The 72,089-nt window shown below is 42.1% G+C and overlaps 1 pseudogene; it reads right to left on the bottom strand.

Moving 5' to 3' along the window:
- Positions 1–36,203: 36,203 nt before the first annotated feature.
- Positions 36,204–37,366, bottom strand: LOC102430096 (annotated as a pseudogene).
- Between the last annotated feature and the right edge of the window lie 34,723 nt (positions 37,367–72,089).

Raw genomic sequence — 72,089 nt, 5'->3', positions numbered from 1 at the left:
GTATCTTTAAGAATGAATTGAGCCCTGGTCTGTGTGGCTAGGTTGATTGGAGGGCCATCCATTATACCAAAAGTTTATAGGTCCATTTCCAGTCAAGTTTGATATCTGGTCTGGATATGAATGGGAGGCAGCCAATCAATACATTGGCTGCCTCACATTGATGTTTCCCTGTCTGTCTGTCTGTCTGTCTGTCTGTCTGTCTTTCCATTTCCCTCTTTCTAAAACCAATGAGCATATCCTCGGGTGAGGATTAAAAGGTTTTAAAAAAATGAATGAATTGAGTCTCTTGTAGGCAGCATATAGTTGGTTCTTATTATAATCCATAAAGTCATTCTATGCCTTTTTCTTTATTGAATTTATTGAGGTGCCTTCGGTTAACAACATTATACAGGTTCCAGTTGTGCAGTTCTATAGCACACTCTCTGTCCACTGCATTGTGTGTTCATTACCCCGAGTCATCCTATGCCTTTTGATTGAAGTCAATCCATTTACAAAGTAATTATTGACAGGTAATGACTTACAATGCTATCTTGTTGTTTTCTGGCTGTTTTGTAGTTCCATTGTTCCATTCTTCCTCTCTTGTTGCCTTGCTCTGTGAACTGAAGATTTTCCATAGTGTGGTTTGATTTCTGCTCTTTATTTTTTGTGAATCTGCTGGAGGTTTGGCTTTGTGGTTACCATGAGGTTTACGCAAGACATCACCCTATATAATAAAGAGCTAATATGCTAATTAGACCAAACAGCAGAATGACCGTCCAGACGACCTTACAGATGAAGCCGCGGCTGCAAGGGGCTGCGAGGGTTGAGCCCCTTGCAAGAATTTTGTGCTTCGGGCCTCTAGTATAAATATAACAAGCTATCTTATGTTGATCACAGCTTTGGTTATATTTAACTGCAGATTCACCTTAAGAGAAGAAAAAGAGAAGAGACGAAAAACTGATCTGTTATGTGAGAAAAATACGGTGCAGTTAAGAAAGAAAGAAGAGCACTCTATTAAAGAAGTTGAAATGAACCCACAACTTGAAACCACTATTAGAACACAAAACATCACACTGGATATTATAACAGAGAATGAGGTAAATTTATCTTTGGGAAAAATCTCTTATTTCTAACAGTACTTCATCAATATTTATATCCCTTTAATTTTAAAGTATATTATTATGTTTAAAGCAAATCAAAAAATGTCATCTTATTCAAAATCTGAACTTTGGCCAAAACCGGTTTGGCTCAGTGGATAGAGCGTCGGCCTGCCGACTGAAAGGTTCCAGGTTCGATTCCGGTCAACGGCATCTACCTGGGTTGCAGGCACATCCCCACATCCCCAGTAGGAGATGAGCAGGAGGCAGCTGATCGATGTTTCTCTCTCATAGATGTTTCTAACTCTCTATCTCTCTCCCTTCCTCTCTTTTTAAAAATAAAACAATCAATAAAATATATCGTTTTAAAAAAATCTGAACTTTGAAATTTATGACTAAAATTATTAATTTGTTACTAGTCATGGCATACAACAGATGATCTGTGTATGTTTTTTAAATGAAGAAATGGAAAATAAATTGAGCTTATTCATTAACATAAATGTTAATTTTGGCTTTTAAAAAATGTTAACATACAGGCTAAATTGCCTTGAGACTGTGATAGAACTATTCCAATGTTCATAAAGAAATTTTATTTCAAAATACTGTATTTTTGCTCTATGACAAATGCAGCAATCACTTAAAATTTGACTTTTTCATGGAGAGGAAAAATCACTGTGCCAAAACAGGCTACTTCCTTTTCACAATTTGTTTAAGGTACTGCTCTTAAGCTTCGGTTATATTTTTTAATGCTTTGAGACCAAAAACTCAATGAAATGTGTCCCTGGGTTGTAGAAGAGTGAGATTACACTCAGAGCCAACTTTCTCCAGAACAGAATGCCAGAATATTACTAGATGGAATTCTGACCAAACACCTTTGCAAACCAAAAGAGATAGAAATAGCTCATAAGAAAATGAATTCTGAGATAGCTTATTTAGTCATTTTCAAATGTGTGTGAGTATGCATGAGTGTGTATATATTTTAAAAAAAACAATACTGTACATATGGAAACTATCGAGGATTTAGAAAATGTGTGTGTGTGTGTGTGTGTGTGTGTGTGTGTGTGTGATAGGGGTGACATTTTGGGTCCATTAGATAAAATGATATTGTTAATTCAAATCCATTTGTCTCCAACAGTCAAGTAGTGACTTCACAATGGCCTCATCCTAAGGGGAGGCTTTTAATATTTTCCGTAGGAATCAATGTGTTGTCCATGATCTCAAAGATATTGTTACTAACAACAGATATTCCAAAATTGGGAAGTGATTTTATTTCCTTGATATATCAATAAAGAGGTTAGTTTTCACTTCCACTGAAGGAGGGTATAACCAGTTCAAAGATGATATTTTAGATGTCATTCTTCTACTTTTGAGAAAAGTAACACTTTGCTCTAAGTAGCATCCCATTTTAATACCAAGGACTTCTGAAGAGAATGGCATGCTGCAATATATACTTAGTGACAACTTATTGATAAGTATCTTATTCCTACTAAAGTAGTTCAGTGTATTCCTTCCCCCCCCACACACACACATTTCACATTTAATATCACTTTAAACATCATGAACAAGAAATGAAAGTTATTGCAGCAACAAAAAACTCATGATTTTCTAAGAAGACTCTGTAAATTTCGCCTTATTCATCATTTGTTTTTTGAAACATAGGCTGCTTTTGTGTTTTTATATCCACACTGGAGAGGAACTATGGACTGGTGCAAGAGCACGAATTGTGGAGTCTGAAAACCTGGGGAAAATCCTGAACTTGTTTATCTTTTAACCCCTCCATTCCAGATTGTGAGAACTGAATGAGGTCATTGATGGATGTAGAAGTGCTTAGGAAAATGCTTGGTTATCCGTTGTTCATGGAGGTAGTCTTTATAACTATCTAGGAATGTATTAGAAAAATAGAATATCTATGGGATAATATTGGGGAAAAATTTTAGGAAATTTAGTTTATCCTAATATATGTAGGGTTAATACTCTTACTGTGGAGCAGCTGTGTGTTCAGACTGTAATCTCAATTTTTAAGTGTAGAAGGAGTTAATAATCAATTACTTAATGCATTCTGGATTTGTGGTGATTCAGGAAAACCCTTTCCAATTTTGAGACTCTTATAATTCTCTTGTGATATTTTTCATTTTAAAAATTCATAATTGTATATTAAATTTTTGAAATTTAGAGATGTTGTGCTTGGAAAAAGTTAAAGAATTGGATCCAACTCTATTTTTTTCCAGAAGGATACCTACTTATTGCAATTTTTAAAATTATAAACATAGTTATTCTTTAATTTCAGAAGCTATCATGGCATGTTTTTCAATGTTGTAGCTAAAAGTCTCCTTTGTGTTATTTAGGTTCCTGTAAGTTCTGCAAAAGAAGAACGTCCATTGCATGAAAATTGCATGTTGTGGGATGAAAATGCCAAGCTGAGACTGGAAATAGACACAGCAAAAAATCAGAAGCAAGAAATGGAAAAAGAACATTTTGAGGACATTGCAATTGTCAATGAAAAGAATGACCATCTTCAAAAGACAATAAGAGAAACAGCATTTCAACACAATGAGAAGCTTCAAGTTCTGAGAGTTGAGAATACTGTGCTAAACAGTAAACTGGAGAATGAACAACAAAACAGAGGAAGACTGGAAGCAGAAGTTGAATCATACCGGTCTAGACTGGCTACCGCTGTACAGGATCATGAGCATTGCCAGACATCAAAAGGAGACCTACAACTTGCTTCCCAGAGAGCAAGAGATGAAGGGTTTTGTGCGGGAATGTCATTCTACAAACCAGTTGAAGTAGGCATATCTTTCATTTTTTCTCACTAGGAAATATTATGAAAGCATGGAAATGTTCAGATCATTGGAATATGTACATCCACAAATGACAAATAAAAAAATTAATTCTAGATCCACTAATGGATATTTTTAAAATATTGATATAATTCACACATTGTATAAATTATATGATTCAATATTTTAAACATATTCAGAGAGTTGTGCATCTATCACCTCAGTCAATTATATAATATTTTTATCACTCCAGAAACAAACTCCACACCACTTAGCAGTAACTACCAGTTCCTTGCAAAAACCAGTCTCATTTCTGTCTCTATTGATTAGCTTATTCTGGATATTTCATATATATATGCAATCACAGAAGTTATAGTCCTTTGGACTGGCTTCTTTCCCTTAATCTCATATTTTAAAGTGTGTCCACATTATGGCACATAACAATATTTTATTTCTTTCTTTTTATTGCCAAACAATACTTCATCATGTGGCTCTTTCACTTATCCATTTATCAATTGATGGAAATTTGTATTGTTTTCACTTTTTGGCTGTTAGTAATTCAACTATGAGTACTATTTGTACAAGTCATTGTGTGAACATAGGTTTTTCTCTTGTTGTCATGGGATTTATTTTTTTAAATATACTTTATTGATTTTTTACAGAGAGGAAGGAAGAGGGATACAGAGTTAGAAACATCGATGAGAGAGAAACATCGATTCAGCTGCCTCTTGCACGCCCCCTATTGGGGATGTGCCTGCAACCCAGGCACATGCCCTTGACGGGAATCAAACCTGGGACCCTTCAGTCTGCAAGTCGATGCTCTATCCATTGAGACAAACCAGTCAGGGCGTTGTCATGGGATTTTTATCCTCTGAGATAACTGGGCTGATTTCAGCACCTCTCAGCCTTTACTCATGCTGTCCATTCTGTCTTTTCAGTTTCTTTCCCTCCTGCCTCATCCTATATCTATTCGGACCTGGCTCCCAATCTCCCCTCTATGAAGCATTCTCTGTTTCAACTCTCCCTGACCTCATTCATTTCTGCACTTGTCATCTCATTTGTGTGGAATGCTTTAGCCCTGAATTTTCCATTGTCTTAATTTTCTTCCCAAGAGATAATCTTGTCTTTCTATGTGTTAATTTGTCTGTGGGGGATATTATTTGATATAAGTGTACCTATCTGTGTATACATTGAACACATTTGAGCTTACCTATTGTTAAGATACAACTAAATACTTTATATCACTGGCAGTCTTGGAATTCAAACCAAGATATTTGATCAACACAATGTTGAGGTAAAGAGTCTTCTGCATTGGCAAGAAGAAGATAGCTCTAGCTTTCCCAAGCCTTCAAACAATATAGTTGAGATAACATGTGAAAAGAACTTCAGAAGACTTTTATTGGTCAGGTCTCTATGAAATAAGAATGTATTATTATTTTTAAAGGCAAATAATTGACAATCTGCCACTTGCAAAAATAACATTTGCATTATAAGAGAAAAACAAGACAGAGAATGCTGGTCAACATCCTAAGGGTGAAGGTGCCCCCAAACTCAGAACACAACAGTAGTACACTCAAAGTAATGCCAATAAGAATAAACATAAAATGTACAAGCTTAGCAATCTACAAGGGCGATCCAGGTCACTCATGGTTTATGAGTGTGTGGTTGAGGATGTTCTTTATGAGGAGCAAGAAGGGAGAAGGAAAAGTACAGATAACCACAGTAAAGGGGTCAAGGCTAGAAATGTTGATTAGGGAGTCTGGTTTGAAGTGCTGAGATTGAAGTATCTCTGAGAGAATTTAAAGAAGGGAATAGACTGCTTTCTGGAAGTCTGTTTCTATTTTGCTTGGTAGTTCAGTTTGTTCAGTAAATTCCATATATGTGTAAAATCATATGGTACTTGTCTGCTGCTTGCGGTGGTGGTGTTGGCGGATGGTGTAGGGATGGAACAAAAAGAGAAAAAATTAGAGAGAACTCATGGACATGGACAACAGATGATTTCCAGGTGTGTGATGGAGTTGGGTGGAGATGGAAAAGGCCATAGTGGGGATACATTGTGATGGAAAGAAAATAAAAAAGAAGTGAGGTAGAAAAGAAATTAAAAATAAAATTGTAAACCAGGGCGATGAACCTATGGAGGGCCAATATAATATTCTATCTTCTTTTGTTTGTTAGAAATTTTCCATACTAAAGGTGAAAAAACACCCTATTGTCTTTGGTGACCACTGTCTCTAGCCACTGCTGGACTGGGGCTCCCCTAATTTATTCTTCAGGGTATTCCTCTTCTGTGTATGTCTGGGAGTTGATCCTGTCAGCTTTCTGTCTTTAGGGATTCTTTGTTAGATGCTATTATCTTTCTGTCCTTTTGAAATTCCTCATAATTTCTGTTGTATTGATTAAATACTTATTTTCTTATGCTAAGTACATAATCTCTAGCCCTTATCTTTAGCTTAAGTATTCAAAACAAAGGTCATCAAATTGTAAAACCAGGTATTGAGTTTCTTAAACTTGTTACATCTCCCTTCAACCTCAATGTAGTTCTAGTCTATGGCATTCAATGGGGTGAAGAAAAATAAACATGCTACCACTTCTTTCCCCCCAAAACCAAGCAAAAATCCTATCTAATAAAAGAGAAACATGGTAATTAGCGTACGACCGCTACCCTTCCCATTGGCTTATCAGGGCGATATGCAAATTAACTGCCAGCCAAGATGGCAGTTAACCGCCAACAAAGATGGCGGCTAATTTGCATATGTAGGCACAATGCTGGGAGGCAAAAGGGAAAGGATGGAAGAAGCCCCCTGCCACTGATGGTGATCGGAAACCCAGGGGGGAGCTAAGAGCCGGGGGCAGGGCAAAGGCGCCCCTGGGGCCGCCTTTGCCCTGCCCCCCAGCAGTGATCAGAGAACCAGGTGCCTTTGCCGCCCGGGCCAGTGATAGCGGGAAGCAGGGGTGGAGCCAGCAATGGGAGCTGGGCAGGGACGGAGCCGGCAGTCCTGGGAGCTAGGGATCCCTTGCCCAGGCCTAAAGCCTTGGCCAAAGACGTTAGGCCTGGGCAGGGGCAGAGCGGGAGATCCGGGGAGCTGGGGGTCCCCTGCCCAGGCCTAATGCCTTGGCCAGATGTGTTAGGCCTGGGCAGGGGTGGAGCCTGCAACCGCGGGGAGCTGGGGGTCCCCTGCCCAGGCCTGACACCTCTGCCGGAGGCCTCAGGCCTGGGCAAGGGGCCTATCCGGTGATCAGCGATCGGAGGGTGATGAGGGTCAACTCCTCTGGCCGAGGCATCAGGCCTGGGCGGGGGGGCGGAGCCAGCAATCGGAGGGGGCTGGGGGTCCCCTGCCCAGGCCTGATGCCTGGGCCAGAGGCATCAGGCCTGGGTGGGGGGTGGAGCCGGTGATTGGGGGGATATGAGGGTCCCCTTGCCCAGGCCTGAAGCCTGGGTCAGAGGTGTCAGGCTTGGGCAGGGGGTGGAGCAAGAGATCAGAGGGAGATGGGGGTTCCCTGCCCAGGCATGATTCCTGGGCCAGAGGCATCAGGCCTGGGCAGGGGTCAGAGCCAGTGATTGGGAGGAGATGGGGGTCCCCTGTCCAAGCCTGACACCTCTTGGGGAGGCGTCAGGCCTGGGCAAGGGGCCGATCCTGCTATTGCAGGGTGATGGGGTCAACACCTGACGGCTCCCAGTATGTGAGAGGGGGCAGGCTGGGCTGAGGGACACTCCCTGCCACCACCACCCAGTGCACGAATTTCGTGCACCAGGCCCTTAGTAAATAAATAAAAAAGCAATAGACAGAGTGGAAGACTGTACATCATGTTTACTGTTTAGAAATGAAGTGCAGTTGAAGGACTGGAGAGACAGTGTGTATATGATCACTGTTATCAGTTGCTGCTGAGAAGTAAAGTATTAAAGGACTAAAAGAAGATGACTCTCCAAAAAATTTTAGTGAAATTATAGAATTGAAAGTCAGCTTCTTATGTAAAAAAAAGAAAGAAAGAAAGAAAAAAGATTGAGTGGTGAAAATATGAATATATGGGTGAGACCTTTGCATTAAAAAAATGTTATATTTAATGGGTGGGGATGACAGGATGACAGAAAAAGCTACAAAAATCAAGTAAAAGTTATGATTTTATGTAACATAGAGAACACATTTTATTTAAAGAGGAAAGTAACAGAAAAGTAGAAAATGAAACCTATGGAAGAAAGCTTACAGAGAATGAGATTCTACCTCATCCTAAAGTCAGATTACCACCATAAGGTAATGGGGACTGCATGGGAAGCTTTCAAAGATTACCTTAATAAGATGTGATTTAATTGAACCTGGAATATCTTGAACTATTGATGAAAATGTTTCTAGGGCATCTTTAGAAACTAAAAGGTCAATGTAGCCTTAAAAATTATTTTAGCCCTTAGTAATTTATATATTAAAACCTCTGTTTTCACAAACTTTGGCAATTTAATTTCCATAAAGAAAGTGGTGAAACTGTAAAATCAATTTAAGCTGCTGTAAGATGTCATTATTTTTTAAATCTGTCCTATTGGCATCAAGTTTATAAACTAGATCTTATAAACCTGTCTACTACCATTTATAAACTTGTGTATGCATGTTATTCATGAATTCATTAGAAATCATATTTTTAAAAAAGAAGAGTCTCTAGATTTTTAAAAATAATTTTCTTTAATTTTTTTTTAAATGTCAGCACAAAAAAGAAGAGTTAAAGAAATATATTGACTTAAATATATTTCTGCAGCAGAGGTTGCAGCAAGAAGTAAATGAAATTGGTGATTTAGAAAAAGAGATTACTCGGTAAGATTTTAATATTTCAGAACATTTCTGCCATGAATTAAGATTTAACTGTCATTTTACTTTATTAAAAATAAAATAAAATTTATTTCCTCTGTAAATTTTTATAATTAAATTATCCTATTTAAAAATTTACTGGAGAAACACACACCAGAATCTGAAACTGCTTTGAAGGACATGATATTGTACTTACTTTTTTATGATTCGTAAAACCATAATGAGGATGCCTTTTGCATATCCTGTCAACTGTTCTTTTCATGGCTACCTTGAATTTTTAATTCTGCAACATATCTGCTCTCTTTGGTGATATTCCCTTCTTCTCATAGTGTGCATCCCTTCTGCACTCAAATATATCCTATCTAATAATAGACAAACATGGTAATTAACTGCAACTTCGCTACCCTTCCCATTGGCTAATCAGCGAGATATGCAAATTAACTGCCAACCAAGATGGTGGCCGGCAGCCAGGCAGCTGAAGCGAACAGGAGGCTGGCTTGCTCCAGTGATGTAGGAAGCCAAGGTTCCCCACCTGCTGCTGCCGGCCTCTGAGCTGCACTCTAAGCAACTATGTTGCAATTATAGAAGCTAAACAGAGCCCAGAAAACTGCTTTCAGCCAGCCGGTCCTCAGAGCTGGAGCTGTAACAGTGTTTCAATTATAGAAGCCAAACAAAAGCAGATACCTGCTTTCAGCAGCCGAGGTCTCAGAGCTGGAGCCAAGCCTCAGAGCTAAAGCCATCTCTCAGTTCCAGTGACAGCCATAGAAGGTAAATAAATCCCAGAATCAAAAAAAAAAGAAAAAAAGGAGAGGTTGGGAGCTTCAGTCACCCGCCAGCCTGAAAACGGCCCTCAGGCTCTCACCCAGACTGGCCAGGCACCCCAGTGGGGACCCCCACCCTGAAGGGGGTGTGACCAGATGCAAACAGCCATCATCCCCTCATCCAGGCTGGCCAGGCACCCAAGCGGGACCCCCACCCTGATCCGGGACACCCTTCAGGGCAAACCAGCCGGCCCCCACCCGTGCACCAGGCCTCTATCCTATATAGTAACAGGGTAATATGCAAACTGACCCTAACAGCAGAAGGACTGGGACTGGCTGGTCACTGTGACACATACTGACCACCAGGGGGCAGATGCCCTCTGGTGGTCAGGGTGCTCTCACATGGGAGGAGCTCTGCTCAGACACAAGCCAGGCTGATGGCTGCCAGTACAGCGGTGGTGGTGGGAGCCTCTCCTGCCTCCTCAGCAGTGCTAAGGATGTCCGACTACAGCTTAAGTCTGCTCTCTGCTGGCAAGTGGACATCCCCCGAGGGCTGCCAGGCTGCCAGAGTGATGTCTGATTGCCATCTTAGGCCCAATCCCCCGGGGAGCGGGCCTAAGCCAGCAGGTGGTCATCCCTGAGGGGTCCCAGACTGCGAGAGGGCACAGGCCGGACTGAGGGACTCCTGCTCCCCCCCCCTTGAGTGCACAAATTTTTGTGCACCGGTCCTCTAGTCCTATCTAATAATAGACAAGCATGGTAATTAACGATTCCTCCGACATGCTTCCCATTGGCTAATCTGGGTGATATGCAAATTAACTGCCAACCAAGATGGCGGTTAACCGCCAACAAAGATGGCGGCTAATTTGCATACTACAGGCTTGACAGGACGGCACCATCCTGCCTGTCCCGCTGCCATCCAGGCCTGCTATCTGCGACCCGGGTGGCAGGCAGAGCGTATGGGACCCGACCCAGGGCTGGCCAGCGGGACCACAGTTATCTGCCACTGGACACGCCCACAAATGGCCCGCCCAGGGATCCTGGGTTGGCGGGTGCTAATGCACCGATCTGCCAATGGCCACGCCCAGAAATGGCTCTCCTGCTGGGATCCGTGGCTGGCAGGTGCTAATGCACTGATCAGCCACCAGCAGAGCCCACAAACAGCCTTCCCGTGGAGATCCCAGGTTAGCGGGTGCTAATGCACCAATCAGCCACCGGCTGCACCCGACAACAGCCCTCCCGTGGGTATCCCGGTTTGGCGGGTGCTAATCCACCAATCTGCCAATGGCCATGCCCAGAAAGGGCCCTCACGTGGGGATCCTGGGTTGGTGGGTGCTAATGCATGGATCTGCCAACACGCACACCCGGACCGCCTTTGCTCTGCGCAAACTATGCAACTGGGAGAGGGGAGTGGGGCCCCTGGGAGCAGGGCGGGAACTGCCTGGGGTTTGCGTCAGGCAGCCCAGAGCGGTGTGTGAACTATTGTTACCGGTAGTTGCTTGCTCATTCGCTTACTTGCTCATTCATTCACTCATTCACTCGCTCATTCATTCAGTCATTCACTCACTCAGCAAACCCTCTCAGGTCACTGGTACCAGGGCAGGCACTGAAGTTGAAGCAGGATAAGACAGAGCTATGTTCTCAAGATGTTAGGCAGCCAGGAGAGGGGCGCCAGGCACTGGGAGCAGGGCGGGGAACTTTCCCGCGTGGGCTTCAGGCAGCCGGGAGTGGGGCCAGAACTTCTGCCCTGTTGCCATGCAACACAGCAGAAATTCCTGCCCCTTAGCTGCTTGCTCATTCATTTACTCACTCATTCATTCACTCATTCACTCACTCATTATTCACTCACTCAGCAAACCTCTCAGGTCCTTGGCACCAGGACAGGCACCGAAATTTGAAGCAGGATAAGACAGAGCTATGTCCTCAAGATGTTAGTAATTCAGTAGGGCAAAGCAGGCACATGAACGAGGCAGTTGTATGCACAGATGCAGTGTACTGGGTTCAGTGAGGGCTGTAACTAACGTTGACTTTGTTCTCTTGATAAAATGGGGCCTCGGGAGCCAGGCCACCCCAAGCCTGTAGGCCTGTGCCTAGGCCAGGAGTGGCCAGGGTCCCGGAACATGACAGAGGATGCAGGTCGGGCTGAGGGGTCTGGTCCCAGCCCTCACCCTCACCCCCGAGTGCACAAATTTTTGTGTACTGGGCTACTAGTGTATATATAAGTGACTGTTACTACAGGTTGACTGAACGACTGGTCCACTGGTTGATATGATACCCACTGACCACCAAGGGGCAGATGCTTAATGCAGGAGCTGCCCCCTGGTGGTCAGTGCACTCCCAAGGCCAACCTACCGCAGCTGGCCTACCTCCCACAGTCCCTCCCCTTGGCCGGCCAGCCCCAATTGGCCCCAATTGGGACTGGGCAAGATGGCCAAAATCAGCCCCAATCCTGGCCAGGCCGAGTGATGCCATCTGTGCACGAATTCGTGCACTGTGCCTCTAGTAATTTAATAACTAAAACCTATCTGTGTCACTGTTTAACAATGCCAATAATTATCTTGATTTGGCCTATGTTTCTTTCTCTTTTTTTAGTTATAAAAGAGGTCACATATACAAAATGTTTGTATGATTTAAAGAAGAAGCTGGGTAATCCTGTGTTTATCACTCATAGAAACACAATGGCATTTTTCCCATGTCTGGGGAGCCCCCACATGGCTTTCTTTCTGTTTATTGGCTGAATTCTTAAGTTTGTTCTTTGATTCTCTCAGTATGTTTCCTCTCACTTTACTGTCTTTATATTATAACCCTTTCACTTTCTTAACATTGTGCTAGCAAAGATCTTTTCTTAAAACAGTCTTGAAGAGACTGTTACACATTATCTCTCTGATTTCCCTTCTTCTAAACCCCTGCCTCTTTCTGCTTTCCCCTTCCACTCAGACTTCAAAGATTCTTCTTTCCTGATTCTCCTATTTTGAATGATCTCCTTGATGTTGGTACTTTTCTTCCTTCTTGTAGACTATTGTCAGTAGGTACCAAAAGGTATTTTTGTGTCTTTCCAAAACATTCACATGTAATTGTGTTTTCTTTTTCACCTTGGATACTGATTTCTGGTTTCTAGTTGATATTTAATAATAGATTAACGTTTTATATTAACATAGTCAAAATGAATATAAGGACTCTATATAGTTACAATATTAACTATATGCCCATATCACATATGTCATGGTTTTTTTCATTTTATTTACAGATTATAATTTAGCTAGTATGCTTTCAGAAAATATTAGATTAGAACAAATGAGAGCATCATAATTTATAGATTTGTTTATTTTATATGATTTTATAAACATAATATCTGTTTAAATAATAACTAAATATTTAATCTTAAAGAATTTGACATATTTGTTTTGTACATTTCTTCAGACTTAAAAAACTCCTAAAAGTTGCAAAACAGAAATTACATGAATGTGATAATGAAGAGCTTAGTTTCCCTGGAGATTCAAAACCAAGTCCAGCTGACATGGAAATTCAGTCTAAAAAGCCAAAACAGAAGGTAATTTTAAATCAGTTTTTGGACCCAAAATTCACCTAATTTGGGGAAATAGATATCATTCAATGCTTTAAGTAGTGAAATATAGATTTTTCTGTGAATTTTATAGACTTGGTATCAGTGAAAAAGACAGCTTTTTCTTTATCACTTTTCTATAAAAAGGGCCTACTGTTAACTCTTTATGTCAGTGGTTCTCAACCTGTGGGTCACGACCCCTTTGGCGGTCGAATGACTCACAGGGTTCGCCTGAGACCATCCTGCATATCAGATATTTACTTTACGATTCATAACAGTAGCAACATTACAGTTATGAAGTAGCAATGAAAATAATTTTATGGTTGGGTCACAACATGAGGAACTGTGTTTAAAGGGCCAGAGGCTTGAGAACCACTGCTCTATGTCTTGAACCCTGGCACCAGCACCAAGTCCAAAAAACTTTTGGTGGCAGCTTTACTGAGTCATAATGAACATACCATGCAGTTCACTCATTTAAAGTGTACAGTTCAGTGCCTTTTTCTGTATTCACAGAGTTACACAGTCATCATCACAGTCAGTTTGGGGACATTGTCATCCCCCTAAAAAGTAGCCCTGTGCCCATTACCAACCACCCTGTGCCAGCTTCCACTTCCCCACTCTTCCTGGCCCTCAGGAACCACTACTGTCCTCTCAGTCTCTCTAGATTTGTCTGTTCTGCACATTACATATCAGTGGAATCACACAGTAGCTGCTCCTTTGTGACTGCCTTTTTTATTTAGCATAATGTTTTCAAGGTACATCTCTTTTGTAGCACGTATCACCAGTACTTCATTCCTGTTTATTGCTGAATAACATTTCATTGCATGACGTGACCACATTTCTTAAAATCTATTCATCATTTGATGAACCTTTGGGTTACTTCCACTTTTTGGTGTTGTTACTAATACTGCTTTGAACATTCATGTCCAACTTTTTATGTGAACATACTGTTTTCATTCTCTTGGGAATCTACACTAATAAAAGAGAAACATGGTAATTAGCGTACGACCGCTACCCTTTTCATTGGCTAATCAGTGAGTATATGCAAATTAACTGTCAGCCAAGATGGCAGCCGGCAGCCATGCACTGAAGCGAGCAGGGAGGCTTGCTTGCTTCAGTGACTGCGGACTCCAACGTTCCAACCTAACTTGCCGGCCTCTCAGCTGCAACTCTAAGCAACTATGTACTATGTTGCAAATAAGAAGCTAAACAAAACCCCAGAAACCGGCTTTCATTCACCCGGGCTTCAGCCGGACTGCAACATTGTATCGATGTTTTCAGCAGCGAGGCCTCAGAGCTAAATCTGGCCCAGAATTAAAAAAAAAGAAAAGAAAACAAGGAGCGGTTGGGAGCTTCAGTCACCCGCTTCCGGAAAACAGCCCTCAACCCCTCACCCAGCCTGGCCAGGCACCCCAGTGGGGACCCCCACCCTGATCCAGGACACCCTTCAGGGCAAACCAGCCAGCCCCCACCCATGCACCAGGCCTCTATCCTATATAGTAAAAGGGTAATATGCCTCCTGGCACCGGGATCAGCATGACAGGGGGCAGCGCCCAAACCCCCTGATCGCCCTACAGCTCTGTGAGTGACAGGGGGCAGCGCCCCAAGCCCCTGATTGGCCCTGCTCTGTGAGTGACAGGGGGTCAGCGCCCCAACCCACTGATTGGCCCTATCCTGAGCGTGACTGAGGGTGGCATCGCAACCTCCCGATCTGCCCTGCTCTGTGCATGACAGGGTGGCTCCCCAACTCCCCAATCAGCCCTGCTCTGAGCCTGACCAGGGGCTGCACTTAGGGATTGGGCCTGCCCTCTGCCACCTGGGAGCATGCCTAAATCAGCAGGTCGTTATCTCCCGAGGGGTCCCAGACTGCGAGAGGGCACAGGCCAGGCTGGGGGACCCCCCTCCCCCCACCCCCCAAGTGCACAAATTTTTGTGCACCGGGCCTCTAGTATAATTATAAATTGAATTGCTTGATCAGATCTTTAACCTTTTGAGAAACTGCCTGATTGTTTTTCACAGTGGCTGCACCGTTTGTATTTAATTGACGGTGCATGAGGGTTCCAATTTCTCCATATTCTTGCCAACACTTGTCATTACTTTTTTTTTTTTATTGCGGCCATCCTAGTGGGTGTGAAGTGGCATCTTATTATTGGTTTTGATTTACAATTTTCTAATGACTAGTGATATTCACCATCTTTTGACATGTATATATTCTTTGAAAAACTATCTATTCAATTACTTTGCCCATTTTTAATTGGATTGTTTTTGTATTATTGAATTGTAAGAGTTCTTTAAATGTCCTACATACAAATCCCTTATTAGATAAAGGATTTTCAAATATTTCTTCCATTAAGTAGCTCACCTTTTCAGTTTCCTGATAGTGCCTTTCAAAGCACAGACGGTTTTGATTTTGATGAAGTCCAGTTAATCTAGTTTTGTCTTTTGGTTTCACATATAAACTTGAAGTAAGGCAGAGGAGACATTGTATTTAAACGATGCCAAATCCAGTCATGAAGATATACACCTATGTTTTCTTCTTAAGTCTTTTATAGTTTTAGCTTTTACATTTTAAGTTAACTTTTATGTATGGTCTGAGGTAGAGGTCAAATTTTATTCATTTGCATGTGGATATCCAGCTGTCCCTGGACAATATGTTAAAAAGACTATTCATATCTGATTTAATTGTTTGGCACCCTTGTCAAAAAGCAGTTGGCCACAAGTTGGGTTTAGGTTTGGTTTCTCCCTTCTACTTCACTGATGAATAAGTCTGTCCTTATGCCAGTACCAAATCAAATTTTATGAGTATCTTTCCCAGTCATCTTGCATAGTACCAGCTGTTTTATGTAATAAAAAAAAAAGTCAGTGTAGTGGAATGTTTTTACCTCTACTTTCATGGAGATTTCTTGTTTCTTGATAAAGCTTATGGCCAGCTTATGTTTTGCTGACTCTGTGACATGGTGGGAAAGTAGGCTTACAATGATAACACCCATTCCTTTTTGTCTGCATTTAAACCTTCAGCCTCTAACCCAGTGCCTCCCACTTCACTTCCATTTCCATGAAATCCTAGTAACAGGATCTGCTGACTTAGCCATTTCTTTCATTGTGTTTAACTCATAATTCATAGACTTGCCAGTAGCTTTCACCACGTGGGGAGGAGAGGATTAAAATCTGGACTGTCACCTTTCCTCTTTATAAATGCCTGACTTTGAAATTTCAAATTTTATTTTATTTTTAAATATCTACACTAATAAAAGAGAAACATGGTAATTAATGTACGACCGCTACCCTTCCCATTGGCTAATCAGCATATCCTTATGCAAATTAACTGTCAGCCAAGATGGTGGCCAGCACCTAGGGATTGGGTGTGCCCTCTGCCACCCGGGAGCATGCCTAAATCAGCAGGTCGTTATCTCCCGAGGGGTCCCAGACTGCGAGAGGGCACAGGCCAGGCTGAGGGACACCCCCTTCCCCCAGAGTGCACAAATTTTTGTGCACCGGGCCTCTAATATATATATATATATATATATATATATATATATAAATTTTATTGGGGTTCATGGCATTAGAAAAGCCATCTCACCACTTGTTTTTAGAGAGGAAGGGGGGGAGAGAGAGAGGGAGAGAGAGAGCGGGAGAGAGACATCAATGATGAGAATCATTGATGGGCTGTCTCCTAAATGCCCCCTACTGGGGATTGAGCCCACAACCCAGGAATGTGCCCTTACCTGAATGGAACCCATGACCCTTCATTCTGCAGGCTGTGCTCTATCTACTTACCCAAACCAGCTAGGGCTGAAATCTCAAAATTTTAAAGCCAATTTGTTTCCTATGGAGAAACACTGAGGTATAACATACAAACAAGCGTGAAGTTAGCTAGAGAAATTGTATTTAAATGGTGCCAAAAGGCATTGCAGTTGTTTTGCCCCTGAGATTTAAAATGATTTCACAATCCTCTCTGTTTCCTCACTGAGGAAAGGAAAGCTTAGTCCTGACCTTGGAGTGCTTCTCTGTGGCCCTTGGCTGTTCCCTCTGAGACTTTGCTCTGTCCTTTTCATAAGAAATGGCCTGTGCTTGCAGCTCTTTTTACAGCCTGCGTCCTCCCTGTGGAACATCTAAGGCCCAGAGGCCCTTTTGATTGTGTACTGTCTCGGTCTCCCTTCAGGAGGCCAAGCTAGCATTCTCTTAGGAACTTTGAGTGTCTGTCCAGTTAATTTTATTGGGGTTCATGGCATTAGAAAAGCCACCTCACCACTTGTTTTCAGATCAGCTCTTCACCTGGGCTTCCTGGAGGTGTTATAGAACAGTGCCGTTAAAATTCTTACATTCTGAAAATCCTTTGAGGCACCACGTAAATGTTTCTACGGTCTTAAGAGTTTTATGAGTTTTGGCTGCATCCTTCGAACATGTTTTCTGGACACCCTGGATTTGATGTTAGCCCAGAAGCCATTTCTTTATTTTAGGATTATTTGACAATTGGACATGTGGGAGAAGGTATAAATGGGAAATCGATATTTGAAACTCGTAAATTGGGTCCTTTTTTATTTATTTGTCTATTTTTAGCTTATGTTTCTCATCGATTTCACTTTCAGCTGCTTCCTAGCGAGAATCCCTGTCATCTTCCTTTCAGTGTCATTGTGTTCACTTGCCCAGAAGCCCTTGCTGTCAGCCTCCTCAGGGGCCATCAGGCCTCCACTCACCCTTTCTTGGAGGCCCTTTTGGTTTTCATTCTCATGCTTCTCTACATTATGTCGGATTCCACCTGCCGCCTGTTCAGAGGTGCTCCCATATGTGTGTGTTTCTTTTTTAGTGTCAGCACTCTATTTATAATGTCAGTATCTGTGCCAGTTACTTATTGCTGCTCAGTAACCACCTCCAAACCTGGTGTCTTAAAGCAGCATTTACTTGTTCACAAATCTGCAGTGAGGCCAGCTCTTTTCTTTTCCACTTACCATCAGCTGGGATGACTTGAAGCTGGGAAGTGGAATCATCTCTAAAGGCTTGGTCATTCACGGGTTTCTCAGGTGCAGCGGGCTTTTGGCTGGGGCGTTCGCTGGGACAGTCTCAGCTGGACACCTGTGTGAGGATGACCATGTGGCTTGGGCTGCTTCATTCTTCACAACATGGTGGCTGGGTTCCCAGGGTGAGCTTCCCTGGGGAGAGAGTCCTATGGCACCCAGACATAGCAGTCACACAGCAGTCACCATATCCTATTCACCAGAACCCAGGTAGCACTGAGGCCAGCACCTATTTCCTGGACAAGTGCCAGAGAATCTGGAGACGTGCTTCAAAAACTCAACATCCCTCACCTTGTCTTACCAAATAAGCATTGTATCTGAAGGAAAGTAGTTCTTCCCAAGTCATGATCACTGACATTCCAGCAAGTTTGTTGTTGTTGTTGATGATGTTGTTTTGTTTACTATGTTTCCTTAGTTTGTGGGAAGTAACAGAGAATTTCAAGATAGCACTATTGGATTAAGCCCCATCCCCATTTTTCTTAATTCTAAAAAATGTAGGGCTCATCTAGCTAAACTTTTACAGTGAGAGATGTAATTTCTCAGTAACTCGGGGAATCATTTCTTTTTGGAATGCAATTCAAATTAGCATCAAACTTCACAGTTCAATAAAAGACATATGACATTAGAGTCTATATTTATAAGATTAATTAATTAGTCTCATTTCCAAAGTCTTATTTTGTGAGGCATTTTTTGACTCAGTCCTGAATATCTGAATACCATACCCCTAAAACTTTTGTGTAAGATTATGAAGTGTTAAGATGGGGGAAGAGATATAAGACTTTCTATTCAGGAGCAATGCATAGTCATTTTGTGGAGGAAAGACATGAAACAGTCATAGAAAAAAAGAGTATAAAATCAAGGGCAGAAGAGATGTTGTGTGGCAAAGATGACAACAATAAATACATTTTTGTGACTCCTGGTTGTTTTAACTTTATCTTGATTCTGAGCAATTGAAGGTTTCACATTCTAAGACCCTACCAGAGTATAGGTAACATTTTATTGCCACTGAATTCATTTCAAAATTTCATACTGGTGTCCACACCTTCATAACCAAACTATATTCTTTTATTCATGCAGAATGATGAGCTTATAGCAAAACTGCAACCATCATCTTCAAAATGTATACGTCTGGATGAGGAAAAGACACCTCAACAGGAGCTATCAATGGAAGCACTTCTAAAGCGACGTGAAGAACTAAAGGATAGAGTAAAGAAGGCAAAACAAGAAGCAGTAAACCTCAGAAATATAGAAAAGAATATGGTAGAAATCTGTGAATTAGAAGACTACAAAAAAAGCTTGAAGAAAGAGCAATACGGGATGTAGCAGACAAAGTAGAAAAAGTCAATTCACTTTTACAGGTTAATTTTTTTGATTTATTCTGCTTTAATTCATTTCACTGCAAATTACCTTTTCGATAAATACAGTATTTTTGCCTCTCCTTTACTCCCTTTAATAGCAATTTATTTTGTAGATTTCTGGAAGGAAGGTGGCATTTGTTTTTCCTTTTCACTATTTTAGTTTCCAACATTATCACTAAATTGATCTTTCCAAATGATCCTTCATTTCAGTTTTAAGACCAGTTGATGTAAAATAAGACTATTAGGAAGAAAAGGTAAAAAACGTGATTTCAAAATTGTACCATACTCTTGAATTAAGTTATATTTTTTAACTTTTAATATCTTATACTGATTCTATTATTCTTTGAATTATCAGATTACATGAGTACTAATAGAAGGATGATTAACTTTATAACTCAGATTTAATTCAGTGGACATTGATGATAACTATTTTAAATTTCAGCTTTTTTCACACTTAAAGCTGATCTCTGAGTTGATGACTAAAACTAAAGAAAACAAATATAAGTGTTCAGCTTATAATTACTTTAAGAATGTATCCTTTTTATTTGTTGTAGAGACAAAGAGCATCTCAAGAAACGTCAGAGCAGATGATAAATGATCAGGCTTCAACAAGTCACTTGGAACTCAGAAATAAAGAATTGGAATCAGAAATCTCTAAAGTGCAAACTTCTCAAGATGATATCGAAAGAGAATTGAAAAAATATGTGCGACTCTACCAAGAAGAATTGGAAGGCAGAAAGTTACTGGAAAATCAGCTAACTGAGTAAGTCAAATGCAGAATCAGAGAAAATAAATTTAATTCATTAATTAGCCTCTAAACTTTAAACATAGTTACTATTGGGCCAGGTTCATAGATTAGTAGGGCGTGAAAGCCAACTAGGTCGTTTAACTTTGGAAAGTGATGTTAGTAAATAAACTTACCTTTCAAATGTCCCTCTAAGATGGTTTCATCTCTCCCCCTTTTTTGTTTTTACCTGCCTTTATTTTCCCCACTTAATATTTCCATGTAGTTATCTGGGTCTACTACTAGTCTTTAAGCTGAGTGTCTTGAAGCTCTAAAATTTAAACAGCGATATTATTATAAACTAGTGGCCCAGTGCACGAAATTAGTGCACAGGGGAGGAGGGGTTATCCCTCAGCCCAGCCTGCACCCTCTCCAATCTGGGAACCCATTGGGGGATGTCCGACTGCCAGTTTAGGCTTGATCCCTGTGGGAAATCCCGACAGGGATCGGGCCTAAACGGGCAGTCAGATAACCCTCTCGCAATCTGGGACCGCTGGCTCCTAACTGCTCACCTGCCTGCCTGACTGATAGCCCCTAACCACTCTGTCTGCCAGCCTGCTCGACCTCAGCTGTCCCCCCACCAGCCTGATAACCCCAACTGCCCTCCCCTTTTGGCCTGATTGGCCCTAACCACCTCTGTCTTGGCCCCGCCACTATGACTCTGTCCGGACAGACATCCAGAAGGTCTCCTGGTCTAATTAGCGTATTACCCTTTTATTAATATAGAAAGAGGCCTGGTGCATTGGTTGGGGCTGGTTGGTCTGCCCTGAAGGGGGTCTCAGATCAGGATATGGGTCACCTTGGGGGGGGTGGCCGGCCTGGGTGAGTGGCTGGGGTGGTTTGCAGGCCAGCCATGCCCCCATCAGGGTGGGGGACTTCACTGGAGGGCATGGCCAGCCTGGGTGAGGGGCTGAAAGCCATTTGCAGGGTGGCCATGCCCTCATCGGGGTGGGGGTCCCCGCTGGGGGAGCATGGCCAGCCTGGGTGAGGGGCTGAAAGCCATTTGCAGGCTGGCCATGCCCTCATCGGGGTGGGGGTCCCCGCTGGGGGAGCATGGCCAGCCTGTTTGAGGGGCTGAGGGCCGTTTGGGGGCGGTTTGCAGGCTAGCCAAGCCTCTGGCTTTGTCCGAAGGTCTTCAGAAGGTCTCCGGTCTAATTAGCATATTACTTTTTTATTAGTATAATTTCTTGTCAGAAGCCCCCTAAATAGAAATAGTTAAGATAAAAACTTAAACACAAAGGGTTAAGTTACTCCAACACATTCTGGTACTTGGTATATTTACTTTCTTGATTGTGAACTTTGTTATTATCAATAGACTAGAGGCCCAGTGCATGAAATTGGTGCACAGATCGGGTCCCTAGGCCTGGCCAGCGATGAGAGCCTATCAGGGCTTTTGGGCTGCCAGCCTGGGCCTCCCTTCATTCCTCACCACCCCCTGGTGGTCAGCACACATCATAGCAAGTGATCAAATGCCCGGTCTTTGGTTGAACTCCCAAGGAGACACTTTGCATAACTAGAGGCCCAGCAAGCAAAATCACACAAAACCCAGACCCGCCATGCCGGCAGGACCCCAGGCCCACCGTGTGAGAGTAGCTCACTGCCTCTGCCCCACAGGCCTCAGACCCCGACTCTGTGCCAAACGGCTGGCGGGCTGGGGGCAGAGACTGAGAGGTGCTCCATGCACCTTCTCGTGATGGGTTGTTTGGTTGTTCTGGCGTTCCAGCATTATGGCCACGGGCCTTTTATAATATAGACAGATGGCCTCTAGAGCTGTTTTCATTCATTTGATCACCAGCCAGGATATCTTGTTCTCCCTTACAGGTTGTTGTTCTAAATAATGCCTGGGTGTTAAATGATTAATATCTCCAAGGTAATAAGAGTATTGTACAAGGGTGGTGAAGGCAAATGCTTGACAATGTCTTTGAGGGTTTTTTTTTTAATCTCTAAAGAGGCTACTAAGTACGTCCAAGGGCATCTTAAAAGGTCTTGTAAGTCCAGCCCTTCCAGAGGCAGCAAGTATTACCTGATAAGCTGTCTGCATCACTGATAGCCTCCCCACTTTGGATTAAGTACTTAGTTAGGAACCCCCTCCCCCCACTGCCTGGAAACATAAGTACTTTTTTAGAAAAATTAAGAACCTGTACTTGAATAGAGCAGATCTTCTCTGACACGTTTTCATTGCGAAAATGCTATTTAATGGGCAATTCCACTTACCGTCCTGGCTACTTTAAACAATTGCAAGTCACTTAGAGAAAAATAAAATACTAAGCATTTGTTGTTTACAGTTTTCCTAGGATTAAGGAGAAGCTAGCAGAAGTCAGCAACAAACTTTTCTGGGAGAAACAGCTCAGCAAGAGAAATTCCATTCCAAGAGAAAACTTGGGGATTCCTACCTCAAGTCCATGCACTTCAACTTACCACAGGTTAGTTATATTATCTTTTTTCCTCTTGGGTTTCAGATTTCTGATATAATTCTTGTGTTTCATTTGGTGAAATTCCGAGTTGCTTAATTGACTAGTACACACTAATAAAAAGTCTTAATTATTGTGCTAATGTAAAGGAGACAGAAATTTTATAATCACTTTTAAGTCCCTGGATCTCTCATTTGCAAGAGATACCTATCATTAACTATATTCAATTACTATGCCTAAAGTGACACATTTTAAACTTCTTAAAAAGCTGCATGTCAATTTGATTTTAGAAATTATATATTCTTGTTTAATAACCAGTGGTGTACTTGGAGATGCTTTGGCTTACTTTCTAATGGATTTTAAATTGGTGATGGCTCATGACCATTTTTAAGTTTTGCTGAACCCTAACTTTTCCACCCCTAACCATAAATGAATGATTGACATTTAAATATCTAACCATTTATGGATGTTTGCTACTTAAATGAAATGGAGATAAATCATTTTAATGAATTAAATAACTTGTAGCACTAAAAGGTTAAATTTCTCTCTTTAAGTGAAAATGTTTGTCATCTTCTTAGGTCAAAGGGCAGTGTTAATTGCTATTTACTTCAACATTTTTATTCCAATTGTTGTAAAATGTCTTGCTGAGCAGCTGTCATTCATAAAATAGTTAAATTTAGCAAATATTTGAATTTTTATTTTTAAATTTATGTATTAATATTTGAATTTTTAAATTAAGTGTACTTATGTCTGTTTATCTGGACAGCACTTGAATGATTGATGACTAAGATGGCAATGATAGGGAGTCTTGAAATAGCAACTAGCTTTCATTGTGTATCAGTGCTATTAAAATATTCCTTCTTCATCTTATTATTGACTTCTTCAGCAGCAGAATTTCTGTTTGGTTCTTTTTTATCCTTCTCATCTGTTTGGTAAAGTACTCCTTCTGTTCATTCATTTCATTCCTGAGCTTGTTGAACTGATTTTGAGTTTTCTTGTATCTCGCTGAGTTCCTTCATGACTATTTTGCTATTTTGATTTCTCTGTTCATTTAGATCACAATCGTCCAGTATTCTGAGTTTCCTTCTGGAGAATTATCATTTTCTTTCTGTGTTAGTGTTACTATGGTGGTCCAGGCTGCTTGATGGGTTGTTCCTCTGTGGCACATTTGAAGTGCTGAACACTTTTCTTAGGAATGTTGTGATTTTCACAATTCAGCAGGTTGATAATTTCAGGTCTTTCTTTTGTTTTCCAGTAGATGGTCTTATAGTGCAGTTTTTCTTTTCTCTTACCTGTACTACTGAAGCTTGGGGAGGGTGTGCAGTGAGTCAAGGTGTTTGAGGCTTACCCTTGGACATGGGAGAGGCAGCCTGGGTAACTAGGGTGGTGGGTGCCAGTGCTCTATCCTGGTCGCCTGGGCCTCAGGGCACCCCATGGTGGTAGGTGTGGGTGTGGCCAGTTGAGGGGAGCCAGTTTGTGAGCCCACTGAGCTGCTGCCTCATTCCCTTTGGCCACTGGCAGCACTGTGCTGTGTCCTGGAGGCTGGAAACTTGGCTCTGCTGCTGCTACTGGTCTGTGGTGGTGTGAGCACAGCTGCAGCTGGGGAGGGATCTGGATTTGGGGAGGAGAGGGACTCCTACTGGGCAGTGGTGTGGGCACTGCACCCTGCCTCCCCCACCAGTACTGTGTTTGCAAGGGCTGTAAGTTCAGCCATGTCCTTGGAGAACTGCAGTAGGGGCCTGTCCCTGCTCCTCTCTCCATCCTGCCTCTCCTGCACATCCCAAGACACCCACTATCATGGTGAGTAGAGGTGCCTTTGTTGGGTTCTAGATGTTCCACTTGTTGTAGATTTAAGAGGAGACACACTTTGTCATGATGCTGACGTCACACACTGAATACCCATTTTAATCAATGCACGATGGTTTATTGTTTTAATTATTTTTTATGGTGTTTTTCATGCAAGGAAAGGTAGCACAGGCCTGTGCTAAATGAGACTTCAACCTCTTTTTCTTAGTTTGCTTCATCATAACACAACATAGAAGAGCAAAGCTAAGAATTTCTAGACAGCCTTTAGGCCAAATACAGTCTCAGTTGTTACAAATTTGTAAAACTGGGCTACTGGTACAAAAAAAAATCAAATGCTTTTGTAAATTGTTAAGCAAAACTATGATGCAGACTTGAAATGTCCTCACCAGAAAATCAGAAAATGTCTCATTTTGCAAAATGAAGAGGGGAAAGAATGTAAATGCAGAAGCAATGCAAGGGAAGATATTTATGGAAATGTTTTTGTTTCATATTTTGGGAGGAATGAGGTGCTTACTCTTAGTATTTCTATATAAATTGAAAAAAATAGTTGATTTTAAACTTAACATTGTAGTTTCAAGGTATACATAGTTTCCCTGAGGGGCATTGGTTTGCCAAATCATGCTAGACTCAGGAAGAGAGAGTCTGAAGCACCAATCTATCAAGATATAGAGATAGGTCGCCAAATTTCTATAGCAGTTGGGGTTTACAAAATTCTTAGACTTGTGGAAAGAAGGTGCCTTGTAGAGTCACTGGGAAGGTAATTATTGCCATTAGGAAAACAACTAATTCTATGAGAGATGGTAACATGACTAAAATAACAGAAAGGGGTGGGTTTGGGGATAGGGCATTATAAAACAAACAGACTTCTAAAGATTATTGAGTTATGATTCTAAAGAATAAATATTACAAATGCATCAATATTGAATTTTTTTATCAATCCACTTTATTTTCAAACTTTAAACATTTTGAACTATTCCTACTGTAGTGCTCTGTCTTATTCGGCATTGTTTTTCTAACTTTAAGGACAATCCTATCTAATAATAGACAAACATGGTGATTAACCGTACTTCCGACATGCTTCCCATTGGCTAATCAGGGTGATATGCAAATTAACTGCCAACCAAGATGGTGGCCGGCAGCCAAGCAGCTGAAGCGAACAGGAGGCTTGTGCTCCAATGATGGAGGAAGCCAAGGTTCCCGCCTGCCTTGCCGGCCTCTGAGCTGCAGTTTAAGAAACACTGTTGCAATTATAGAAGCTAAAGAAAACCCAGAAACCTGCTTTCTGCCATCAGAGCTGAAGCAGCAGGACTGAAACAATGTTGCAATTATAGAACCAAACAAACCCTAGATTCCTGCTTTCAGCAGCTGAGGCCGCAAACTGGAGCCAAGCCTCAGAGCTAAAGCTGTCTCTCAGCTCCAGTGACAGCCATAGAAGGTAAAAAAATCCCAGAAGAAAAAAAAAGGAGAGGTTGGGAGCTTCAGTCGCCCACCAGCCTGAAAATGGCCCTCAGCCCCTCACCCAGACTGGCCAGGCACCCCAGTGGGGACCCCCACCCTGAAGGGGATGTGACCAGCTGCAAACAGCCATCATCCCCTCATCCAGGCTGGCCAGGCACCCCAGTGGGGACCCCCACTCTGAAGCAACAAGATGGCGGCTAATTTGCATACTGAAGGCGGGCGGCAGGGGGCAAGGCTGTCCGAAGTCTTGGGACCCGGATCCGTGACCCTTGCAGGGATCAGTGCTTGAGGCTGTCCGTGGTCCTGGAACCCAGATCAGGGCAGGACGCCTGGCTTCCGCCCAGCCCCAGTCACTCTGGGCAGGTGAGCAGCGCAAAGAGCCTCCGGACAGGGGAGACAGGCAGGCGAAGGGCGGCCTGTACTCCACACATGGCGGTGGTGACATCTGTGACCCTGCTGGGCGGCCTGTACTCCACACATGGCGGTGGTGACAGCTGTGAGTGCGCCAAGCGGACCCTACAGGCTGAGCTGAAGTAGCGCCCACAGGCCCCCAGGAGGGGCTATGCAAGATCCGCATCCTGGCCCAGAAGGTGCAGGATCGCAGGGACAGCCACTGCTGCGGGCCAAACTGATGTCCTCCTGGCCACACCACAGGGGTTTGTGGATCTGCAAAGCCAGAGGCCTCCCATGTGCACATCCCCCCCCTGGCGTGCACATCCCCCAGCACACTGTCACCCTCCCACGCCTGCAACAGTTGCAAATCAAGGCGTGCACATGTTCCCCCCCCTCTCCACCGCACTTCCATCAACCTGGCATGCCTAACACCCCCACAGGATGTGCACACATCCCCGCTGATGCACTCACGTCCTTTGGAGAGTGTCTGGGTATTCTGGGTGCTGAGGGCGGGCGCCTGTGAGATGACAGTGAGAGGGCGGAGTGGTGATGCCCTGTTCCCATGGAGTCCAGTGCAGCTATGAGATCACCTCTGGGGCATGGTTAATGCAGGTGCTGAGGCAGGAGCAGGTGCAGACAGACACACCTGGTGGGCACGGGCCGCCCTAGCTGAGGTGCCTTCGGTCAGCGTTCAAGATCAAGAACCCAGAGGCAGAGAGGAATTCCGTCCTCTCAGTGAAACAGTGGGATAGTCGGGGCGACTATAGAGGAGGAATGTGCACTTTGGGTGCCAGCACCCATAAGCGAAGGCTGCCCTGAGGGAGCCTCGCTTGCTTGGGGCCTAGTGCACTCCTGCCAGGCAGCAGATGACAGGACGTGCTTTTCCGAATTAATGAGAGAAAACGTTGATTCTCCTGCTGCCCACGAAGGTGGAAAGTGAGTGGGGAGACATGTGGGGAGTGAGCAAGGTTCCCTGCCTGGGGTTTCCAAATCTGCTGTTAGTTTCTTTCACTGCTGACTAGAGATATACAGGGTGTCCCCCCAAAATGTATACACACTTTGAATACCTACTAATTCCAATGGTTTTAAGCATAAGAAAGAAACAACAATGGAGCTGTTATCTGTTAAAAGTGTGGGCATAAACAGGACATATGGACATTTCCTGAGGGGTCTCAGATTGGAGAGGGTGAAGGCCAGACTGAGGAGCCCCTTTCCCCCCACCCCATCCCAGTGCATGAATTTTGTGCATCGGGCTACTAGTCTTATATAATAAAAGGGAAACATGCAAATTAGTCATTCCTCTGCTAAGCGAAAGCCCTGCTCACAAGCCACCACCACCAGCCACGCCCACCAGTCAATGAAGAGTGAGTATGCAAATTAACCTGACAAAGTTGGTGGGTAATTTGCATACACAGAGCAAATTACTGGGGAGCCCGCAGCTTGGGGGGATGTGGCTCCCTCAGTTGGGGAAAACCCAGAACCTGGGGAGCACCAGGAATTCTGGGAATAGTAGTTTTGGTGGCAGCCCCAGGACCTGAAGTGGAAGCCCAGAGTGCAGGGAACACCAGGAATGCTAGGAATCCTAGTTCTTCTAGAGACTAGAGCAGTAGTTCTCAACCTGCTGGCCCTTTAAATACAGTTCCTCATGCTGTGACCCAACCACAAAATTATTTTCTTTTTTTTTTCATTCACTTTAGCAAATGTTTATTGAACTGTTTGGACTTCATTAAACACTAACAGAGAAAAAAACATTTTGTGGAAGATTCTTAATCTTTCATATTATAGCTTTGAACTTAAAATCAATGTAAATAATTAATTTTCTAGATATAAAAATGATTCTGATAGTAATGAATACAATATTACTGGTGTGTATTTAGAACATATCATAGATTTTCAATGAAAGGTAAATCAGTCAATTTTTAAATAAATCCTTATGAGCTCATTTTGTTATGCCCAGATTTCAGGATCCCCAAGAAACCACATCAGGGAGCCAGCCAGTCCGATGCAAAAGCATAAGAGTCTTTATTCGAGCTAGCTCGGCTCCCCCACCTTGCCGACGCAGCAGCAGGAAGCAGAGAGAGCCACAAAATTATTTTCGTTGCTACTTCATAACTGTAATGTTGCTACTGTTATGAATTGTAATGTAAATATCTGGTATGCAGGATGGTCTTAGGCGACCCCTGTGAAAGGGTCGTTCGACCGCCAAAGGGGTCGCAACCCACAGGTTGAGAACCGCTACACTAGAGCAAAGTGAGCCTAGAGCAAGTTACTGTTGAGGTTGGGGATGGAGGGAAAGCAAAAGTGAGAGACATATGTAAAATCAGAGTGTCTAGGAAAAATTAAAGGGAAGATATCCTAAAACTTCCTGGAAATCACCAATGAAGCAAAGAAAAAAAAAAAGCCTCTATTAATCTGTGAGCAACAAACCAAACTGGATTGGGGGTCTCAGACATTTCGCTCATATGATTGCAAAGACAGACAGAAACTCCCGGATTAGAGAGGGCTCCCCTGAGGGCTCCCAGATTGGAGAGGGTGCAGGTGGAGCTGAGGTTTCCCCCCACCCCCTGCCTGCCACCCCCCCACCCAAGTATCGCTCCAATCTGTGATTTCAGTTCTCTTCACGTTCATGATATTTAGATTTGTTGCCTTTGTCGTCATTACATGGAGGTGAGCCTTGCCCAATTGATTCCATTGTACTGGTATAGCTTGCTACTTATCTGATTTGTTAATTCTTACCATTAGTTTTCACATTCTAGTTTAATTCTGGATGTTTGTAAAATACATCAGAAATGATTTCACAGTTTTATTTAACTCTGTTATTTAGTTTATTATGATAAATTACAAAAGTTAAAATTAGCTTGAACAGATGTATCACTGCATTTTCTTGCACTTGGAATTGTTTTCTTAGAACTGAAAACTTAAAAATTTATTCCCAACAATTTTATAACAGATAGAATTCTCTGATTTCAAAATTTTTTATATTCAACTGTTTTTCAATATTTGTGTTCCTAACACAATGCATTTCACGTAGTTCCTCATTGTCCTTTCAATCTGTGTTAAATAGGGAGACTCAATTTTACATTGATTGATTTTGGACTTTTGGTTCATTTCTAAGACTTTCAGAAAACATTAGAACTCTAATAATTTATGTAAATAATTTTTTCTATTTCTCAAATGTGTATTCAGTTAACAACTCTTGCTATACAAATACATGAAAGCTAAAACAGTTACTATTCCTAAGACTTTAGCTTTGTACATGGCAGACAGAACATTGTGTCTCCACAAAATATTGGTCTCAGTGCTTCCCCACGAAACACAGACCACATGTTTACATCAACAAGGCAGTGCCTTTCTACTCTGAATTTTACCTCTTTCAAACTCTCACAGTGGTGATGCTGGTTTCTCAGAAGGCAGAAACAGAGCTTAACAAACTTGTTTATCACATCAATTATATGCTCTATATAATTCCTCATGTCTTCACTTTATTTTGTCCACTTACACAATTGCCCTGTAGTCGTTTTATCTTTTAAAGGCAACCGATAGTTGCTCAACTTCTTTCTATGCTTTTTTTCCATTCATTTTTCTCTGTACTTAACTTTTCAGCTCCTTGATTAGCAAATTTTTCCTTGGTTCTTTTTTTTCTGCAATAAAATACATGTTTTTGATATTTACAAACTGATAATGTATTTCCTTCTCACATTAACCTTTTTACAATTAGATAATGAATTGCTATAGTTTAAATGTGCGAATGTACTTGATTTTATTATGTTTATATTACATTTATTTTTATAACATTTAAAATAAGGATGATACCAAAATTTAACTTAAAAATATCAATAGTTACTGACCATATATCACACCTGGGAATGTAGATGTGTGTGTCATTTGTATATGTGTATCAATTGGTCTCAAAAAGAGAAGGCAACATTATTTTTCAACCTGTAATATCAAATGTAATAGAATGGTAGCCTATCAATAAATTAGTGTTAAATGAATGAGCATATATTTTGCATTTTTTGTGTTTTGCTGTTGTTGTTGGCTTCTCTGCATTTTTCTTTCAAAAATATAACTTTTCCTTCTTTAAAAGGGGGTTGATTTGAACAATGTACATTAAGTATAAAGTCAAGGAAGGAGAAGACATTTCTGTAAGTGTAGAGTAGTCATCTTTCTTGTTGGAGCTGTGCTGGAGTAGATGGCAAATGACAGCCCTGCTTCCTTTTTGAGATTGGATCATAGCGTCAGGCAGATGGAGATGGACTTACTAGCTTGGTTACTCACACATAGTAAGGAATTGGAAAATGTGGTTTAGATGTGGGGTCACAGGGCTTCTGAACACTCATCCCAAATCAGGCAGTTTCACACCCAGTTGTGAGTGGAGGGAAGAAATACCTGACACCTGTCCCTGGGCAGGCTGCTTCCTGCAGAGATGAGAGCAGACCCAAGTTCATGTGACTGTGGGCAGCCATGTCTTTTCAAAGAAGTGCTTTGAGCTAAGCAAGCATCCTCAGTTCCTTCTCTCAAGTGCACACATCAGGCAACTCTTCTGTCCCCTCGTGAGGAAGGTGGAGAGAGCCTAAGGCCTCCTGTGGAGACTGGAGGGCAGAGAAGTGAAGGTGCTCCTATGATTTCTGATGGGGTTAAGTCATAATGGAAATTAAGTTCATGTCTTGTGTACAGACCAACTAAGGATGAAAGAGGTTGGGCAGAAGTATGCCAAACAGTAAAGAGAAATCTGTTTTGTGTTTTAAATTTTGCTATAGATAACCCCCAACACAGATAATTCATTTGTTGGTTGATTTTGGTAAACCAAGTTTTATTTGGAGGGAATGGATAGTTCCTTTAAGGAAGAATTTCCTTAATTTAACTAAAGATTTTCTCCTTCACGTTTCTTGTCCTGTGGCTAAATAATCTGTGCTTTATAAATTGAGTGTAATGACTACTACAAATAGGATATATGATATTAATTTCTGTTCCTATATTTTTACTCATTGCTTAAAAATTGATAGTTGAGTTACAACGCTATTATTTTGTGTCTCATGCTAAAACGTTATTGAGCTACATGACAGTTTTACAGATTCATTTTCTCTGAGTTATAGTTAAAGTTTTGTTTATTTTTCCATAAATATGAGAATGGAGCTGGCACAGAACCTTAGGCCTTAGAGCCCACTTTGGGCCTGCAGCTAATTGGTTTTCTGACCTCAGGCAACCTGTAATCTCTCTGAGCTTTTGTTGCCTCTTAGGACAAATTAGGAACTTGGACTAAGTCAATGATTTTCATTGGTTATGCTTATATGCCTGCAACAAGTCCTCCACTGTCCAAAAGAGAGACAGGAACCAGAAAGTAAATGAAACTCTGAGTAACCAAAAGAGCTGCCACAAAATAAAAACATTAAATATTGTGCAGTTTATTCAGGGGACATTAAAGCCTTCAAGCAGAATTGTGTATTTGGAGCCAAAGTTTCAAAGTTTGCTTATCTGGTTTCTCAATTACTAACATATTAGAAATGACAATTAAGGGGAGGTAGAAAAGACTAGCTGCTAATGATAGACAAACTGACATTAGCAAGAAATACAAGAAAGAAACAGAGCATGAGGGAAGATATACCAATTCCAAATCCTAGCAGTTTGTGCATATTTTTTTGATGTTTTTGTGACTTTATTTTTAAATTACATTTCACATTGAATATTATATTAGTTTCAGGTGTACAACATAGTGATTAGACATTTATATAACTTATAAAGTGATCACCCCATAAGTCTGGCACCCCCTGGCACCATACATAATTATTACAATATTTTTTAATTAAATATTTATTGTTCAGATTATTACATTTGTTCCTCTTTTGTCCCCCCATAGCTCTCCTCCACCCAGTTCCCACCCCACTCTCTGCCCTTACCCCCCACCACTGTCCACATCCATAGGTGTACAATTTTTGTACAGTCTCTTCCCACACCCCCCACACCCCTTTCCCTCCAAGAATTGTCAGTCCACTCCCTTTCTATGCCCCTGATTCCATTATATTCACCATTTATTCGGTTCATCAGATTATTTATTCACTTGATTCTTAGATTCATTTGTTGACGGATGCATATTTGTTGTTCATAATTTGTATCTTTACCTTTTTCTTCTTCTTCCTCTTCTTAAAGGATACCTTTCAGCATTTCATATAATACTGGTTTGGTGGTGATGAACTCCTTTAACTTTTTCTTGTCTGTGAAACTTTTTATCTGACCTTCAATTCTGAATGATAGCTTTTCTGGGTAAAGTAATCTTGGTTGTAGGTTCTTGCTATTCATCACTTTGAATATTTCTTGCTACTCCCTTCTGGCCTGCATAGTTTCTGTTGAGAAATCAGCTGAGAGTCATATGGGTACTCCCTCTTAGGTAACTGACGGTTTTTCTCTTGCTTTTAAGATTCTATCTCTGTCTTTTGCTCTTGGCATTTTAATTATGATGTGTCTTGGTGTGGTCCTCTTTGATTCCTTTTGTTTGGGGTTCTCTGTGCTTCCTGGACTTGTAAGTCTATTTCTTTCACCAGGTAGGGGAAATTTTCGGTCATGATATCTTCAAATAGGGTTTCAATATCTTTCTCTCTCTCTTCTTCTGGCAACCCCATAATTCAGATGTTGGTACGCTTGAAGTTGTCCCAGAGGCTCCTTACACTATCTTCATATTTTTGGATTCTTTTTTTTGTTTGTTTTTCCGGTTGGGTGTTTTTTGCTTCTTTGTATTTCTAATCCTTGACTTGATTCTTGCAATCCTCTAGTCTGCTGTTGGAACTCCGTATAATATTCTTTATTTCAGTCAGTGTATGCTTAATTTCTAGTTGGTCCTTTTTCATAACCTCGAGGGTCTCACTAGATTTCTTGAGGGTCTCACTAAATTTATTGGCACTTTCTAGAAGATTCTTGAGTAACCTTATAACCATGGTTTTGAACTCTATATCCAGTCGTTTGCTTTCCACCATTTCTGTCATTTGTGACCTGTTTCTTTGTCTCCGCATTTTTTATGCTTCCCTGTGTTGATAGAGTGGCTTTCTGTGCTAGGTGTCCTATAGGGCCCAGTGGCTCAGCCTCCCCAGTTACCTGAGATGGACACTCTTGGTGCACCCCTTTCTGGGTTTTGTGCACTGTCTTGTTGTAGTTAAGCCTTAATTGTTGTAGATATTACTTGGAGGAATTGACCTCCAGGCCAGTTGGCTGTGAGAATCAGCTGTGTCTGCGGTGGGAGAACTTCTGTGCTTGAGACACCCCTCTGGGACAAGACTTGCTTCAGTGGGGCTTTGGTGCTCACTGAGTCTGCCCCCTGAGTGTGTCCCTTATGGATCTGAGGAGTTGTAATCTGGATGCTCCCAATCTGAGCACTGGGTACACTGGCTCTTGGATCTCTAAGGAGGTGCTAATTTAGCCTCTTCCTGAGGCTACCCAGCAGGAGCTATGGAGAGATCTGCAGATTCCTCTTCTTTGTTTGGGGTTTGGAGGTGCCCAGATGAGGCCCAGCTGTGAAACAATGCAAGCTTCTGTGGGGCCTTGGGCCTTCTTTTGGAAGTTCTGGGTCTCTCTGACCAAGCTGCAGTTTGTTAGGTAATTTTCAGGTTGCAAAGGGCTAGGCCTTTCATATGCAAATGCCTCTGCACACAGCTTGGGTGGGGCAGGGTCTCGGGGGTTCAACAGGGTGGAGCAAGCAGCTATGGCTGCTACTCAGTCCTACTCTAAGAGGCACCACGTCTCAGTGTCCCACGGTAATCACTTCAGTCACCTCTGAGAGACAGTCGCCCTCGAGTTCCAACCGATGCAGACAGTCCAGTTTCTCCCTGTATGAATCCGGGTCCCCAAAGACTCGCCCAGAAGTGGAGTTCAGAGCATTGGGAGCTTGTGACTTTCTCCCGATTAAAAAAGACAACCATGTCCTCAGTTGCCTGACCTTTTCGAGTGTGCCTCCGTACCTCTGCACTTTACTTCCGCACCTCCTCTGAATCTCAGTGTGCTTTTCTCTTTCCTTCTAGTTGTAGAATTTCCACTCAGCCAGCCTTCCTGTGGTTCTGGATGATGTCCATTTTGTCTTTTAGTTGTATTTTTGAAGTGGTTGTGCAAGGCAGCAATTTCTGGTGTTTACCTATGCCGCTATCTTGGTTTCTTCCAGTTTGTTCATATTTACCTTCACTATGCTTTTTGTATGAAAGCAGAAATCTATGGAACTTTCCATGAATTATGACATATATATGCTTGATAAAAAATTTTAAAAAATAAGTGATTTTCATACCTTAAATATTTTTTTAGACTAGAAATTTTATTTTTAGAATTTGCATGAAAATGTTTTATATAATGCAGACAAATCGAGCTGCCTAACTAAGGGGGGATGGAGACTCTGAAGCTCTGCAATCCTGCAGGTGTCCACAGGGGAAACAGATTCCTATGGGAGAGAGTTTGGGAACTACCAGTTCTGAGAAAAATCCTTTTAATGACAAATCCTTTGATTTGAATGTTGCTGATACATTGTTTTAATGTATATACTTTTTTCACCTTTTTATATTGTTGAAAATGACACAATAGGAATAACATGGCAGATGTGTTCTCCTTATTAATGTTGGAACTTCAAGCTCCTTCCACTGTCTGGACAAAGTCCTCACCTAGAAATAAGCATAAACATCACAGAAGTAAATATTTAGGAAAGGAGCTTTTGGGGGAACAGAGAATAATGTTCCATGGGTAGTTTCTTAATTCAAGTTGTTTAAAAGTGTGAGTCACATAATACCTATTTTATTAATGCTGACATAAAATTGATTCAATAAAGGCCTTGGTCTTTATCTAGTATCGAGCTATTTATTTTACAAAGTCTGTCTAGTAATATTGCCACATTATCCATTTAATAAGGCCTGTCTGTCATGCTATTGTCATAAGTGTTAATAGAAACAGCCTCCAAAAATACTGAGGAACATGTTAGTCATCAAATTTGTCTTCACACCTGAAATTTGGTATTGGGTATCACATGATAATGATCACCACAGTGTTTAATGCTTAGTATACTATTTTAAACCCTGTTTCAGGCATTGAGTGAAAAGATACCTTTTTTAAGAAAAGTTTTATTAAGAACACTCTAGATCAGGACACTTTTAATATAATTGGAAGTATTCCCACACATTTCATTATTAAGTAGACTATAATTATAATTGTTTGTTTTCAAATGTAGCTCTAATTTCTAGAAAGAAAACAAGGTTATTACAATTACAGAATTATATATTGATTTTTGTTACTGTTATTTATCCTCACCTGAGGATACTTTTTCCATTGCTTTTCAGAGAGAGTAGGAGGGAGGAAGGAGGGGAGAGAGAAAAGAAACATCCATGTGAGAGAGAAATATCTAATGGTTGCCTCCCTCATACAACCCTACTGGGGGCTGGGAGCAAACCTGCGACCCTGGTAGGTGCCCCAGACCAGGAATCAAACCTGCAACCCTTACGTCAAAGGGCTGATGCTCTAACCACTGAGAAAAACCGGCCAGGGCCATATATTGATTTTTTTATTCCTCAAATCAAAGATTTTCTGAAACCTTTGTTGTCCATATGAATAAAGAAATGTCTCAGTCGTAATACAGACAGTAGCATAGTTTCCGTTATTTTTTGCAGTAGAATTTTCATGTGACCTTATGACAGTACCACTTTTGTAATTTTAGATTGAAAAATTAATAGCATAGAACATATCTTAAACTTTTAATTTTCTAAAGTATAAGAATAGAAAGCTCATTTTGTTATTATTTTTTGTCCTTTTGAAACAAGTTTATTAATTTGTTAGTAATATATATCTGATTGTTAGGCAGAATATGAAGATGAAGGGTTGGTCTCTCCTATTGGAAAATCAACTACATAATACGTTACAGTATGTGCAAACGTGTACATTGAGGAACTTGGCAAAAGTGTAATCAAATCCCGCTTTCAGTTTATTAAAGAATTTCTCAAGAGTGCCTTGGGGGAGGTGCAGCAACTTCATGACCAAGTCACAGATCTCTTCAGAATTCATTCTTATAAAGGCAGATTTGATTATGTTGATCCAAGTTATGCGGTGGTGGCAGGATGGGTAAAGGCAACGTTTCATTGTTAGTCTCCCCAAATGCTGTCTCACTTGATTTAGGAGGGCTTGGGAATTATCTTCCAGGGAATTTCTGCCATGTGAGTAATGTTCCTGAAAGTTTGTGCAGTCATGAGGAATGGGTCTCTCATTATCTGTGCATGATGGGGAACTGCTTTCTCTGATAAAACCTTTCCATCTCCTGGTAAAGGGGAAGCTGTGGTAAGACAAAGAGTTTTGCCTATGGTGAGAGAGGGGGGTGTCTTTTGTTTGTTGCAGTGAAATTCGTCAAGTGCAGTTGTGTGCTGTCTTTGCCAAGGTCTTACGGGAATCCTACGGGGCACAGGCTTTCTTGATGGCAGTTGGGGTTTTCAGTTCAATCTGTACTTGAGTCACCAGATGCAAATTAGACATTTCTCCCTTCAGCTCCCAGTATGCATTTTGCATTTCATCACTTGAAATGCTTAGTCTTTGGAGAGCTCTGCTCTGCAGATTGTCTTCCTGAGATGGATGTGTTTGTTTGGCTTTTTGAGGCTCTATTCTGAGAGAGTTACATTCTTTTTTCATCGGTTCTAGTTCTTGTTCCAAGCCATGGATCTTCAGGTCCCAACTCAGCTTTTCCACCTCCCAGTTTGATGAAGGTGGATTTAAATTCCTTATCACCTGCAGTGTTTCCATCTCTGTTCTTAGCCTGAGGACTTCTACCTCTTTAGACTGCTGCTGTTCATTCAATACTTTCAAACATTCAGGTTGTCTTTGTTCATTTTATCCAATTTTCTCTTTAAATTATCTCTATCAATGCAAACCTCTCAGTATGCATGATAGGCCTTATTTACTTGTTCTCGGCCCACAGAACATGTTTTTTCATCTAATAGAGCGCCTGTCAGCTTTTCTTCCGAAAATTTTACTCTTTTCTTTAGGAAAGGGTTTTTTTTCTCTGAATCCTTAAAGCGTTTTTTTGATGTCTTCATCAAAAAACAGTGACAAGGGCAAAATGTGAAGCAACAGACTCATCTGAATATCTTGAGTCCGGAGTCACTTATCTCTCCTATGGGCTTTTCCATGATTTAGAATGCAGACACCGTCTTTTGCCAGCATATCCATGACAGCCCGAGTCAGGCTGCCTCTGGATCCCGAGCGTTGGGAACAGGGTCACCAGAGGTCACCACGGGCTCCGTCCGGTTTCCTGGAAGACACCAGACACCACCTCTTCCCCAAGGAAGGCCTCTGCTCCAGGTACACCGCGGAAGGGTCCCATTGCTTTGGCCTGGGCTGTGCCAGGACCAACCACTGGGCTGGGGCCTGGGGAGCAGGAAGGAGTGGCAAGAGGGGCAGGAGAAGCTGAGGAGCCCCCAGGAGCAGACCCCCACCCAGCAACATGCCCGCGAGGCACAGAACCCCATGTGGTCAGCCCTCTCCCTCCGCCCCCCAGCAGGGAAAGGCAACTCAGGGGGGGTGTAGGCTAGCAGCACCTGGCCTGAAGGGGGATGTAAAGATCATTTAAAAGAAAAATCAATTTAAGTAAAAATAAAACAACCTCATAAAAACCTAAATTTTTATAAATAGTTTTTCTTGGAATCGCAAAGTAATGCATTCAGTGTTAAATATGACTTGACTTGTTTAAACTTCTTTAAACCAATGGTATCAAATATTACTTTTCTGAAGTTATGGTTAGTCAATGGACCAATAATAATTGTATTTTTATCAGATTAATCTAAATATCATTATATATGCATGCTCTCTATTATCAAAAATTAAAATGAGTCTGAATTATGTGATTATTTTTCTATTTGTGCAATCCCTAATGCTCCAGCCTCTAAAAGTAGTATTTAAAGGACACATTTCATAAGCTATATATCATTCCTCTAATAATGTCTCTTATTTAACTTAAATACTAAAAATAATATTTGACCTATTTCAGATATGGCAGGAGTATGGAGAAACCCTAACTAGAGAACGAAAAGAAGGTATGTTGCCAAAATTTATTAGATATCATTGATTTTGTAAATAAACTGAGAATAGGAAATGGCATCTGTTTCCATGTTTGGATGATATATACTGCATTAAATATTTTTTCCATGTGAATGAAAAATGTGAAATATAAACAGTCATAAGGAAGAATATACTTATCCCACATGTAATCATCATGTTCGATGGCTCTTTAAAGACCTCAGAAGTCTACCAGTATGCATCTCTCTTCATTTCTGGCTATTCTCTTCCTTCCCTCTGCCGTGGACTGTCGACCTGCACACTGAAACTATGGTCAGAAAACTGGCTTCATCACTTCTCATGTTTTTACTAGTGATATAAGGCCACATAACCAGACTCATCTAGTAATACTGTCAAGCAGTTACAGTTCATATAACTGTCAACTGAGGGGCAATATTCAAAACTCCAGTCATTGACTTGTCATTCTTTTACCTTCATGAAAACTCCAAATTCCTTTGCGTGGAGTAAAAACACTGAAATCCACTTAGTTGTTGCCAAATAATGCAGCCTTCTATTTGCTGCTCTGCCCCTTTGCTCTAGCAGCTAAACTAGACATTTCCAGTTCCACAAATGTTCTTCCTCATTTCTAGTTCTGGCATCTGCTTCATTTCTCTTTCTGGCATACTTTTTTTTTTTGTCCATCAGGTATCAACTTACATATCACCTCCACCAAAAAGCTGACAATATTGACACAAAACTGGGATGTCTCCTCTGTGTGCTCCAATAGTGCCCTGTGTTATATTGGTTGGTGCTATCTATGACTCTGAGTGAAATTGCCTGCTCGTTTGTTGTTTTTTCAGTTTACAGTAAACTAGAGGCCCAGTGCCCGAAATCTGTGCAAAGGTAGGGTCCTTAGGCTTGGCTGACAATCAGGGCCGATTGGGGCCTTCCAGCTCCGGGCCAGGGCCTTGCTTCATTCCGCACCACCTCCTGGTGGTCAACACACAGCATAGCAGCGTTCGAACTTCCGGTCTCCCAGTCAAACTCCTGAGGGGACACTTTGCATATTAGCCATTTATATATTTAAATGATAGTTCAGGGGTGGGCTGTGTCATCTTCATCTTGTAACTCCAGTGTTTGTCATACTACCTTAGTGCATGGTGTTGAATATGGGGAAAACCAGAAGCTCTGATACCTAGCCATGATACCAATTAATACAGTGTGCAACCACTGAATTAATAATTATGTTTCATAGTATTCTTGTGTTGTGTATTGTACCCAGATATAGAAGTCTTTATTGTTTTTAACACTTATACTTAGTTGTAGTTTAAAGAATACAATTCTTTTTCTTTCCAGATGCTGCTAAATTTGAAGCTGAATCCTATAGAGTTTCTCCTGTAGGATCTGTAGGATCAATCAGTCAGTCAAGTTCATGTCAAGATTTACTTTTGAAAACACAAAAAGAATATAAAGAGATTTTGCTGAAAAATTACATGATCTGAAACATAAACAGTAAAAAATTATTTACTGTACTGTTTACATAACATTTTGTTTTCCATTAGACACATGACGTGAACTTGTATTAAAGAAAAAATTTTTTGATCATATGTTTGATGAAAATTTATATATTATTTTAAACTGGGGTCTTTTGGGGGCATCTAAGTAAGTTTTAAGCAGATTTTGTAAATGAAAGCCAGCACTATTGAATTATACATATTCAAATTGCCCAAATACCAACTCTTTAAACAACATCAAAGCAAACAACTTGTCATTCATATTTTAGTGACGCTAGTTGATAGATTTATTTACATACTCCAATTTTATCACAATATTTGGTCCTAAAGATTTAGACAGAGATAATTTTGGTATCTGAGGCTATGGCTTCTGTTTAGCCATATTAAAATGTTATCGTGGCATTGGACTTATGCAATTTTAAACACAGATTTAAAAATTTTTCCTTGTGGGGAAATAAAGTTTGCCTAAGGCTTTTCTACTTTTCCATTTATTGAATGAATTTTTAGAAAGAGTCTAAAAATTACAGAAAGTTCCAAGTTTTAGTTCAAAGAACTCTGTTGCCTGAACTATTTGAGAGTAAATTGTTACACTGTGCCACCATGCTTTATTCCTTTAGTACATTCCACTTGTCTACCATACCACCTTCACAATCAGAAAATTCACACTAATACATTCTATAGTTTCATCCTCACATCCTTTTCAAATTTTGCCACTTGTCTGTATAGCATGAAGACCCTGTTCAGATCCATAGGTTCCATTGAGCTGTAGTGTCTACTCTTTTCCTTCAGGCTGGAGCAGGTCCTTAGTCTTTCCTTGACTTTCATGACATTGAATCCTTTGAAGAGGAAGTTCAACTAATGTATGTTGAACATCCTTCAATTTCAGATCATGGATTTTTCTGATGTTTCCTTATGATAATATTAGAGGCCCAGTGCATGAATTTGTGTATCAGTGGGATTCCTTGGCCTGGCCTGCAAGATTAGGCTGAAACCAGCTCTCCAACATCCCCTGAGTGGTTCTGGGTTACGAGAGGGGACATGGGAGGTTGGCCAGCCAGGGAGGGACCGTGGGAGGGCTCCAGGGCATGTCCAGCCCATCTTCATCAGCCAGACTCAAGCAGCAAGCTAATCTACCGGGTCGAGTGTCTGCCCCCTGGTGGTCAGTGCATGTCATAACAAGTGTTTGAGTGGCCTTAGTATAGCATATTACACTTTGATTGGTTGAACAGATGACCAGACACTTAGCATATTAGGCTTTTATTATGTAGGATTTAGATCAGACATTTTTATCAAGAGCATCACAGAAGTAGTCCTATACTCTTCTCATTGCATCCTGTGATGTGACCTACAGTTTTGATTTGTCATTCTTTGTGATGTTAATGTTCATCAGTGAAGGCAGTATCTACTGGGTTTCTCCACTGTAATGTTTCTTTTTTCACTTCACAATTATTGCTTTATAGGGAAGTTTTTAGAGTCAGTGTAAATATCTCTTCTTCATTAAACTTTTAATTTATTCATTTATCAAATGAATTCGTGGTTTATTTCATATAATGGGTTATAATTTGTTAAAATTACTTTTAGAATTTTTCTTTTAGAAATATTCTGTATTAGAAGTTTCAGTCTTATAGAAAAGTTACAACAACAGTACAAAAAAAATCCTAAAACCATTCCCCAAATGTTAACATTTTACTACAATACTTTAACCTTTCTCCCTTCTTGTCTATTACCTAAATAAATATAAATGTAGGTTTGTTAGATATAATATATGAACCATTTGTAAGTTACAGACATGACACCTCTTTACTCCTAAACACTTTAGTGTGCATTTCCTAAGAAAAGGGAATTATCTTACATAATGGACACTAATAAAAGACAAATATGCTAATTAAAGCAAAAGAACCACAGAAGTCCAAAAGTGCATTTGGTATCTTATTAGTAGTACTATTAGTAGTGCTGTATAAAAATTTTAAAAACTATTATAGTTTAAAATGAATACTTATCTAACCTAATAAGAGAGAAACATGTAAATAGACCTCACCTCTGCTATGCCCATGATACGCCCACCAGCCAATCAGAGCGACTATATGCAAATTAACCCAACCAAGATGGTTGCCGGCAGCCATGGAGCTGGAGCAAGCAGGAGGCTTGGTTGCCCCGGCGATGAAGGAAGCCAAGCTTCCCACCTGCTCTGGCCGACTGTGGCCTCCGCAAAATGCAACAAAGTTTCAATTATAGAAGCTAAATAAATCCCAGATACCTGCTTCCAGCCAGCCTCCACTGGGAATTTGGGTGGCTGGGGGCTGTGGCCAGACTGCAAACAGCCATCAGCCCCTTACCCAGGCTGGCCAGGCACCCCAGCGGGACCCCCACCCTGAGGGGCTGTGACCAGCCTGAAAATGGTCCTCAGCCCCTCACCCAGGCAGGCCAGGCACTCCTATATAATAAAAGGTTAATATGCAAATTCACCCTAACCGCAGAACGACGGGAATGACTGGTCACTATGACACACACAGACAACCAAGGGGCAGACACTCAACGCAGGAGCTGCCCCCTGGTGGTGGTCAGTGCAGTCCCACAGGGGGAGTTCGCTCAGCCACAAGCCAGGCTGATGGCTGCCAGTACTGCGGTGGTGGTGGGAGCCTCTCCTGCCTCCTCAGCAGCACTAAGGATGTCTGACTGCAGCTTAGGTCTGCTCCCTGCTGGCAAGTAGATATCCCCTGATGGCTTCTGGGCAGCAAGAGAGATGTCTGACTGCCAGCTTAGGCCCATTCCCCCAGGGAGTGGGCCTAAACCAGCAGGTGGACATCCCCCGAGGGGTCCCAGACTGCGAGAGGGCACGGGCCGGGCTGAGGGACCCCCTCAAGTGCACAAATTTTTGTGCACCAGGCCTCTAGTTATGTTGTGTTTAGGATGTATTCCTTTTGGTTTGCTTAGTTTTTGGTTTTCATCAATTTTGGAAAATTCTGTGTTTATTTTTTCGAGTATTTATTTGCCATTCATCCTATTCTCTTTTTCTGGAACTATGACTAGATAGTTAACATATGTTGCTAACCGTAGTTTTCATATTATCTATTTTTGTCTGTGTGTATTACATTCTCGATAATCTCGTCAGACCTATTTGCTAGTTTATCAATTCCCTTTTTATTACTTTGTTGCCTAATCTAGCTACTAAGTTTTCTATTTCAATTACTATACTATATCCTTCATTTCTAGAAATTCAATTTGTTTCTTAATAAAATATCTTTGTTCATTTTTAAAATAGTTACTTATTTTGTGCTCATAATTGTTTTTTTGTTGTTTTTTTTAGCTTTGGATATTTTTTATTTCCTGATTTATTTTTTTTAATATATTTTTTATTGCTTAAATTATTACAAAGAGTATTACATATTTCTCCTTTATTTCCCCCGCCCTTGACAATCCCCTGGCCTCCCCTACCCCCAAGTGTCTTATGTCCATTGGTTATGCTTATATGCATGCATACAAGTCCTTTGGTTGATCTCTTACCACCCCCCCTGCCCCCCCGCCCTCCCCAGCCTTCCTGCTGTAGTTTGACAGTCTGTTCGAGGCAACTCTGCCTCTGTATCTATTATTGTTCAAAAGTTTATAAAGGTCTCTATTATCCATGAATGAGTGAGATCATGTGGTATTTTTCCTTCATTGACTGGCTTATTTCACTTAGCATAATGCTCTCCAGTTCCATCCATGCTGTTGCAAATGGTAAGAGTTCCTTCTTTTTTACAGCAGCATAGTATTCCATCGTGTAGATGTACCACAGTTTTCTAATCCATTCATCTACTGATGGGCACTTAGGCTGTTTCCAAATCTTAGCTATGGTGAATTGTGCTGCTATGAACATAGGGGTGCATATATCCTTTCTGATTGGTGTTTTTGGTTTCTTGGGAAATATTCCTAGAAGTGGGATCACAGGGTCAAATGGGAGTTCCATTTCCAGTTTTTTGAGGAAACTCCATACTGTCTTCCATAGTGGCTGCACCAGTCGGCATTCCCACCAGCAGTTCACAAGTGTTCCTTTTTCTCCACATCCTCTCCAGCACTTGTCATTTGTTGATTTGTTGATGATAGCCATTCTGACAGGTGTGAGATGGTACATCATTGTTGTTTTGATTTGCATCTCTCAGATGATTAGTGACTTTGAGCATGTTTTCATATGTCTCTTGGCTTTCTGAATGTCCTCTTTTAAAAGGTGTCTATTTAGGTCCTTTGCCCATTTTTTGATTGGATTGTTTATCTTCCTTTTGTTAAGTTGTATGAGTTCCCTATAAATGTTGGAAATTAGGCCCTTATCAGATATAATGTTGGCAAATATGTTCTCCCATGTAGTGGGCTTTCTTGTTGTTTTGTTGATGGTTTCTTTTGCTGTGCAGAAACTTTTTATTTTGATGTAGTCCCATTTGTTTATTTTCTCTTTAGTTTCCAATGCCCTAGGATCTGTATTGGTGAAGAAATTATTTCGGCATATGTCTGAGATTTTGTTGCCTTTGGATTCTTCTAGTATTTTTATGGTTTCCCATCGTATATTTAAGTCCTTTATCCATTTTGAGTTTATTTTTGTGTATGGTGTAAGTTGGTGGTCTAGTTTCATTTTCTTGCATGTATCTGTCCAATTTTCCCAACACAATTTATTGAAGAGACTGTCTTGACTTCATTGTATGTTCTTGCCTCCTTTGTCAAATATTAATTGAGCTTATTGGTTGGGGCTGATTTCTGGGCTCTCTATTCTATTCCATTGATCTATATGACTGTTCTTGTGCCAGTACCAGGCAGTTTTGAGAACAGTGGCTTTGTAATACAGCTTGATATCTGGTATTGAGATCCCACCTACTTTGTTCTTTCTCAGGATGGCTGCAGCTATTCGGGGTCTTTTTTTATTCCAGATGTATTTTGGGAGAGTTCGTTCTAGGTCTGTGAAATATGCCGTTGGTATTTTAATGGGAAGTGCGTTGAATTTATAGATTGCTTTGGGTAGTATGGACATTTTAATGATGTTGATTCTACCAATCCAAGAACATGGTATGTTCTTCATCTCTTTATGTATTCCTCTATCTCTTTTTTCAACGTCCTGTAGTTTTCTGAGTAGAGGTCTTTTACCTCTTCAGTTAAGTTTATTCCTAGGTAGCTTAATTTTTTTGGTGTGATGGTAAATGGGATTGCTTTTTTAGTCTCTCTTTCTGCAAGTTCACTATTGGTGTATAGAAATGCAATAGATTTCTTGGCGTTAATTCTGTATCCTGCTACATTGCCGAATTCTTTTATTAAGTCTAATAGTTTTTTGATGGAGTCTTTAGGGTTTTTTAAGTATAATATCATGTCATCTGCAAATAAGGACAGTTTTACTTGCTCTTTTCCAATTTGGATACCTTTTATTTCTTCTTCTTCTCTAATTGCAATGGCTAATACTTCCAGTACTATGTTGAACAGGAGTGGTGAGAGTGGGCATCCCTGTCTTGTTCCTGTTCTTAGGGGAAATGGTGTTAGTTTATGTCCATTGAGTATGATGTTGGCTGTGGGTTTGTCATATATGGCTTTTATTATGTTGAGGTATGATCCTTCTATTCCCACCTTGCTGAGAGTTTTTATCAAAAATGGGTGATGAATTTTGTCAAATGCTTTTTCTGCATCAATTGATATGACTATGTGTTTTTTTTCCTTCAATTTGTTTATGTGATGTATCACGTTTATTGATTTGCGTATATTGTATCATCCTTGCATCCCTGGGATAAATCCTACTTGGTCATGGTGTATGATCTTTCTGATGTACTGCTGGATCCGATTTGCTAAGATTTTGTTGAGGATGTTGGCATCTATGTTCATGAGGGATATTGGCCTGTAATTCTCTTTCCTTGTGTTGTCTTTACGTGGTTTTGGTATTAGGGTGATGCTGGCTTCATTGAATGAGCTTGGAAGTGTTCCTTCCTCTTGAATTTTTTGTAGTAGTCTGAGGAGGATAGGTTTTAGTTCTTCCTTGAATGTTTGGTAAAACTTCCCTGTGAAGCCGTCTGGTCCTGGGCTTTTGTTTGCTGGAAGCTTTTTGATGACTGCTTCAATTTCTTCCATAGTTATTGGCCTGTTGAGATTTTTAGATTCTTCCTGATTAAGTTTTAGAATGTTGTATTTTTCTAGAAATATGTCCATTTCCTCCAGGTTGTCTAGTTTGTTGGAGTAGAGTTGTTCATAGTATTTTTTAACAATCATTTGTATTTCTGTGGGGTCTGTTGTTATTTCGCCTCTATCATTTCTGATTTGGTTTATTTGGGACCTCTCTCTTTGCTTCTTGGTGAGCCTGGCTAGGGGTTTGTCAATCTTGTTTATCCTTTCAAAGAACCAGCTCTTGGTTTCATTGATTTTCTGTATTGTTTTTTTGGTCTCTATGTCATTTATTTCTGCTCTAATCTTTATTATTTCCTTCCTTCTGCTTACTCTGGGGTTTTCTTGTTGCTCTCTTTCTAATTCTTTGAGATGTAGAGTTAGATGATTTACTACCATTTTTTCTTGTTTGTTGAGGTAGGCCTGTAGAGCTATAAACTTCCCTCTCAGGACTGCTTTCATTGTGTCCCAAAGGTTTTGGATTGTTGTGTTTTCATTGTCATTAGTGTCCAGGATGTTTTTAATTTCTTCTTTGATCTCATTGGTAACCCAATCAATATTTAATAACATGCTATTCAGCTTCCAAGTGTTTGAGTATTTTGGGTTGTTTTTATTGTAGTTTATTTCTAATATTATGCCCTTGTGGTCTGAGAAGATGCATGGTATGATTTCAATCTTTTTGAATTTCGGGAGACGTTGTTTTTGACCCAATATGTGGTCTATTTTTGAAGATGTCCCATGAGCACTTGAGAAGAACATATATTTTGTGGCTTTGGGGTGTAGTGTTCTGAAGATGTCAATTAACTCCATCTGATCTAGTGAGTCATTTAGGATTGCTGTTTCTTTGCTGAGTTTTTGTCTAGCGGATTTATCCAGTGATGTCAGTGGTGTATTAAAGTCCCCTACTATGATTGTATTGTTGTTGATCTCTCCCCTGATATCTTCCAGGAGTTTTCTTATGTATGTGGGTGCTCCTGCATTGGGTGCATATATGTTTATCAGGGTTATATCTTCTTGTTTTATTGATCCCTTTAGTATTATGAAGTGGTCTTCCTTATCTCTTGTTATGGCCTTCACTTTGAGGTCTATTTTGTTGGATATAAGTATTGCTACCCCAGCTTTTTTTTTCATTTCCATTTGCGTGAAAGATATTTTTCCATCCCTTCACTTTCAGTCTGTGTGAGTCCCTTCTAATGAGGTGGGTCTCTTGTAGACAGCAAATGTATGGGTCATGTTTTTTTATCCATTCAGCCACTCGATGTCTTTTGATTGGCCCATTTACTCCATTTACAGTTAAAGTTATTATTGAAAGGTACTTGTTTGGAGCCATTTCTATTTTTTTGTGGCTGTTTTCTTTCTGGGCTTTTTATTTCTTCTTTTTACACCAGTCCCTTTAGCATTTCTTGCATTGCTGGCTTGGTGGTGATGAACTCCCTTAGCCTTTTTTTGTCTGTGAAGCTTCTTATTTCCCCTTCAATTTTGAATGATAGCCTTGCTGGATAGAGTATTCTTGGATTCAGTCCTTTGTTTTGCATCACTTTGTAAATTTCTGTCCATTCTTTTCTGGCCTAATGTGTTTCTGTTGAGAAATCATTTGATAATCTTATGGGGGATCCTTTGTAGGTAACTCTCTGTTTCTCTCTTGCAGCCTTTAAGATTCTCTCTTTGTCTTGTACATTTGCCATCGTTATTATGACGTGTCTTGGTGTCTTGGTGTCGGTGTTTTGGGGTTCATCTTGCCTGGGACTCTCTGTACTTGTGTAACTTTTTTCTTCCCCATATCTGGGAAGTTTTCTGTCATTATTTCTTCAAATAGATTTTCTAATCCTTGCTGCTCTTCTTGTCCTTCTTGCAGCCCTATTATGCGTATGTTACTTCGTTTCATGTTGTCCCGAAGCTCCCTTAGGCTCTCCTCCTGTTTTTTAATTTTTTTCTCCAGTTGCTGTTCAGATTGAGCTTGTTTCTCTGCCTTATCTTCTAACTCACTAATCCGGTCCTCTGCTTCTTCTAGTCTGCTGTTGAAACTTTCCATGGTGTTTTTGATTGTAGCTATATCACTTTTCATTTCTTCCTGATTCTTGCATAGGTTGTTGATTTTCTCATCCATCCGGTGAATGAATTGTACAACCATTATTCTGAATTCTTTTTCTGTCATGTTGCACGCTTCAACTTCATTAATTTCCTTTCTTGGTGATTCCTCATTGTCTTTCCTCTGGGTGTTGTGTTGTCTCTTCATTCTGATTATCTCCTGATGGTTCAAAGGTCGAGTTGCGTGGGCCTGGGCCGTGTGCAGTGATAGGCTCCCACCACCCTAGTGTCACTGAAGAGCTCTGACACTAAGATGTGTGGTTGTTGTTGGTTGGTTGGAACCAGGCTCGCTCTGTGTCAGTGTTGCCAGCACTCAATGTGGCCTCGCACATGCCCTTAGAATTAGGGACCTTGCCTGCACTGTACTGAAATAGAGGCCCCCTGGAGCGTGTTGAAAACCAGAGCCCCCTAGCTTGCGCCAGGAGTCAGAGTTCCCCAAGAGTCCAGTATCAGAGTCTCTGTTGCTTCGCGCGACCTCGCCTTGAGAAACAGGGTGTCTGTGTGCCCTTGCACCAGGAATTGGATTCACTGGCTCTTAGTATGAATGCACAGGAAATCAGGATCTCAGGCACAGGTGATAAGAAACACAGTCAAGTCACTGGTGCTTGGTGCTGCCTCCTGCCCTGAGAAACAGGGTCCCTGGGCCTGTGCTAGGCGGACAAATTCCCCTTCCGCGATTGCTCCCAGCCCAGGGCTCCAATGCTAGCAGTGCGCGCAGGATTAGTTCCTGGTGGTGTGCGCCCTTATGCTCCCAGCCCAGGGCTCCAAAGCCCGCAGTGCACGTAGGATCAGTTCCTGCTGGTGCGCGCTTATGCTCCCAGCCCAGGGCTCCGAAGCCCGCAGTGCGCGTAGGATCAGTTCCAAGGTGCTCGTGCACTTCCAGGCCAAAGTTCCTGCAGCACTGAGGCCCCGGCAAGGTGTAGGTCTATCAGTTAGTTACTCTGGCGCTGCCCGCGAGCCTGGGGGAAGGGGGAATGGGCTCTGTTACTCACAGATCTGCCGCAGGGATTTCTGAACTTTTGGTGTCCGAAGGTCTGTAGCTGTGGTCACAGGTCTCTGTCCCCAGTAGCTGCAGGGTCCTGGTATGCGTCTGAGATCAGACTGGGTGGTGCTGAGGCCAGGATCCTAGTCTCAAGCAGCTCTGTCTTGTGCTCATAATTGTTATCTCAACTTCTTTATCGATACCAAAAATATGGTATATTATATTTTCAAATAATGTGAAATGTTGAAATCTGTTTCCTTGTTCATGTTGTGATATTTTTTGGTTTGTTTTGCAATAGTAACCACTTCCTTGGAACTTTACTGTTGAGAGTTGTTGGAGCCTCAGGTTGAATGTGAGTTTTGCCAGATAGGGTCTGAATTTGCTTCTATCGAGTACTCAGAAGCCAATATTTCAGGATCACTTTTAGACATATTTTCAGCTTGATTTTCTTCACTGACTTTGGAACACAATTCAGCATGAAGTTATACATTTTTAGTGGATGCTCTCCCACAGATAGGTTTAGCTGCGGGCCCCATCTTTAGGGCAGGTTTACCTCAAATTCACCATGACACTGAGTTCCAGCTTTATATGGATAAGGGAGAATGATTTCTGCTATTACACGTCTCCCAAGCTAGGCTCTGGTGTAGTCTCCTATACTCTCATAGTTCTTAAAATAAATCTCAAGTTCATTGGTGTTTTATGGAAGCCTTCAGGGTGAAAGCTAGATTAAGGGCTTATTTCTCTCTCTTATACTTTGTATTGGTGTCCTGATGATTTCCTGTTTCCTTGATAGATAAAATATACATTAAAAAAAACTTAAATATTTTTTCAGATGTTTTCATTAGTAAAAGTAAAATTTTTCATTGAGTCTTATCTACCATATTGCTAGAGATCGAATACAACATTCCATTTTTTTAAACCCTCATGGAATTGTTCCAGATTTTCTAGGCTTATGATGCAATTACAGTTAAATAACTAAAGGGCCTTTGGTATTTTCCAACAGCTATAGGGGCTGAAATTTCTATGCAGTATTAGAGGTGTAGGAGCAGGAACTGCCAGCTATTAAATTTTAATTTCTCACACCATAAACCCACTTTTATACTAAATTCAGCCAGGTAGAATTAGGAGTTTTCCACTTTAATAAACTTTATTATCTCACTAGAGTCCCATTTGCAGGAAGATTCCTGCAAGAATAGGGCTTCGTTCCTGTCTCTGCAGTTCCTACCCCACCCGTCTCTGCCACTCCTACCCTGCCCTTCTCTGCCACTCCTACACCGCCCTTCTCTGCTGTTTCTCTCCCACCCATCTCTGCTACCTCTGCTCTGTTGCTTGGCTTCCTTCTACGGTGTCTTCAGTCTTCACCCCCAGCTGGTATATGCAAATTAGCTGCCATCTTTGTCGGCGGTTAATTTGCATATTGCTCTGATTAGCCAATGGTGGGCATAACGAAGGTATGGTCAATTTGCATTTTGTCTACTATTAGATAGGATAATGAGATCTGGTTATTCACTTATTGATGAGAACAAATAATTGCTGTGTTAATAAGTATACTGTATATTGGCAATATACTTGGGCAATAAACATACATTGATAATATAAATTATATATTGATGGAAATAAACACTGTGTCAATTTAAAATTTTTTTCTACATTAAGACAACTTTTTTAAACCTCAAATTTTCTTTATATTCCCCATATTCCCCATATTCAAAATACATAGCAAATGTACATTTATAAGATTTCCATAAATCACATTTAATTCAGTTAATAATTTACTTTTCATTTATGATGTTGGTAATTTGCATATTCACATGCAACATTTACTTCTTAAGAAGAATACTTATTTATTCTGAATGGGCACAGGAAGTAGTATAGGAAAAATGCAGTCTTGTAAGCCTTAGAAATAGAAGTACAGGAAAACAAGTGAAGAAGTATGTATATACTGAGTCACATTTCTCTGGTACTTTTATGGACAATGACTATAGAATTTTTAAGAAATTAGTCTCAAAAATCACAGCATTAATTTATACCCCATCTTTATCTGTCTTACTGGAAATGTTTTAACTGGAAATGTGCCATAACTTAAATGGTGCAAGTTTAAAAAAAATATTACAAAGGATATTAAAGGTATTAAATTATCTGTAGCCATATTGACTATATGGCTATATCTTGGAACATAATTTTTGCTATGTGTTTTAAGTGAAGTTTGAGGTTTCTTTTTCTCATGGTAGTTTAGAAACATACCTAATTTCATTGAAAACATATCAAGACCCTAAAGTATACGTAATATATTATACTTGGCATCCATTGCCCCAGTTGAGAATGGTAAAAATGTTAAGAGTTCCCAAATGAAATGCAACTACAAAGAAGTGAGTCTGATTTTTCAATGAACATAATTTCTAGATCAAATGTGTTACTTTTTCAACATATTTACTTTGGGAGGCAATATATTTATTTTGATGATGCTGTCATTCCTCAATATAATTTGTAAAATTATTTTTAAATTTGCCTTGACAGGCAATTTTCAAACCCCTTCCCCTTTTTCCTATTATACTACACATCCTCCGATGTACATAACACACACATAAACACAAACACATGCACTTCCTTTCTTGAAAAAAGCCCAGCATTACTTAATTTGAACATCCATTTATTCAACAAATTGGTATCAGAATAATGTTTGGCTGCCTCCAAAACCAAATCTATGCCTAAAAGACAAATAGATCTCAACCCTAACAATATTCAAAACCAGGTTGAAATAAATTCCCCTCCAAAAAAATCCCCCAAATATTTTAAGTAATAACACCTTTATTGGAATAAGTTCATTGCAAACCAAGACCTTTACTTATAAAATGACACGATTCATTCGAAAGTATAAACTGAGCTGTGTTCCCTCAAACATCAGTTGCATTAACTCACAGTAATAACAAACAATACTTATATAGTGCTTTTCTGTTTACAAGCAATTTCTAAATCACTTTTCTCATTGGATCCCTAACATAATCCTGTGAAATAACTCAGATATAGTAGCTTAGGGACCTTAATTATTTCATTGTGTTCCTGGATATCTTTTAAAATCCTTAGTCTCAGCAAAATCTGTTAAAAATTGATGTTACTTGAGAGTTTTCATGACAAGAATAAAATTGTAACTACGTGAGATGATAAATGTTAACCTAGCTGTTGTATAAATCATTTCACAATATATACATACTGGAGGCCCAGTGCACAAAAATTTGTGCACTCGGGGGTGGGGGCTCCTCAGCCAGGCCTGTGCCCTCTCGCAGTCTGGGACCCCTTGGGGGATGACCACCTGCTGGCTTAGGCCCGCTCCCCAGGGGATTGGACCTAAGCTGGCAATCAGACATCCCTCTGGCAGCCCGGGAGACCTCGGGGGATGTCCATTTGCCAGCGGGGAGCAGACCTAAGCTGTAGCTGGACATCCTTAGTGCTGCTTAGGAGGCAGGAGAGGCTCCCACCACCACCGCTGTACTGACAGCCATCAGCCTGGCTTGTGGCTGAGCAGAGCTCCCCCATGTGGGAGTGTACTGACCACCAGAGGGCAGCTCCTGTGTTGAGCGTCTTCCCCCTGGTGGTCAGTGTGTGTCACAGTGACCAGTCATTCCCAGTCTTTCTGCTGTTAGGTGTACTGGGCTGCTGTGCTGTCTGTTCCTGGAACAGACAGATAGGAAGGTACTGACATCAGGTCAGGCCTTGAGACATGGTCTCATGGTCCCTCCTCAATATACTGTGCTCTCTGTTCCCGGAAAACATAGATAGGAAGGTGATAATGCTATACTGTATCGGGAACAAATTGTGTAAACAAGGCTTTGTAACTTTGTAGTTTTTGCAAATAAATATGGTGTAACTTTTGCAGTCTACACCAGTTCAGCCTTTTGCTTCGGTGGGGTGCTGGGACTGTGGTCAGCCGGCTGGCTTAATAAAGGCACCTAAATTTAAATTCTGAGTCGGTGGTCTATCTCGCTGAGTCAACCCATAACATTTGGAGGCCCGCAGCGAGATTCCCGGCAGGGAGGAGAGGGACCCCTTGTTTAGGGCAGGAGGCTCTCCCCCAGCAGGGAGGAGAGGGACCCCCTATTCAAGGCAGGAGGCTCTCCCCCACTTGTCGCCGGTCACTCAGCGAGATACCCCACACCTGTGGAGAACGACTACCAAGGAGGCCTCCAGTCCACCCCAAAACTTTCAATTCAGAAACCAAGCCACCTGGACTCTCGAGAGAGGTAAGGGACCGGTCGTTAAACAGGAATTGGGACGTCCCATGGAAGGACCTATACGGAGGGCTGGACGCAGCGGTACTCCTGGTCCTGACCCGCGGACACGACGGTGGCCGGGGTCCCTGGTTTGTGCGGCTGTAGGCTGCACTGGGTTTGTCTGTCTGGTATATGTTTATCTTGCTGTTTATTGTTAAAACGTTGTCTGCTTCTGTGTACACCCTGCTGCAATGTTTTTTGAAAATTTTCAGGACTTCAAGGAGCAAGCTGCAGGTTCCGGGCAACCTTAGGTTGCATTTGGCTGATTTATTTTGTCTTTGTTCTTTGTTGTCTTTGTCTTTGTCAAATGGGATAGGGTCAGTCATCTTTGTCGACCCCCTATCAGTCAGGCCCACTCCGGGTGAGTGGAAGGGGAACTTGATCACCTCCCGGGAAGCTATAGCGCTCCCTCAGGAATTAGGAAATTGTAAGGAATTGGGTGGATTGTTTAAACTCTGAGTGAATGTCTGGTGAAAGTGTGTGAGTGTGGAGGGAGGGGGCTTGCCCTCTCCTCTCCTTTATGTGGCTCCATGACTTCGGTTACGGAGTCCGAGTGGGCACCAACCTGTGGTTCCGCGATTCGTCATATGGCATAACGGTGACTCACCCCCATGTGGAGGTGACCAGGCCCAGGGTTTATACGGATGCACCTTAGCTACGACGAATCTAAGCTCCCAAGGGACGCGGCCAGGCGGGCATCTGAGTGAGGATCTGTGAAAACAGGTCACCCCCTCCCTTGTCTGTCTCTCGCCACCAATCATCATGGGGTCGGGACAAAGTTTGTGTGGGACTAGCCAATTTACTACAGAGAAGGAGGAAAAAAGTGTAAATCATTACTGGTCTGTGTGAAGTAAAAGCTACTTTGATTTATTCTGCTTTCTGTTGATATGCTTGGCTGAACGTTTGGGCTGGTCCCTTAGCAGTCTGCAAATAGTCTCTCGGCAGCTGCAAGAATTATTTTTCTCAGAGTCTTTTGCTCACTGTTAAGGAGACTTAGCCCACTTAGTTAATAAAGATTTCTGTCTATCCGCTGGTCTTCCCTAGGTTGTAATTTACTGTATTAAACTGAAATTCTAGGGTAGATTTAAAGGTTATAATGTTAATTCTTTTGATTTACAGCGATTCTGTGAATGAGAGTGGCCCACTTTCCAGGAGAGGTGGCCGGATGCAGGGTCTTTTGATCTGACCACTGCCTACTGGGTCCATTACGTCATACACGGCCGCCCAGGGCATCCTAATCAAATTCCTTATATTCAAGTTTAGGTTGACATATTGTTCAAGAAACCCCGGTAAATGAGGGCTTGCCTCCCGAGGGAAAATTGGGACAGAGACAGACAATTCTTTTGGCCTGGCCCCAGAAGGGAAAGGCTCCCTGGGTCCTTCAGGGAGAGCAGGAAGAACCCATTAGCCGGCCGCCCCCTATGGTCCCCTGGCGCTGGATTCAGGTGAGCCCGGGCCTCAGGCCCAGGCCAAGCCACCAGCTCGACCCGGAGCCCCTGCCTCCCCTGATGCCAATTGTCTTCCCTCTGCACCCACCGACGGGAGGGGCTTTGTCGTCCTTCAACCCCTTCAGTCTGTCCCATACTAGACAGGGACAGCGTATGGGGAGGGGGAGGGGGGAGAACCTGCAAGACCTTATGACATCTGCCAGTCCTGCAGTTCCTATGTTGCCACTACTGCAGGCCGGCCCTCTAGATCTGGGGCTAGACAGGCAGCCCTCTGGGGAAGCAAGGCAGACCGAGGCGCTATTCCCAGCTCCAGACCAGATTAGGGAGTGAATGATCAAAGAAGGGGGGCTGGATGCCTGAGCTGCCTGCAGTGGCCCTAAAAAAGCAGCAGCAGCAGCAGCAGCAGCAGCAGCAGCAGCAGCAAGAAAATAGACCTGACATTAGCTTGCAGGCTACAGCAGTTAAGCCATAAGGCTGAGATCTATAAAAGCTGAAGATAGAGTTAGTAAAAGCTCCCTACTTGCAAATGTACTGAAAGGGTTTAGTACCTGTTGCTGCTGGAAGAGGAGGGGCTGATATCCCCTTCCAGTACACTCCCTTCAAAGAGGCCTGGTCGCTGCTCTGCCATAAAAGGGACTGGTGGGAAGACAAGGAAAGCAGGGCCCTGTAACTATAAACAGAGTTAAGAAAAAGGCACTCTCCCTGGACCTGGGAGCCATCAGGACTTTGAAATTCTCCAAGAGAGGAGAAGTCTGACTCAGAGACTAGCCGAAACCTCGTTGGGTTAGGAGGACCGGAAGCTGCATATTGAACTTATAGACTGCAATTTGCTAGGCAGAGGTCCAAGCCCAGTTGTATAGGGATTAAGCTACCTATGTACAGCAAAACAACTTTCTCCTGTGCCAGAATACATTTTAAGGAAATTGGACAAACTGTATTTGTGCCTAGAAAGAAGAACTGGCCTATGTGTAAACTGTCCAGGAAAAAGGCTATGTGGAATGAACCCAAAAAGTAAATGGTGTCTAGCTGCCTAGAGGGCAGTTGCCCAGGTGGGCAAAGAAGAATACCCATTAAATTTTGGTCTCTATTGAGAGACAGTTGACAGTTAGCAACCTGTATACTGTCTTACAGGCCTGTGTGACCATGCCCATGTCAGGGGTGGCACAAAACCTCAACTGTAGGAAACTGGGGAAGGCCTGTCTAGAACAGACAGGGTTAATAAAGTCCCCAGGTCTGTTACTAGCCCTCTGTTACAGGAATTACAGACCCTGTGAGGTCCTGTGACATATAAGACCCTGTAGGGAAATAAAGCTCCTTTAGTCCATTCTGAAAGAACAAATAAAAGACAGATTAAAGGCTGTGTTTCCCTCCAGGCAACCCAACTGGAACCGCTATAGTGACAGGGGAAAGGAGGCTCTCGATCGGTATCGCCAGACTCTATTAGGGGGCATCCGAGCTGCTGCTTGGAGACCCACAAACCTCTCTAAGGTGACAGAGACAGTCCAGGGGCCTAACCCTGATGCCCTGGAAAGTCGGAGGGCTGTCAATGTTGCATTTGTTTCCAAGTCGGCCCCAAATATTAGGAAAAAATGACAGAAGTTAGAAGGCTTTGAGGGGAAATCAATCTCTAAGTTGGTTGAGGTGGCCCAGGAGGTTTTTGACAATCTGAAGGACCCACTGGCAGGTTTAAACACCTGGATGGCCAAGGTCCTCCTGGCCCTAAACGACGAAAATGGCCCAAGGGGCCAGAGAGACAACAAGGGCAAAGAAAAGCCTTGTGGAATAAAAGGAGTTCAACCCAGGCTTGGGAAAAATCAATGTGTATTTTGCAGAAAGGAAGGGCATTGGAAAAGGGAGTGCCCTGAATGTGTGGGGGAACCGACTCCCTCCCATGCTGGTGGAGGAGGTGGATTGGGGTTGTCGGAGCTCAGCTGGCCCCCAGGAGCCCAGAATAACCCTGACAGTGGGGGGCCAAAAGGTGGACTTCCTTGTGGAACTCATAGCACTCACTCAGGCCCTCTGGTAGGGAAAGGGGAAAAGAGTAAACATTTCAGCTTCCTGAAAACAGCTGCCTTGAACCCTGCCACACTCCTCCCTGACGAGAAGGCAGAGGCCCCTTTGCCTGACTGCGAGAAGACACTGACTACCCTAACTTCCCTCCGTGAGGACCTTGTGGACCAGCCCTGCAGACTATGGATGAGACCCTCTACACGGATGACGGGAGCAGCTTCGTAGAGGAAGGTACCCGGTAGCGGGGGGTACATGAGGAGGAGCCAGGGGAGATCTAAGAAGCCCTGGTAAGCGCCCCGACACTGGCCCTGCCAGACCTACCCAGGGACTACAGGGATATATGTCCTCACACTGCCCTTACAGGAGGACATGGGAGCCACCTTAAAGAAGTCTCCTGACCTCAGGAGGAAAGGAAAAAGCTCCTGAGATACTTAATCATCTGGCAGCCATATAGGGGCCAAGGAATTGACTAAAAGACCAGTAGGGCCCCTAGAAGTTCTCATAGCCCTGCCAGCATGAAGGCTCCCAGAGAAGCCTACTCATCTGCCAGAGGAGCAGAGGCTAGCTGAGAAACTAAGGGCCCGGGAAGGAGAGGCTGGATGGCTAATTCTGCCAGATGGGAGGCCTATAATGCCAGAAGCCCTGGGGTGGACCATTGCTTCCCAGACCCACCAGAGCACCCACCTGAGGGGAATGAAGCTATCAGAACTACTGGGAAGAGAATTTTACATCCCAGGGCTCCAGAAAATATCTCAAGAGTTGGCTAGAAGGTGCCAAGTGTGTGCCCGGGTGAATCAAGGGCCCCCTGTTGTGGCCGCACCGGGACAGCGATTCCGAGGTCAGGACCCCGGAGAACACTGGGAAGTGGACTTCACCGAGATACCAGGAGGACAAGGAGGGTATAAATTCTTGCTGGTTTTCATTGATACCCTCTCTGGCCGTCCTGAGGCATACCCAACCAAGGCAGAGACAGCACAGGTAGTAGTTAGAAAACTCCTCACTGAAATTGTCCCCCGGTTTAGCCTGCCACTATACATGGGGTCCGACGATGGCCTGGCGTTTATCGCCAAAGTTACAATCCATAGTTAAGGCCCTAAGAGTTACTTGAAAATTGCATTGTCTTTATAGACCACAGAGTTCTGGACAGGTAGAGAGGATAGATTGAATCTTAAAAGAAACATTAACTAAGTTAAAATTAGAGACTGGCGAAAACTGGGTAAGTCTCCTTCCTTTTGCTCTCCTCAGAGCTAGGTGCACCCCATACATCCAAGGGCTAACTCCTTTTTGAGATAATGTTTGGGAAACCGCTGCCATTGGTGCCCAGGTTGAGGGAGGAGGAAGTCGCCCGTCTCTCTACCCAAAATTTGCTTAAATCCTTACAGGCTTTGCAGAGCAGCGCCACGTCAGCACGACGGGTGGTGAGAGCCATACGGGAGGAGGACGTGCTGAGATCCAGTCCAACACAGCCTGCCTTCTCTCTGGGAGATCTCGTTTGGGTGAAGTGCCACGACCCTGGCAGCCTGGAACCTAGATGGGATGGACCGTACCAGGTGGTGCTGAGCACTCCAACCACCATCAAAGTCGCAGGAAAGATGCACTGGATCCATCGTATGCAGGTTAAGAAAACGAACGACAGCGTCGAGGGATGGCGGGTCCAGAAGACTGGAGACCCATTGAAGAGAGGTTTGACCTGGGGCCCCGAAGAAGAACTGCACGATCGGAAATTGTAACCCTGCCCTCCTCATGCCTCTCGCCTGGTGGACTGACCAATGGGAAGGGGGAAAGACCTGGGGACTAAGACTCTATGTAAGCGGCCGAGACCCTGGCCAGCTCTTCACCATTCAACGCCGGACTCTTCCCTGGTGGTTCAACCCGATTGGCCCCTTGCGTCCCCTAGACAAGCCAGAGAGGCCGAGCCAGCCACAGCACCCAGCCCCAGCTAAACCTCCTGGTTCCCCTGGGTCACAAAGGTCTGGGAGCCCCAGCCCTACTCCACCTGCAGCCATGACCTCGCCAGCCCTTGGGGACCTACAACAGCTTTTGGATACAGGCGCAGGAAAACCAAACCGGAAGCTGCTGGGAACCTTGGACTTAATGTTTTCTTTCCTAAATCGCACCTCCCCAAACCTGACTGTGGATTGCTGGCTGTGCCTCAACCCTGAACCCCCTTATTATGTTGGGATAGGGGCAGGGGCCCAGCTCGGGAAGGACGCTTCTGCCATCAGAAACCTTTCGGCAGAAAGTCTGCCAGACGTACTGTGTATGTGGGGACCCAAACACCAAGGACTTACTCTTGGGGACATCTTAAACCCCGGGACTTGTGTGTACCCTATGAACTACCCCATTAGCAGTTCCACCTATACAGATCTATGTAATTCATCTATCATACTTCCAAAGAATTATACAGGAGAGACCCCCACCCACTTAGTAGCTCCAGAGGGGACTTGGTGGGCATGTACAACTGGTATAACCCCTTGCATCTTCTCTCGAGTCCTCCAGAATCCGATGGACGCTGGACTATGCATTCTAACTCATATCCTCCCACAGGTATATTACTATTCCGGAGAAGGGGGCCGAGAACATTTAAACCTCGAACCCAGAAGGGTTAAAAGGGCCCCCATCCTAGTCCCCCTCCTTATGGGAATAGGACTAGCAGGGTCCACGGCCGTCGGAACAGCCGCCCTAGCAACCGGCCACCAGAATTATAAAGAGTTAAATAGGCAGATAGATCAAGATTTAAGCTCTCTCGAAAAATCTGTTAGCCAACTGGAGGACTCCCTTGGTTCACTCGCAGAGGTAGTATTACAAAACAGACGAGGCCTAAATCTGCTTTTCCTGAAGCAGGGAGGCCTCTGTCTGGCCCTAGAGGAGTCTTGCTGTTTCTACACCAACCACTCGGGGGTGACCAGGGAGAGCCTTAGCCAGCTGCGATAACAGCTGGCTGACCGAGAAGAGGCTAGAAGGGCTGAAGGCAATTGGTATGAGAATTTATTTTCCTGGTCCCCCTGGCTAACTAACCTGCTCTCCTCCTTGGGAGGACCAGTCGTTCTGCTCCTCCTAGGGCTCATATTTGGCCCCTGCATTGCCAAATGCCTCCTCAATTTCATATCGTAGAGGAGGGCGCTGAATCAAAGATTTGATTCGGGAATAAGACCAGTAGGGAATGTACTGGGCTGCATATCGGGGCGCACTATGCTGTCTGTTCTTGGAACAGACAGATAGGAAGGTACTGACATCAGGTCAGGCCTTGAGATATGATCTCATGGTCCCTCCTCAATATACTGTGCTCTCTGTTCCCGGAAAACATAGATAGGAAGGTGATAATGATATACTGTATCTGGAACAAATTGCGTAAACAAGGCTTTGTAACTTTGTAGTTTTTGCAAATAAATATGCTGTAACTTTTGCAGTCTACACCACAGTTCAGCCTTTTGCTTCGGCGGGGTGCTGGGACTGTGGTCAGCCGGCCGGCTTAATAAAGGCACCTAAATTTAAATTCTGAGTCGGTGGTCTATCTCGCTGAGTCAACCCATAACAGTAGGACAACTAAGTTAGAAAAGTATAGGGAATGTATGTAATATACTGTATGATAAAAATACTACAAACACCATTTAGTTGCCATCAATAAGAAATTCACTTGTTTTAAAAAAATAAAAATTCTGGCATTGTCCAGAAAAATTTGACAGGTTTATTTATTTTACCTAATAATAGACAAACATGGTAATTGACCATACCTTCGCTAAGCCTCCCATTGGCTAATCAGCGAGATATGCAAATTAACTGCCAACAAAGATGGCGGCCGGCAGCCAAGGAGCTGGAACAAGCAGGAGGCTTGCTTGCTCCAGTGATGGAAGAAGCCAAGATTCCCAGCCTGCCGCAGCCTGCTCTAAGCTACACTCAAAGCAACAAAGTTTCAATTATAGAAGGTAAATAAACCCCAGATACCTGCTTTCAGCCAGCCGGGGCCACTGAGCTGGAGCCTTGGGTTGCCCCTGGCAATGGAGGAAGCCAAGCCCCGGCTGGCTCTGAGCTCCACTCCAGGCTAAAAAGTTTCAATTATAGAAGGTAAATAAATCCCAGAAAAAAAGAAAAGAAAAAAAGGAGAGGCTGGGAGCTTCTGTTGCTGGGGAGGCTTGGCCAGCCTGAAAACAGCCCTCAGCCCTTCACCTAGGCTGGCCAGGCAACCCAGTGGGGACCCCCCACCCTAAAGGTGGTGTGGCCAGCCTGCAAACACCCATCAGCCCCTCACCCAGGCTGGCCAGGCACCCCCAGTGGCACTCCAGTGGGGACCCCCACCCTGGAGGGCGACCAGCCGGCCCCTACCCATGCACCAGGCCTCTATCCTATATCACTGGGGGGCAATATGCAAACTGACCCTAACAGCAGAATGACTTGGAATGACTGGTCACTATGACACACACTGACCACCAGGGGGCAGATGCTTAAAGCAGGATCTGCCCCCTGGTGTGTCAATGCGCTCCACCAGGGGGAGCTCTGCTCAGCCACAAGCCAGGCTGATGGCTGCCATTACAGTGGTGGTGGTGGGAGCCTCTCCTGCCTCCTCAGCAGCACTAAGGATGTCAGACTGCAGCTTAGGCCTGCTCTCCACTGGCAAATGGACATCCCCCGAGGTCTCCCGGGCTGCCAGAGGGATGTCTGATTGACAGCTTAGGCCCAATTCCCTGGGGAGCAGGCCTAAACCAGCAGGTGGTCATCCCCCAAGGGGTCCCAGACTGTGAGAGGGCACAGGCCAGGCTGAGGGACACGACCCTCCCCCATGCACAAATCTTTGTTCATCAGGCCTCTAGTATTGTTATAAAGTTGAACTGCTGAAACTTGTTCACTAAAACATTTGACTTGCATAAATGCTTTATGTCCACACATTTATATTTAAAAAATTCACACACAAATGAAAATGGAAAAACTGCCAATACCTGATTTCTGTCCCCTATTTTCAACTTGCAATCATATATTAGGTTCCTTTTGATCCCATGGGACAATAAAAATGACACAAAAACCTAACATTCAGAACTACCAATAACAGGAGGAAGAGACATTTCTTTTTAAAGAATGAAATGTTTTCCGTCATAGAGGATTCTTAAGCACATTCTCCATGAATGCAGCATGCTGTACTACTTAAGCTTGGGGAGGGGATGTTTGTGACTCAAGGTGTGGAAAGCTTAACCTTGCAGGTGGAAGTGGTTGTGGGGTGACCAGGGTAGTGGGTGTTGGTGCAGAATCCAGGTTGCCTAGGTCTCAGGGCACTATCCCCCTGACAGGGATGTGGTCAGTTGAGGGGGGCCAGCTTGTGAGCACACTGAGCTGCTGCCTCATTCCCTATGGCCACTGGCAGCAAGGTACTGTGGCCTGGAGGCTGGAGACTTGCCTTTGCTGCTGCTGCTGCTCTGGGGTAGTGTGAGCACCTCTGCAGCTGGGGAGGGATCTTGATTTGGTGGGGGAGGGATGCTGCTGAGATGTTGCCCTCTGCTGTTCCTGGTGTGAGGGCTGCACCCCCCAACTCCTCCATCATTACTGTGTTTGCGAGGCCTGTCAGCTCAGCCTTGCTGCAGTGATGGGTTTACCCCTGTTCTCCCTCCCGCGCCCTCTACCCTCATCCTTCCTCTCCTACACATTTTAAAAGCCTACCTTTGAAAGTACTGGCCTGTGGAACTTTTAGTGTGTGGGGCAGAGGAAACTTTGCTGGGTTCTGGATGTGAAACTAGTTGTAGATTTCAGGAGAGATACAAAGGGGTGTCTCACTTGGCCATGATTCTGTCACTCAGTAAAATTCCCATTTCAATCAGTGTACGTTGGCTTATGGTTTTGATGGTGCTTTCATGGTCTTAATGCAGAGAAAAATAGCGCAGGCCTGTGCCAAATGAGGCTTCAACCTTGTTTTCCCATTTGGCTTTATCGGAACACATCACAGAGGAGCAAAGCTAAGGATTTTTAGACCGCCCTTTGGCCAAATAAGGTTTAAATGCTTCAAAGTTGTGAAATTGGACAATGGATATTAAAGAAAGAAAAAGAAAAGAATGTCAAATACTTCTGTAAATTGGTAAGCCTGATGCAAACCTAACATGTTCGTGTTAGTTCTCACTGGGAAAGTCAGATAATGTCTCATTTCAGAAGATGAAGATGAAAGAGTATGTAAATGCAAAAGCATTGCAAGAATAAGAGAAGATTTTTTGGGGAAGTTTTTCTTTTAATATTTTGGGAAGAATATGGTGCAGGTTTTTTTGTTTTGTGTTGTTTTTGTTTGTTTCTTTTTTTGTATTCTTATATAAATTTGAAAAAATATTTTATTTTAAACTCAATGTTGCTTCCAAGGTATGCATAGTTTCCTCATAAGACATTGGTTGACCAAATTATGCTAGACTTAATAAGACAGAGTAAAAAAAGCACCACTCTGCCCTGACTGGTTTGGCTCAGCGGATAGAGCGTCGGCCTGCGGACTGAAGAGTCCTGGGTTTGATTCCAGTCAAGGGCATGTACCTGGGTTGCAAGCACATCCCCAGCAGGAGGCGTGCAGGAGGCAGCTGATTGATGTTTCTCTCTCATTGATGTTTCTAACTCTCTATCCCTCTCTCTTCCTCTCTGTAAAAAATCAATAAAATATTTTTTAAAAAAGCACCACACTAACAAGATATAGAGATAAGTCACAAAATCCCAATAGAATTCCTTGAAAGATTTATACAGTTGTTATTTCCAGAATTCTTAGATTTAGGGAAAGAAGGTGTCTTGTAGAGTTGCTGGGAATTTCATTATTGCTACTGGGAAAACAATACTAAGAGAGGTGGTAAGATGCTGTCTAAAATGAAAGAATGGGATGATTTCTGGGATGGGGCATTACAATAGAGCAGACTTCTAAAGGTTTTTAAGGTATGATTCTGGAGAGTCAAATGTTAAAAACGCCTTAATATTGAATTTGTTTTAATCTCCTGTATTTGTAAGGTTTTAACATTTTGGACTATTCCTACCTTGTTTTCCCAACTTTAAGGACAAAAATTAAAATAAAGTATCACTTATCCATGCTTTCAGCTTCTCCATTTTCAGAATATTTAGATGTGTTCTTTTCTCACCATTACATAAGGTTAGCCTTGCTCACTTGATTCCATTTAGTGATATAGATGACTGTGTATCTGTTTTGATAATTTTTATCTTTAGTGTTCACATTCTAATTTAATTTTGGATGTTTATTGTATGCATCAGAAGTAATTTCAGTTTATTCAATTGTGTTATTTAATGATATTATAAAATACAAAAGTTAAGATTAGCTTGAACACATATATCACTAGTTAGGTTTTCTTTAATTTTCTGTTTTTCTCATCCTCACAGGAAGATATGTTTCTTTAATTGCTTTTTAGTGAGAGAGGAAGGGCGATAGAGAAGAGAGAGAGAGAGAGAGAGAGAGAGAGAGAGAGAGAGAGAGAGAGAAACATGGATGTGAGAGAGAGACATGGATTGGTTGCTTCCAGACAGTTGATCGACTTTACAATCTAGGCATGTACCTGCTGGGAATCACAGCTGCTGCAGCCTTTTGGGGTATGGGATGATGCTCTAACCAACTGAGCCACCTGGCCAGGGACCACTTAGATTTTCTTGGACATGGAAGCTTTTACTAGCAACTGAAAATTTGAAAATTTATTCTAGGCAATTTTACACCAGAAGAAATTTCTCTGGGTTCAAAATATTTTATGTTAAAGTGTTTTTCATTAGTTATGTTTCCAACACAATTCCTGGCATAATCGTTCCTCAACCACTGTTCTTTAAATCTGTGTTAAATAGGAAGAGTCTCTTTTACATTGATTGTTTTTAGACTTTGATCCATGTTTGACACTTTCAGAAAATATTTTAATGATTCATTTAGGTAATTGTTTTCCACTTCTCAAATGTGTATTCAATAGTTTAGCTACTATGTATACAAATACATGAAGGCTAAAAGAATTAATATTCCTAAGACTTTAACTTTGTACATGGCACACAGAACATTGTGTCTCAACACATTGTTGAGTCAGGTATCTTTCTGACTAAATATAGGCATCATCTTTACACCACCAAGGCAGTGCCTTTCTACTGTGAATTTTAACTCTATTCAAACTATCACAGTGGTTCCCCTAATTTCGCATAAGGCAGAGGTGAGTGTAATAAACTTGTTTATTTAAGTTACTCTATTTAATTGCTCAGGTCTGCACTTCACTTTGCTCATTTACACAATTGTCCTTAGTAATTTTGTCTTTTGAAGGATACAGATAATTGCTCAACTTCTTCCTATTCTTTTTTTCATTCATTTTCTCTGTGCTTAACTTTTCAGCTCGATGGTGAACAAATCTGTCCTCATTTTTGCAGCAAAATACTTGTTTTTAATATTTACAAATTTCCCAGTGTATTTTTTCACACATTAACATATTCAAAATTAGATAATGAATTGCAATGCTTTTAATGGCAAATGTACTTGATTTTATTTCATTTGATATTATGTTTACTTCTAAAAGATTTAAAATAAGAACGCTATCTATCAAAATTTAACTTAAAAGTATCAACAGTTACTGAAAATATATTAGATTTGAAAATGTGTACATGTATGTGGTTTGTATATGTTTATCAAATTGGTTTCAGAGAAAATGCAACATTATTTTTTAACCCATAATTTCAGATATAATTTAATGGGAGCCTTTTTATAATATAGACTAGTGGCCCAGGGCACGAAATTCGTGCACATTAAAAGGGAATTAGAGGAAATATTTTAATATTGCTATTTGCCCTTTCTCTATAATAGAAGTGTCAGAGATGAAAAGAAATTAGTAAAATGTATATGAAAATCTTCCTCTGGTCAGAGTCTGAGGCACAATGCAGGACCCAGAGTCAAGTCCCTGCCCACCCAGGCATGCCTCAAAATCACGTGAGACCCAGACTTGGCTGGCCCCACCCACATTGGGTGAGATCCAGACCCAGCCAACCTCACCCACATCAAGCCCCACCGGGCTGGGGGCACAGCCTAATGTCCCCTGGCAAGCCCCACTTGGTGGGGGGCATGGCCTGAGGTCCCCCATCAAGCACCATCAGTCAGGGTTTGTGGCCTTAGGTCCCCTGTTAAGCCCCATCAGGCTGGGGGTGCAGCCTCAGGTCCCCCACCCCAGCCCAGGGCCACGCAGTCTCAGGTTCCTGCTGATCGCTTGTTACAGCTCATTACAGGAATCCCATCTCTACTGTGGGGTGCAGCCATATTGTGATAGTGTGACAGAGTGAAGGTCAATTTGCATTCTACTGCTTTATTATATAGGATTCGAAAATGTATACATGCATGTGTTTCCTATGTGTGTTTATCAAATTGGTCTCAAAAAGGGAATGCAACATTATTTTCCAACCTGTAATTTCAGATATAATTTAATGGTAGCCTTTCAATAAGTTAGTGTTGAATGAATGAACATCTACTTGTATTTGTTTTGCTTTTGATGGTATTAGCTTCAGTATAATTCTTTCTAAAATGTAACTTTTCCCTTGGTCAAAGTGGTGACTACAGCTGAGTCCCCGGTTTTTGGACTTATGGGTTTGTTGAGGCCACAGCTGGCGTGACCTATGTCAAGTGATGCCCACGGCAAGGAGGGCTCTGCTCACACCTATCTGAAGTCACACCAAGGAGAGCACTTTAGACCTGAGTTCTTCGCCTACCCCCATCTCCACATTAGGACCGAGCCCTTTCCCTGGGGAGATGGTACCATACTCTATTCCATAATCCTCATCTGAATCCACTGCCAACTGGCTATGAAGATGAATAAAGAGAACCTGGACCACTACCCAGTGGGGACCACAGCACTGGTTTGGACCACACTCTGCACACAGACCAGAAAAGTGTATGGGACCTTAAGCTGACTTCTTTCCTAGTGTAAAATGACTATATACTATACTGGTCTTCCATGTCTTTGCTATAGCAGGAGATAGCTTAAATAAATAACTTTGGTTGGTCATGAAAAAAAAATAAATTAAAAAAACAAATAAAATGTAACTTTTCTGCTGATAGAGTGGGACTTGATTTGGTCAATGTACATTGTGTATAAATTCAAGGAAGAAGAAAACATGACCATAAATGTTGTACAATCATCTTCTTGGAGCTGTGGTGGGGTAGGTGACAAATGACAGCCCTCATTCCGTTCTTATATCAGAACATAGGAGTCAGGCAGATGGAGATGAACTTATAAGCTTGGTTACTAACACATCATAACAAACTGGAGGATAAGGTTCACATATGTGGCCACATTGGTCCTTCAAACACTTATCACTTCTTCCCACAGTTGTAATCAGAGAAAACAAATGCTTTACACCTGTCCCTGCTGAGAAGTCCACGGACAGGAATTCATGTAACTGTGGGAAGACACATCTTTTCCAAGAAGAGGTTTAGTACCAGGCAATTATTCTTACTTACTTCTCTCAAATTCACCCATCAGGTACATCTCCTCTCCTCTCATGAGGAAGGTAGAGAGAGTCTAAGTCCTCATGTGGAGACTGGAGGACAAAGAACTGAAGGTACTCCTACAATTTCTGATGGGGTTAAATCATAATTGAAATTAGGTTTATGTCCTTTGTACATAACAACAAAGGTCAAGAGAGGTTGGACAGAAGTATTCTAGTCGGTAAAGAAAATCCAGTTTTGTATTTTAAATGTTGCTACAGATAATTCACAACATGGATAATTAACTTCTTCATTCAGTTGGTAAGCCAGGTTTTATTTGTGGGAAAATGAATGTTCCTTTAAGGAAGACTTTCCTAAATTTCAGCTTGCTTGATTTAACTAAAGATTTACTCCTTCAAGTTTCTTGTCATGTGCTTAAAAGAATGCTGTGCTTTATTATTTGAGTGTATTCACTTCCACTATGGATGTTATGTTAATAATTTCTGCCACTTAATGTTTATTCATTACTTTAAAACTTATCTAGTTACAAAGTTACCATTTTGGATCTCATGCCTAAACATTATGGAGGTACATGACAAAGTTTTACATATTCATCTTCTCTGAGTTATAGTTAAAAATCTATGTATTTTTCCTGAATATGAAGAAGAAGTGGCTGGTAGAGAAATTTAGATTCAGTGAGAAGACTTAGAGCCCACTTTTGGCCTGTAGATAAATGGTTTTGTGATCTCAGGCAATCTACAATCTCTCTATGTCAGTGGTTCTCAACCTTCCTAATGCTGCGACCCTTTAATACAGTTCATCATGTTGTGGTGACCTCCAACCATAAAATTATTTTCATTGCTAGTTCATAACTGTAATTTTTCTACTGTTATGAATAGTAATGTAAATATCTGATATGCAGGATGTATTTTCATTGTTACAAATTGAACATAATTAAAGCATAGTGATTAATCACAAAAACAATATGTAATTATATATGTGTTTTTCGATGGTCTCAGGCGACCCCTATGAAAGGGTCATTCGACCCCCAACGGGGTCGTGATCCACAGGTTGAGAATCGCTGCTCTATGTTTTCATTGCCTTTTATGTAAAATAGATACTTGGAATAAATCAGTGATTTTCATACTTTAAAAAAAAATTTTTAAACTAGAACTGAAATTTTTTGCATGAATCTGTACTATATAAAACAGAGACAAATAGAGCAGCCTCACTAAAGGGGAATGGAGACTCTGAAGCTATGCAATCCTACAGGTGTCCCCAGGGGAAACTTTGATTCCTATGGGACACAGTTTGAGAATGACCAGTTATGAGAAAAATCCTTCTAATTATAAATCCTTTCCATTTAAAGTTCATGTTGCATTGTCTTTTAGTACATACGTTTCTAAACTTGCTGTACTTTGATAAAGAGAAAAATATAAATAAAGTTGCAGATGTGTTCTTATTATTGCTGAACTCATGCTTCTTCTACCATCTGAACACTATCCTTACCTAAATATAAACATAAACACCACAAAAGTAAATATTTAGGAAAAGAGCTTTTTTTGGAAGAGATGATGTTACATTGATAGATCTTAATTCAAGTTGTGTAAAAATTTGCTTTACGTTATCCTATATAATAAAGAGCTAATATGCTAATTAGACAGAACAGCTACAACCTTCCAGACAACCTTCTGGATGAAGCTGGGCTGTGAGGGCTGGCTGAGGCTGCAAGGGGCTGCGAGGGTCGGCCGAGGCAGCTGGGGTTGCCTCTCGTATGGTTTATAAAGGCTTTTGTCTTTATCTGGTAATGAGTTATTTATTTTACAAGGAAGGTCTAGTTATGTTGCCATATTATCCATTTAATAGGGACTATCTATGATAGATTGTTCAAGTAGAGGACTGAACGTCCAGCCTCTTGGAGAAGGAGCATTCTAGCAGAGAGAACAGCCAGTGAGGCAGATCTGAAATATGTGACAAGCAGCCAAGGGTTCACTGGAGCTGTGTTGGAGTCAAAGGGTAAAGCAGTAGGAGGTGGGGGCAGAGATGTAGGGAGGATGCACCTGGTGGCTCTTGTAGGCTGTGTAAGGAATTTGGCCTTTGCTCTGAATGACATGGCAGGCCACCAGATACCACAAGGGGGAGTGCCTGATGAGGTCTACTGTGTAACCCCTTGGCTCTGGGATAAAGTTGAGAAGCAAGGAGAACAAAGAGCAGCCAGTGATTTGACATTAATATGAGCTTGTGTGTGTGTGTGCGTGTGTGTGTGTTGGGAGGGGGGGGCGGGGCGTGTATCACTGCAAATACCATCACCACCAACAAGTTTGTGATGCTTATTAGACATCCAAGTGGAGTTGAGTAAATGGATCTCTAACTCTTGTTCTAGGGCCTAGGTCCAGGCTAGAAGTAATTTGGGGGGTGGAAGAAGTCTATGTTTAGATGGTGATGAAAGAATGGCACTAGATGAAATCACCAGGGATGTGGCTATAGACAGAAAAGAGAAGAGGTCTGGGATTGAGCTTTAGGTCACTCCAAAGTTAAGAGGACAAGTTGAAGAGTAGAAACCTACAAAGGACTTGAGATCTTGAGATGGAATGGCAAGTGAGGGAAAGGGCAAGCAAAGCTACCCAGGAAACCAAGTGTTGCTTGGAGTGGCCCACTCTGGTTGTAGCAAAGATAAGGTTGTTGTGGTTAACCCTGATAAGAGTGTTGGCAAAGTAGAGAGCAAATGTCTGATTTGTGTGAATTTAAAAAAGAGGGAGAATAGAGACCCTGGAGGCACAAATGTAGCCTGCTCCTAGAAGCTTTTCTATAAAAGGTAAAGTGGGTGGAGCTGGGGTACCTGGGAATTGAGGTCAGCTCCACTGAGGATTTTTTTAAAGATGCGAACACATTTTAATGCCTTTAGGAATTATTTGTGAGTAAAATACTAAAGATGTGAGTAGAGCTGTGACTTAACCAGGTTTTGTTTAGATCAATGAGTAAGACAGGGAGAGAGAAGGGCAAGAGTTGACACACTATGCAAAGGATGTTAATAAATTGACCCTGGAATTTAAGCAACATTTGGACAGAGAGAATATGAGAGTAACAGTGAAAAGGTGGTCTGAAGGCTTGAAGAAAAATGATTTCCAACAAGTTTCCTAAAGGAGGAGGGAAGAGAAGACCCTGCCCTTTGTGGATGGTAATAAGTGGAATTCTTTCACTGTCTTGCTCCCCAGTGTCTACGATGGACAACGGTACTTACAAGGTAATTTTAAAATAGAGAATGTTCCCATTGAGGCCATCTTGAGTTTCCTTATTCTCTGGTGTCAACTGGAAATAAAATACCTATCATAAAGTGAAAAGAGCAACTCAATTTTCCTGATGAAATTACTCCCCAGACCTCACCCGTCTATTATTAATTAATTGTCATGAACCTGGGGGTCCTTCTCTGACAAAAGTCATGGGAATTTTATACTCATATAGTTGAGATTGGCAAATCATACTCCACTCAAAGACTTCTGTGGGGTAGCTGTAGTTGTAGCAAAGGAATCCTAGAAATGTTTGCGCCCAAACCTCATCTCATTTAATGCCTTCATTTTGCAGCTGAAGAAATCAAGAGATGATTTACCCAAGGCCATGCATTTGGGTTCGAAACCAGGATTGTGACAAAACTCGAACTTGTTTAGTGTTCTTCCCAATCCCTTTGCTCTCTCCACCCTATTGCAGGTGGAAGACAGAACAGTTAAATATAGCACTTCTATGCACAGAGTACAAGGAGACAAGTTTGACCCAATACACATTGAGAGTCTCACCAATTACCACACCAGGGTAATGCTGTGCCATCAGTCCCTGCAGCCCACACTATGTACCTGGAAGTTCTCTTAGATTCTTTTGTCTGTAAAGCTTTTCACAAGAACTACCACCTCCCATGCAGCCGATAGCAAAGGACACCCTGATCTGGGGTGCACTCATGCTTTTCAGCAATGAAATTGAGCACTGAGTCCTCCAGGATAACTGGGTAATTCTTGATCACCCTGGGAAGAAGGCAGATGCTTTGAGTCTGAGGCTACATATCCATTTCACTAGGGGCTGCTCATTTGGGCTGGGGGATGCTAGTCTTCCAGACTCTTGCTCATTACCCTCTGGCTATCTCAAAGTCTGGTTTTGCTTCCTTTGGTAAGTCCCAAGAAGGACAAGAGAAAGTAAGGTAGAAAGGGAAACTTGGGTATTTTTAAAAAACATTTCTGAGAAATTTAGTAAAAAAATTGAATAAGTCAAAAAGACAACCTGGTTGGCTTGAGACCATGCCATCTTAAAGGCGAGAGCGGCTGTGATAGGAAGTCCAGCCTTACCTTCAACCGGTGAGACCTTGGATACCTCCTGGTACCCTACAACCATAACGCCCAGGGACAAGCAGCCTCAGCTGCAAATTCACAAACACCAACACTCCAGCCTCCATGACCACGGATGCCTAAAACGTTTGTCCAGGGGCAGACAAGGTGGTAACCCAAAATGCAGACGGATCCTGTGCCTTTTCACAGAGTACATAAAAAGAACAGCTGGATTAAATTAACTTCCACCCAGAATTGGCAAAATAAACACAGCAGATGGTGCAATCCATGGATGGGAAGGTCAGAGATGCCTTAAAGAGAGTCAATGCAGGAGAGAGAGAGCTACATAACCAGAAAACAGGGAGGATCGAACATGGGGAGACAAAGAAATAGTCACCATACAAAAAAAGGAGAAATCACTGGAAAAGGAAGTAAATGAAATAGAAGCAAGCAATATGTTAGAGGAACAATTCAGAGCAATGATCATAAGGATGCTGAAAAATATGGAAGACAAATTCAACAATATGTGTAAGAACTAAGGGGAAATGAAGAAGAAACAAGAAGAAATGAGGAATGACATTGCTGCAATAAAGAACACAATAGAAAGCATCAACAGTAGACTAGAAGAAGCAAAGGACCACATAAGTGAGCAAGAAGACAAGGTAGAAAAAAATATCCAAGCAGAGTAGCACCTAGAAAAAAAACAACTTAAAAAACAGGAGGAGAGCCTAAGGGAACTTTGGAACAACACAAAATGAAACAATATCTGCATAATAGAGGTGC

Source organism: Myotis lucifugus, unplaced genomic scaffold (genome assembly GCF_000147115.1).
Source record: "Myotis lucifugus unplaced genomic scaffold, Myoluc2.0 scaffold_1275, whole genome shotgun sequence".
Taxonomy (NCBI): Eukaryota; Metazoa; Chordata; class Mammalia; order Chiroptera; family Vespertilionidae; genus Myotis; species Myotis lucifugus.
This window is presented reverse-complemented; position numbering and strand designations above follow the sequence as displayed.